Source organism: Oncorhynchus tshawytscha, linkage group LG10, assembly GCF_018296145.1.
Source record: "Oncorhynchus tshawytscha isolate Ot180627B linkage group LG10, Otsh_v2.0, whole genome shotgun sequence".
NCBI lineage: Eukaryota > Metazoa > Chordata > Actinopteri > Salmoniformes > Salmonidae > Oncorhynchus > Oncorhynchus tshawytscha.
The window spans coordinates 49,445,730-49,517,818 of NC_056438.1; the positions used below are offsets into that span (position 1 = coordinate 49,445,730).

General features: G+C 43.1%; 2 protein-coding genes across 3 annotated transcripts; both read left to right on the forward strand.

Moving 5' to 3' along the window:
* Positions 1 to 5,628: 5,628 nt before the first annotated feature.
* On the forward strand, positions 5,629 to 38,546 carry LOC112260384 (xenotropic and polytropic retrovirus receptor 1 homolog). 2 transcript variants are annotated; one of them, XM_024435434.2, is made up of 14 exons: positions 5,629 to 6,121; positions 14,656 to 14,707; positions 26,771 to 26,872; positions 27,261 to 27,481; positions 28,948 to 29,097; positions 29,262 to 29,427; positions 29,560 to 29,747; positions 30,237 to 30,416; positions 30,704 to 30,866; positions 31,504 to 31,698; positions 32,019 to 32,185; positions 34,054 to 34,190; positions 34,323 to 34,544; positions 34,698 to 38,546. In XM_024435434.2, exons 1-14 carry the CDS (start codon positions 6,053 to 6,055, stop codon positions 34,750 to 34,752), a joined length of 2,067 nt encoding a protein of 688 aa, XP_024291202.1. In that variant the 5' UTR covers positions 5,629 to 6,052; the 3' UTR covers positions 34,753 to 38,546. The 2 variants fall into 2 exon arrangements, with proteins under 2 accessions (XP_024291202.1, XP_042184601.1); XM_042328667.1 differs by lacking the exon at positions 14,656 to 14,707 and having other exon boundaries at positions 5,630 to 6,121.
* Positions 38,547 to 43,102: 4,556 nt separating this feature from the next.
* On the forward strand, positions 43,103 to 47,773 carry LOC112260385 (alpha-tocopherol transfer protein). The gene is made up of 5 exons (XM_024435435.2): positions 43,103 to 43,528; positions 44,420 to 44,573; positions 46,180 to 46,373; positions 46,758 to 46,868; positions 47,100 to 47,773. The coding sequence occupies exons 1-5, from the start codon at positions 43,328 to 43,330 to the stop codon at positions 47,340 to 47,342; spliced, it is 903 nt and encodes a 300-aa protein (XP_024291203.1). The 5' UTR covers positions 43,103 to 43,327; the 3' UTR covers positions 47,343 to 47,773.
* The last annotated feature ends 24,316 nt before the right edge of the window (positions 47,774 to 72,089 follow it).

Here is a 72,089-nt window from a genome sequence, read left to right on the forward strand (position 1 = left end):
TTATACAGCGAGACTGAGATGATTTGCCCTACAGTCTTAATATGCTGAGGTCTAAATCTAAAATAGACTTGTGCAACATTCCCTGGAGTGTACTGGTTACCCTAAACTTCCCCTATATCATGCCTGACATGTAGACGGTTCCATCTATTCTTATCTCCGAACCATCTGCCCTAATTAATCAATTAGGTGAGAGCTTAGACAGGGTCATGGAAACATGGCCCAGCACACAGTCATGGATACTAATCCCATGGCCGGTGGGAACTAGGTGAGATGAGACACTACTCAGTAGGTAAAGCTGGGACCTTCAGGCATTGCACATCTCACTATCAGGAATTGGTTGCCTGGTTACATCCCTGGACACCTCAGCACCATGACTGAAGCTTTATAACTTTCCTTCCATTTTATTCCATCACTAACACTGATCTGAAAGCACTGATCACTTGAGAGCAATATGGTGGATACCTATCCAGTTATTGTGTGTATCAGTGGTCATATAGGAGTAGGTAGTTGCCCCCAACCACCAGAGAAGAGTCAGATGTTAGAATTGCAGGTATGCAAATAAATCTGATCCTAGATCTGTGTGTAAGTGCAACTTCTGCCTCAAGCGGTCATCAGGGAAGGACAAGACGGAGGCCCATTAACAGCACTGAGATCTGGATCTGTTTTAATCTCTTGAAAGGGATGAGCATACTGTTCTGCTACTGTTAAGAGAAAAGGATTGAGGTCATAATGCTCATGTATTCGGGAAAGCAGGATTACTGTGATGTTAAGTAGTAAACAAACAAATAATGCCAGAAACTGTGTCTGTACTGTGTAACAGCTGATAACGCTATTCAAGATTTAACTAGAGTAAAAACTAAGGTGTGTGACCGCATGCAACCTGGAATTTCACCTTCATCCAATATCGGCCCTTCCCCAATATCAAGGGTTAAAAGCAAGTGGAGTATGTTTTGTAAGACAAAGCATTCATCCTTTGTTCATTTCCTTTCTCATTGGTGAAATCACAAAGCCACTGTCCAGCTAGATAAAGTGGATGTGGTATAGCCTGCTGCTCCACAAAGAGTCACATGGTTTGATGCCGTGTTAAGGCAGAACAGATGTGGTTCCATCATAGGGAACTAATGACTGAAAGTGCAAACTAGGAAAATAGGAAAAGGTTAAGCAGAATGTCATTCTCTGTCCATAGCATTTCTGTTCAGCTATGTTATATGGCGAGATGTTCTGATGAACAGAGTGCACAATGTACCGAATATGGTGACAGGTTTATAATGGAATAGAATAGAGCCATTGAATCATGTGTTTAGACTGGACACATGCACATCCATGGCTGGCCAGAGGCATCTGTGAAACTGAGCTCATCAGTCCTGACTAATCAATATAAATCTAACATTCTTTATCAGTGTGGCTGAAATCCTTTGAACTGCGCATCAAGGTACTTTGTGTGGCTATACTGCTCTCTAGTGGCAAACTCAGACCGGTATGTCCATCGCTGAATTGTGCAGTTTATTTGGATGGCTCCTATATCTTGTAAATCTTGATATAGTTTGTAAATATTCTGATAGGCCTGTTGCTAAAAGACCCAAAGTGTGCGCTGCATGAGTATCTGACGAGAGTAGGCCAATTAGAATTAGACCTATACATAATTGACTGTTTATTCACGTGTCATCATGCACAGCCAAGCCTAGACACAAATGTTCACACTCGGCATATGAAAATATTGCTGACTTGTGGGAAAAAATATAGATGGACGTTTTTGCAAATAGCTATTTGAGAAAAGGCTGGTAAAATTGCAAGCGCAGCAACAGTCTCAAGGGCATTGGATGAGGATGAGAGGGATTTTGGAGCATCTGTCTGCATGGTGACGTCACTGACCCTGCTCGTAATCCTCTCGCGCTGAAAGGATGCTAAATTGCTATCGTCTGGAACGACATATAATAGTACAATTCTCACCGAAGAAGAATGCCGAACGAGGATGTAGGCTATTAGATTTGATTTGAAACGATTTTTTCCCGGCATCGAATCAAAATCCCTCGAATTCTGGAGACGACCTCAGACGTGATATGAAGTGCTATGCGACTGGGGATCATTCCTGAGGAAAGAATGCGTCATGGACCAGAATAGCCTATATGCAGTTAAAACCTGTGTCGTTTTATTTAAGTGGGTTGTATTTCAATAAGTTATTTCTCTTTAGATAATAGACAACATTTGTGCGCACGGTTGGTATTTGGCAGAATTTGTATATTATTTTATTTACCCTAATCATTGTTGCCCTTCAAACAGACACGGGCTAAAAGTGTCATCCTTTAGGGGATTTCTGTATTTTGTATTTTTCATCTTTGCGTTTTTAAGTGAATTAGGGCGTTGCAGAATTTTCAAATGTTTGCATGCGATGTCGGATTAGTGATGTTGCAGGCTATGGTGTTTGTTTGGCCTAGATTATCTCCCCTCCATCTCTGAATGAATGTCTGAGGAATAACGGCCTTGGTATTTTTATAGGATTATTCTAGTCATACTACTATGGTAAATAACATGTTTGCTTATGCTGTATGATAGGCGCGTAAGGACATCAAATGTGCCACCGCTTTTCATTTTAAGGCGTTTTCATTGTGGTAGCCTACAACCTCCAAATTCAGAGCAATGCATACCCTTTCCTACAAGGACTAAAATGCACTGCCGTCCCTAACCAACTTGATTATTTTATAATGGCTGCCGTGGATTATCTCGTAGGCGTATTGGTGATCTCCTTATGAATAGCCGAGGTTGAGTCAACGAAATTACAGGGCCAAACATTATCCAAATTCGAGACGCAGGTTTTAGGGATAGACAATTGAGTTATTGTTGACCGACTCAATTGGCTGCAACATTTTATATGGAAATTAGGCTACGCTATATGGAATGCACCCCCATCCGAAGGGACAAGGAACGGTTTTCTCTTTTGGTGAGAATATGGATAGCCTTGCCTAAAATGGATACCGGTGACGCCTTTTTCTCTCCATCCATGATTTAGACTCCGGCTCTCCGTGTTCACAGCGGACCTTGATTTAAAGTCATTCAATTAAGGCACGCGGTGAATGCCAAGAGCCGAGCCCTCAGCACAAAATGGACGCTGTTTTTTTACATCCTGATACATCCTGGAATCGAACCTGGGTCTGTAATGAGGCCTCTAGCACTGAGATGCAGTGCCTTAGAACGCTGCGCCACTCGGGGGCTCATGTAAAAGCATTGCATATGTAGCCTAATCAATAACGCTTAAATTAGTGATTCTACCACCAAATATAATTTCCTATACAGATTTCACTTCGTTATCGTTGCAGGGAGACATACATGTTTGCCATTTCAAGCCAGCATTATGTGGTGTGGTGCGGCACAGAGGCGCTGTCCACGATACATGGTGCTGAATTTGACCAGAGTCCGATGGGGCCAGTGTCATCATGCTGTTAGTCTGCCTTTGGCTGTCTAGAGCGGATGTTGACGTCAAAACAAAGCAAACTCAACTCTTATGTAATTGAAAGGCAAGAGTAATCCATCTCAAATGCTGTCCTCCATTGTGCATGGTGTGTTAGGCCCACATTTTTTTGAAAATCACTGTTTTTTTAACTTCATGCCTAATAAAGATTTATTGAGAAAAAAACGTTGTGTTTAGGTATTTATGATCTCTCCCTCTCTCTCACACACACACACACAAACTCACACACACGCGCACACACACTCAAGCACTAAATAGTTATATAACAGAACTAGTGTCATACTACAGAGGTGGAGCTGACTTTGCAGCATATTCACACAATCAAAGATCGGCACACATGCAGCGAAGCTCATTTCCTGAGTTCAATTACAGTAATTCAAGTTTCATTCATTTTCATGGCCAAGAGGATTTAACTTTGTGGGGTCTTGTCACTCTTTAATATAGGGTTAACTTAGCATGTAAACAACCCTCTTTTGGGGTGAGTACTAGCTGTCCTTTTCACAACAGTATTTTGAATCCTTACAAGAAAAACTAAACATTTACACAAAAATGATGATTTGTGAGAATTACAGAGTAAAATCCCTGTCCGCAAAGGATATATATATTTTACATTTATTGAAGATATTCATCTTCTTTTACAAGCAGCCAGAGGAATCCAGGGAGATCCCGATTGTGGCGATGCTTTACATTTCCTGAAAAGCATAGCCACGCACATTTACATTGAAAAAACCCGAAACGTCCCTTGTCTGTCACAAATGTTGAATACAATTATGTTTGAACTTACTCTGCCAATTGCCCAATGGGGTAGGTCTCTCAGCTGGTCAACATTTGATACAACATATCCACAGGAAATACTAAATAAACCCACTTCAAAACGCGGGTCTCTGTGTGTGGCAATCAATATCTGTTTGCTTATGACTTAATGCATGTGCACAAGACGGAAGTACATGCACGAGATGAATGCATACTAACTGAAGTCTTGCAGGCGTTTACATGGTTTTGCGCATGTGCCAATTAATATACATTTCAAAGGCAGTACTGGACCTCTAAAAAGTTGGATAAATAATACTTTCCTCTGGATATATATTTTTTTTAAAGCCAAAAATGTTGATCAGTTGAAGGACCAAACGCACAGACAATTAAACATGTTCAATTAACTAATTAGACTAGACTCAGCTGCTATCGCATTGGTACCTTTGGGAGAGCCACCTCTTAAGTAGACCAGAACTGTGAACACTTGTTCTATGGTAAACGGCCTTATCTTCTTTACCCACCAACTTTGGCGCTCCCTATGGGCACTGCTTGGTGACATTATGCTCTTGGCATATCTGATATTGACACTTGAGGGCGCTGTTGTCAAAAGAAACTCACGTGCCGCGTTTTGAGAGAGCGGGAACAGTGTCGACTGTGAGCATAGCCTGCTCTGTACCACGAAGTCTGGACCTGAAAGGTAGTTGTGCATTTGCCCTGGAATTGCAGGATTGCTGGTTCAAGTTCTACTCTGACTCTTTCCCTCAATCCCTACACTACATTTATCCTTATTATTGCATGGCCATCTAGTGACTACGTAACGATGTGTCTTATTCTGTTGGTTGCATACCAAGGAACAGTCTGAGCTCTGTTCATAACGCCTTGGTGCCAGACCTACTTGGGGCCAATCAATCTCCGACTCATAGTCTGTTGATAAATATAGCACTGCTCTGGGAGACACTGATGTTCACAACGCAAATGTATGATGTCTGACCATCTGGCAAGGGTTTGGACAGTCACAGCAAAATCAGTGGTTTAGACTATAAATTGTGGGAAAGGCAGTGGCAATTTCCAAATGTAGGGAGCGGTGAGAGTTTGGAGAAAACAATCCACCTGTGGTGTATTCATTACGTCTCGCAAATGAAACCGTTGACCGTTATAGAACCAAACGGAAGCAAACAGAGCAGAACAGAAACGGGGACGGTCCTACCTGAATTTAGCCAATATAAACTCTCGTTTTCGTTGCAAAACGTTTTCCGTTTGTAGTAGACGGTTTCTGTTGCAAAAATATACATATGTTTGGAGTAAATGGTTTCTGTTGCAATACGTTCTACAACAGACGAAACGTTTTGCAACAGAATCGGCGTAATGATTACACGCATGATTTTGTGCGTTCTATGAGCGGTGACGACACAAGTACGTCACTTTCTACCCAATGATGGCGACTGAACGATTTTACAGCACAAGAGGCTAGACCCGTGTTACCACAAAAACAATATTGTCAAAGTAACAACTAAAGGCGAAATAACAGTGTATTATAGTGACAACATAGTTAAGATAAAGGAGGAGAGGAGCATCATCTTGCAGTTATGTTTCGGGGTTGTCCCGCCAACGTTCTCCGACCATAATGTGAGACGGAGAAAAAGGGGATCTTGGACCGAGCACCACAGTCATAATCTGGATGACAAACATTGCTCAGTGGTGATTCTGTCACATCATCCACGCTGGCTTTATTTAAAAAAAGCTAGCTGTATGATATCCATTCACCACGAAGAAAGTCATCTGACAGCTAGTATTTCATCGTCGAAACCCCGGGAGGGGAACCGCTGAGGAAGGATGAAATTCACGGAGCACCTTTCGGCGCACATCACTCCTGAATGGAGAAAACAATACATCCAGTATGAGGTAAATAGCTAGCTAGCTAACGTTAGCGGTATTGCTTGTTGGCTTGCGCAGCTAGCTAAATTATGCTAGCTACAGTAGGTGCCCAAAAGGGGATTTTCTTAACGGAGCTTCGTTGTTTTATAGCCAACCCAACTAGTCATATCGGGTTAGCTTGCTAAATTATCTCGCTAACCACCTCGCCAGAATCGAAAATAGTTTCGGCTGAACCCTTGCCGACTAAACCCAACTCCACGATTTACGAAAAACGACTGATTTCAGCACCCAATGAACAGCCTGCAAATTACACAGAACAATGTCGTTTGTAAATTGCAGGCTATTTGGGTGCTGAAATCAGCAGTTTTGGATAAAAACTTCATTTAATGAGACATCGGAGCTCCAGTCCGCCCACACTAAATTAGTCGCCGCTCAACTCCATCGTAAATCGTGGTGTTGAGTTTAATCGACTAGGATTAGAGACTTCAGACGTTCAGGTTTCTGCACAGACGCTATGAATGCGTTAGTCTAGACCAGAGTGACCGGTTAAATTGTGTTTGAGAGCATTTTTAAACCCTCTAAATGGTTAAGAAATAATGTCATTGTTGCAATAGTTGGTGAGTGGGCTACATGTACTAAAATCTTAACTGCAATATGTAACTTTTTGGGCAACCGACGAAATTCACAGAAATGTGAATTATAAATGTCATTCTTATTGAAAGCAAATCTAAGAAGCGGTAGATGTGCGCTATTTCTATGCTTCCCTTCTTTAAATTTCGTTATAGCATCTTTTACTTTCGGTTTTGTACACCAGCTTCAAACAGCGGAAATTACAATTGAAAATATATTTCACAGGGTTTAGATCAGGGATCATCAACTAGAATCTGCCGTGGGACAATTTGTTATTCAGCGGATGGTAGGGGGGCCAGAACATAATCATTATTTTTTTGTTGTTGACTAAAACATAATTGTTTCAAACCTAGATTGCATTTGGTAACATTGTCCTGCATAGGGTGCTGTCTTTCGGATGGGATGTTAAAACGGGTGTCCTGACTCTCTGTGGTCAATCAAAATCCCATGGCGCTTATTGTAAGAGTAGGGGTGTTCACCCCTGTGTCATGGCTAAATTCCCAACCTGGTCACATTCTGTCATGGCCACCTAATCATCCCCCTCATTCCTAATTGGCATATATCACTCCTCACCTCTCCACCTAGTAGCTGATGTGTGGTGGGAGTTCTGGCACAAAAATGGTCGCCGTGCATCACTGAGGTGGGTGCTACATATTGATGGTGGATGAGGTGAGAACGTAAAGCACTTTGAGGACCGTCAGTTAGTAGAAAAGTGCTATATAAATCCAATCTATTATTTGTTTACAATCACCAATGCCTCTATTATGCATGGGAATACTTGGGAACAGTTTTCTAAAATTAAAATAGTTGATTTCCTGGTGTTTTTACAGTTCAGTTACAGTCCAACAATAAAAATGAACAAAAAAACCCTGTATTTGTCACACTGAACACATGTTTAGCAGATGTTATTGCGGGTGTAGCGAACTCGTGGCTTGGGGAACCCTGGTTTAGATTGCTTGTTTTGTCACATAAACTGAAATTAGGCGAACTATTCGAATTTTAACAACCAGGGAATGGCAGATTGATTTCTGCATATTGCACCTTTTTAAATTGACAAGTTGAATTACTTTGCCATATTAAATTATTGTATGTTGCATTAACTTCCCTAATGTGGACAGCTTGTGTTACTACCTTACACAAGCTTGTGTTTTCACCCCATAAAATTGATTTGAATTACACATCCTTTTTTTTTTTTTTTTTACCTCCGATTGGTGTAAAAATTAGTCATCACAATGACATGATTGATTGCTTAAAACAGATCAATATCTTTGGTTTTGCACCATTGATTTTGTCACATGCTGGGATGCACAGAACTTAGATTGAGGAATTAATCTCTGAAACGTTAAAACTATATGTAATTGAAAATATAATCTACGTAATCTCCCAAGTAATTATTTATCATGAGTGCAATAAACAATAACTGTTAATGCTGCATACTGCAAGAAAGGTTAAAATCTAACCTTTCTGGTTAAAATCTAACCTTTCTGGTTAAAACTGATAAATTGCTGAGGTGTAGTCACTTTTGAGGATACAAGCTCAAGTACACTACAAATATTTGATGTATTTCCTATTCAACAAAACTATGAATAAGGCTTAAAATTAATAATATAAAAAAAAAAAAAGTATAATCAATTTATGAAACGACTAACTATAAGATTTCGGAAAGTATTCAGACTAGAGGTCGACCGATTATGATCTTTCAACGCCGATACCGATTATTGGAGGACCAAAAAAGCCGATACCCATTAATCGGCCAATTTAAAATTAAAATAAAACATTTTTAAATTTGTAATAATGACAATTACAACAATACTGAATGAAATGAACACTTATTTTAACTTTATATAATACATCAGTAAAATCAATTTAGCCTCAAATAAATAATGAAACATGTTAATGCAAACCAAAGTGTTGGAGAAGAAAGTAAGTGCAATATGTGCTATGTAAGAAAGCTAACGTTTAAGTTCCTTGCTCAGAACATGAGAACATATGAAAGCTGGTGGTTCCTTTTAACATGAGTCTTCAATATTCCCAGGTAAGAAGTTTTTAGGTTGTACTTATTATAGGACTATTTCGCTCTATACCATTTGTATTTCATTAACCTTTGACTATTGGATGTTCTTATAGGCACTTTAGTATTGCCAGTGTGTAACAGTATAGCTTCCGTCCCTCTCCTCGCTCCTCTCTGGCCACCATCGAAACGCTATTAGTGCGCGCTAACTAGCTAGCCATTTCCCTTCGGTTACACCAGCCTCATCTCAGGAGTTGATAGGCTTGAAGTCATAAACAGCGCAATGCTTGATGCACAACGAAGAGCTGCTGGCAAAACTCACGAAAGTGCTGTTTGAATTCATGTTTACACGCCTGCTTCTGCCTACCACCGCGCAGTCAGATACTTAGATACGTGTATGCTTGTATGCTCAGTCACATTATATGCAACGCAGGACACGCTAGATAATATCATCAACCATGTGTAGTTAACTAGTGATTATGATTGATTGTTTTTTATAAGGTAAGTTTAATGCTAGCTAGCAACTTACCTTGGCTTACTGCATTTGCGTAACAGGCAGTTACCTTGTGAATTGCAACTAGAGAGAGACAGGTTGTTATTGCATTGGACTAGTTAACTGTAAGGTTGCAAGATTGGATCCCCCAAGCTGACAAGGTGCAAATCTGTCGTTCTGCCCCTGAACGAGGCAGTTAACCCACCGTTCCTAGGCCGTCATTGAAAATAAGAATGTGTTCTTAACTGACATGCCTAGTTAAATAAAGGGATAAAAAATATATTAAAAAATCGGCACCCAAAAATTTTGATTAATCGGCCGACCTCTAATTCAGACCCCTTGACTTTTTCCCACATTTTGTTTTTACGTTAGTCTTATTCTGGCTGAACCCTACATCACAGCTACTAACAAACTCAGTGCCTCTGTTCAATGGGGATGATTGAGAAGACCTGCAATCTATGGAACTGGTGTGGACTGCAGCAACATACTGTAGCTCTTCAATGAGCACCTGCATTTGGAGGGGACGACGGCTGCAGTCCTCAGTCAGACTGAGCCACAGCTGCTTCCAGTTCTAATCTACGCATTGCTGCTTCTTGCACTGATTTTTAAAAATAAAACATCTCTGTAAAGGGTCAGCTTGCAATCCCACAGTCTGCTGGACAGTGTGTGAACAAAATGGGTCCAGACCAGTGGTCCCTTAAGCATTTTTTTGTTATGAAATAAGCATACACACCAAATAGATTTATGGCATATTGATCCATGCAGGTGTGCTGGCCAGCATTCTTGTATGAAATATGGTCTAGTTATGTGTCCACCACACCCAGCCCCCACCCCCCACCCCTTTTTTTTCTCCCTCAGAAAATAGCACTTTCCATCTGCAGTACATATCATTTAATCATCTAACATCAGTGCTGCGGAGGTTTCCTTCGTGGGATTAGCCTACCGATTAGAGATTGGCAGGGCTGGAACAGACACTGAATGATGTCTCTGACTATTGCTGGGGTCAGTTCTTTACACAATGATGACACAATTTGTCTTTTCAGACTCCCGGCTGTTGGCTAGAGTTGCACAACACATAGGGACGAATTATCACTTGTGTAGTGGTTTTCAGAAGTGTATTCTGAGAATCTGCCTATTTATGAGAACCTGTTTGTTAGATTCTGCCTAGCTGTGTGTGTGTGTGTGTGTGTGTGTGTGTGGTTTGTTTGAGTGTGCACACACACAGTATGCATGTGTGTGAGTGCATGCATGTGCAGCTCTGAGAATATAGGTGTTGTATTTGTTCACTGATCTCTCTCTCTCTCAGGGCAAGAGGGAAGCTGGCCTCTGCACTCACCATTCTCTATGAGCAGAGCACTGTACTGCCTCTGAATTAGATTCAGCAGGGAAACGGGCTGAGGCTTAAAGCCGATTTATACCTGAAATGTGGTCGGAGGCTCTGTATGAAGAATGTGACGCAATTGCGGAGCCTCCGGTAGGACGCAGAGTCCAAATGGAGCTCTGTACCGCATGGCCGTCTGCCGCCCAGATTTTGTAACAACGTGGAGGGTTACATATAGCTCTGCATTGACATGATTGGTTAGGTAGGTGAGGGCGGGAGGTCCCGTATAAACAAACTCACTTTCTTGACAACTTCCTTCACAACAGCTCTGCGCTGCTCTGCGAAGCGCAAGAAGTATGAACGCTCGGACTTCTGCAGAGGCCGTGTCATCGTAGAATGCTGCACGGCAAATGCAGACGTCAGATTGACCCTGTGTGACTGTGTGCGCATTCATGTGTTTGCCTGCCATATTCATGTCTGTCTGTATTCATGTGTGTGTGTGTGACTGTGGTTACGGTTGTCATTGAGAATAACAACCAGTGCCAGTCTTAGTGCTGTCTGTGTGACCTCTGTTGTTGTCTACACTGCTGTATCTTTCGCTCTTGTGGAACGCTGGTGTCAGCCGATTTTTCTGGCTGCTGGCTGTCACCTGATGCGAGTTACGCCGAACCATTAAAGTCACAGTTTATGATTATCGCTGTTGTCATTGCAGAAAGCAAGGGTGGGTCGTATTCATTAGGGCAAAACGGTTTGCAACGGAAAACAAAAACAAGTTTCTTATTGGACCCGTTCAGGTAGTCCCTTCCTTTTTCAGTCAGTTTTTTTCTGTTCGATGAATATGACCCTGATTATGGTTTACATGCTCCTATTGGAGATGCAGTGGCTAACTCACCAGTAGTTAATAGTTTATAGACAACCTACACCTTCATCTTGGCTTGTGCGTCATAGAGTAGATGTAATCCTATTATAAATGTGACAACTTATATATATTTATTTGGGTTTCTTTTAGCTTAGTAGCCTATTAGGCAGACGAATGCAGTGGGATTGCAGACAGAGTCAGCGGTCAGTTGTAGTCAGAAGTCCCTCAACTTGACTGTTCATTCTAACCAGGCTCTGTCTCCTAGACTCCTCCTGGTGTAGCCAAATACACACACACCTCCACAGTCCACAATGCTTTGATTTTGGCTGGCCTTGTGTTGTTGTTTGGCCTGTATTACGGTCCATGCTGTGTGAGTACAGCCATATGCAAAGATACCACAGACCTGTGAAAGGGCAACAGGAGTACAGCGTCAGAGAATAGGGAGGATGGAGGGAGGTTGGGCTAAAGGGATAATCGCCTGCCTGTAGTGTTCTGCTTTCTTTAAGAAACTTACGCTTTAGCACCCGCTGATACACTTACTGCACAGACACAGGCTCAAGCAGGGGCAGTTGCCCTCTCTGTCACGTACACACCCACACACCGTGGGTAGTGTGGGAAAGTGTGGGCTTTCGCTACACTAGTAGCACGGCGCCCTGTCTTTTTAAGGCTACATGCTGAGCATCGCATGACAGTTGGGGAGCTTTGTAAGCAGACCACGTCATGCCATCGCTGCCTCTGTTGCTGTTATCATCCCTACCATCTGTGCCACAAACAATTAGCTGCTCAAGTCAAAATCTATCTGTTCCTCACAGTCACCATTTTAAAAGCGAACAACCCTAGGGAAACACTGGACTGCTAGTATGAAAGTAGTACAAAACAAGGGTAGAAAACGTCATGTGAAAAAGAGGAAGACACTTTCTCACGGTAAAGCCTAGGAGCTAAATGTCCCCGTGGTTTTACTTACTAGCACTGATTTTACCACAAAGTGGTCATCTTCAGGCCTTCCCGTGTGGTCAAAATGAATGTTTCTAATAAAACTACTGGAGCGTTCAACGGTGGACTGTTCCATTTTATATTAGCCCTCGCTCTCACAGGGACAGTCCTGTGGCCGTCTTCGTGGGGTGCAGAGCAGGGACCAGGCTCACGGCGGGGTCATATCACTGCCCTCAACTGGCTCAGCTACAGGGTAGAGTAAGAAAGGCACCGGGTCGCGTTCCAGCCCGCCGCACTGTGCAAATTGATCAGATCTCACAATGCCTTGAAGCGTTTTACATCTTCGGAACCACATTAATATGATGTAGGCTAGCAGTCTGATGATACGTACGGTCCGACTGTGTGGAGACGGGCTGGAACACAACCAACCCCTCGCAGACGACCACAGCTAAGATGGAGGACTACACAGATGGGCCCCTAGTCTTTTGGTTCTCACGCCGTCTCGCTATTGACTGTTTCTGAGATTCTATCTGATCTAGCCAAGTTCAAAGAGAATAGGTATAAACTAGTGCTTTTATTTATTAAGTCCTTTTATCCTCCATCTAGGTAGGGTAGACTCCTAAGGACACTATTTCTAATCGTGTCTAAAGGCTTGGCTTAAGGCAATGAAAGCTGACCCCAGGCTATTTGCCTAGGAGTAGCATTTATCTGGACACTTTTTAAAAGGCATGTCTTGGACTGAGGAACTGAGGATGATTGTTTTTGTAGCCTGATGGTGAAGCTGTTGTTCCAAGGAGTCACATGATGAGAGAAAAAAAAACAAGCATGTGAGAATGGATCTGCTTACATCATTGTTGTTGGGAACAGTGGGGGTTGGCAGTGTTGGACACACACACACACACACAAGTTGGATACGGTGACGGTATGGAACCCTGATAAAGAACCAGCAAACACTGAATGATTGGGAATGATTGATTTGTGATTCCCACTGTAAGATAATACACACACAGAAACTCCAAACACTCCCACACAACACAAGTATGCCAACGAACCCTAAGCGCAATGACTGATCCCAGGTCATGCACAAACAGCACCACATGCTCATCATCCACCATGGGCAGAAATAAAACAGGCAAGACTTGAAACTCCTGTTTGCACTTGTCCACGTCGGTACAACAACCAATAGGTTGTCTTCCAGTGAACTAGACTTCTTTCTCAATCCTTTGTCCATTTGTTCTCTTCATTCGCTGCTCTTGTTTGTAGATCTACTGAATCCACTCATTCAGCAGAGCATGAGTGACCTTGACCATGCGGCTCTATTGGCACCGAGGACTTGTATTGTCGTCTGTCTCACTGGCTTCTCCACAATAACGAGGGGCTTCTTGTTCTCTGCACTCTGGGACACACACACACACACACAGAGATGTAGAAAGACTGCAGTAGCTATCTGCTGCTGACTCTGTCTATTCTGAACCCATTGTCTGGACTCTGGCTAGGGGGCTAGGGCTTCGAAAAAGCGCCTTCTGTTCTGTGTGATTGGCTCCGTGATGCACCAGAATAACCTTGACTGTTTCCTTTGTCATCCTGATGCCAAGGAAAGCTGGGACAGAACACTTCCCCTTTTTCACCTTTCTTCTCTATTGTCAGATTTGCATGACCCGTTTTTATCACGCAGCTCGGCTGCTTCCGCTGGCTGGCTGGTTGGTTGTACTGTCTCTGGTCTCTCTCTCTGGTCTCCGTCTGTCTACCTCTGTGCCTGCCTGCCTGCCTGCTTACTTGCTCCTGGGCAGAAATTCTCTGGCTGTTTTAGCTAGTCAGCGGTGGAATAATCTGGTTGCCCATGTTAAGGAGCGGCAGCGTCATGAGTCATACTCTACAGCACATCACAGGGCTCTACGCTGAGCTTTTTTACAAGGAGGACGTGTGCGCCTAAGTAACAAACAAAAAAATGTAGGCGGACACAAAGACATTGAGGAGAATGAAAACTATGAGGTAATAATCCTTCATATTTCTAGGCGCACTGACTGGTGCTCCTAAATAAAAAACTCTGGGTCGCACAGCAAAACATTTAGGCGCATATGCGAGTAAAATAGTCACACTGTATCATGTGCTGTTATAACACATTGTGCTGTAGGCTTACATGTGTGCACCTAAAGTGCATCATTTAAAGGGTTTACATGTTGCAACATAAGTAATGTCGCCTCAAACAAAATGTCTGCAGTGCATTAGGCCTTTTTATGTGTCATCCGATTAGTTAGGTTAGTGATTATTATTTTATTTACCCCTTTCTTGATTTTATATTTCTGCTCTGCAGGCTTTCAAGGATATGCTGTATTCTGCCCAGGACCAGGCACCCTCTATCGAAGGTAAAATAAGCTCTGTGTGTGTGTGTGTGTGTGTGTGTGTGTGTGTGTGTGTGTGTGCAGTGTACGTGCATATTGCACACTATTAGGGCCCAACCCTGACCCCCACGTCCCCCCCCCAACACACCACAATTAGGTAGACAATGGCCTTTCAGTATCAAACTGCTGCAGATATCAATGCAAGAACAAAGTCAATCACCTGCATTTGATAGACCAGGAGAGAAAAGCGCTGGACAAAGTGGAAAATGGAGAGAAGGAAAGACAGAGCAGAGGAAGAGTGTTGAGCCAGGGAGAGGAAGAGTGTTGAGCCAGGGAGAGGAAGAGTGTTGAGCCAGGGAGAGGAAGAGTGTTGAGCCAGGGAGAGGAAGAGTGTTGAGCCAGGGAGAGGAAGAGTGTTGAGCCAGGGAGAGGAAGAGTGTTGAGCCAGGGAGAGGAAGAGTGTTGCGCCAGGGAGAGGAAGAGTGTTGCGCCAGGGAGAGGAAGAGTGTTGAGCCAGGGAGAGGAAGAGTGTTGAGCCAGGGAGAGGAAGAGTGTTGCGCCAGGGAGAGGAAGAGTGTTGAGCCAGGGAGAGGAAGAGTGTTGAGCCAGGGAGAGGAAGAGTGTTGCGCCAGGGAGAGGAAGAGTGTTGCGCCAGGGAGAGGAAGAGTGTTGCGCCAGGGAGAGGAAGAGTGTTGCGCCAGGGAGAGGAAGAGTGTTGCGCCAGGGAGAGGAAGAGTGTTGCGCCAGGGAGAGGAAGAGTGTTGAGCCAGGGAGAGGAAGAGTGTTGAGCCAGGGAGAGGAAGAGTGTTGCGCCAGGGAGAGGAAGAGTGTTGAGCCAGGGAGAGGAAGAGTGTTGCGCCAGGGAGAGGAAGAGTGTTGCGCCAGGGAGAGGAAGAGTGTTGAGCCAGGGAGAGGAAGAGTGTTGCGCCAGGGAGAGGAAGAGTGTTGCGCCAGGGAGAGGAAGAGTGTTGCGCCAGGGAGAGGAAGAGTGTTGCGCCAGGGAGAGGAAGAGTGTTGCGCCAGGGAGAGGAAGAGTGTTGCGCCAGGGAGAGGAAGAAAAGTGCACAATAAGCAAACTTCATCCCTCAAATACCCCTCTTTCTTTAAACGAAGCTTCTGTCCATCAGTCTTTGGTCTAACAGCAAGGAGAATGACAGAATGCTTTGCTCCAGACTTTTTCTATTGTCGCTGGCGTCATCATAGCGGTCCTCAGTTTATTGGACGGCTAATCCATTTCTACAGCGTGATTCTCAGTGCAACGCGTCATGGTCCTTTGTTAAGAGTTCCCTGTGGTGCCTGCGTGGCATTGTGAGCTTGAAGTCTTAATCCAGCTTGTTACGTTTGACCAGGCCACAGAGGCTACTTTGTTCCACTCGCCTGTCAACACCTTTTGTAGGAGCCTGAGGTCTGTAACACAGTCAAAGCTGGAGGGAACTGCAGTACACACATGTAGGTGGAGGATTGTATAGTGTCGCTGATTTAGGGTGAAAAGAGTTGGTATCGATCAACCCTGAGATGTGCCTGAAGTTAGAGGCGTTAGGCGAGTCAAAGCTTGAGGGGACCCGAGAAGGCATGTAGGTTGAGTATTGTACAGTGTAGCTTCTTTCAAGGGATAGAAATGGTTTGCTATCAGAACGCGTGCATGTCTGTGTGTTAGACCTGGGTTCAAATACAATTTGAAATCATTTCAAATACTTTAACCACCTACCGTGGGATTAAAATTGATTTAATTGTATTTTTTTAAATCAATGATCTACACAAAATACTCTAAGTGGAATAATAACTAACTCCTATAGGTCTAAGCCCTTGGTTTGCGATATCTACTAAGCGAACATATATTTTAAAATGGTCATACCATGGATCATTTAGCAATTTGATTTTGAATTTTAGGAACCGTGTAGGTATATTTAAGCAATCGGGCCCGAGGAGGTGTGGTACATGGCCAACATACCACTGTTAAGTCCTGTTCTTATGTACGACGCAACGCGGAGTGCCTGGACACAGCCCTTAGCCGTGGTATATTGGCCATATACTGCAACCCCCCCCTAGGAGCCTTATTGCTATTATAAACTGGTTACCAATGTGTTGTCATACCTGTGGTATACAGTCTGATATACCATGGCTTTCAGCCAATCAGATTTCAGGGCTCAAACCACCCAGTTTATAATAAAAAGTATATATTATTATTTATTTTTTATATTGATTTTGGCCTTTACTGCTATAGCCCGTAGAAACACATTCAATAACACATTCATAAAATGGCAAAACAGAGTAAAAAAATTAATCCTAAGGAATAAGGTTGACGTGTCCGTCCTATATCTAGGCGATATAAGTAAATTTAGGAATTATTTGTTAGACCCATATTTAGTCACTTTGGTTATGGCACTGTTGCACCCTATTCACGTTGTGTGATCTTTTTTTTTTTATAAGGCCCGGCACTGGGTTAGCTTCCTGGCAACTCCCCTAAAGCTTGTGTGCGTCAGAGCTAAACGTCCGTGAGAGTCTTACCTGTCCATGTTGCTGACTTATTCCTTTTGTAGCTCAAACGGTTCAGTCTGGACAGTCGGTTTTGTGAGAAGACATCTTGGAAATTAGGACCTGGGCGTCAATGTTCAGATGACTGCCGTAAAGCCTGTGGATGTCGTAGAGCAAAACAAACAACACCTCCGTGAGCGTGTCCTTTCACACGCCCCCAGGTTATGGAATTGGCGCAAGCTTTATAAGAATCAGCAGAAAGAGAGGATTGAGCTGTCGCCACTGATGGTTTCTGACTTCTAAACTTGAAATATTGTTAATAATCAGGTATCCTATGGAAAGGGAGAATTGGCCACAGCCTGGTTGTTACACCAGAAGTTATTGGTTATGTATATGGTGGAGTCAATTAAGGTTGGATATGAGCCAGGGGCTTGGAATGTTACTGTGTGAGGGAAAGGCAATCACATGCTTGCGGTCACTGATAGTGTGGAGAGCTGTGGATTAGTGAGGAATGGGGGCTGAGGTCAGGTCAGGTCATATGACGGGAGAAAGAAGGAACAGTTTATTAGCCGCATCACTTAGCTTCCTGCCTAGCAATAAAGATGTCATGTTTAGAGGGAAGGAGGAGATTTCACCTGAATTGGGGTATATATACTTGTGCTGGTGGGAACATGTCTTTGTCTGTTCAGCTGTCTGAGCCAGTGGGTGAATACACTTGATTTGAGCTTTTATAGTTGTCCGCCAGGTTCTAAATAAGAGGGTAAAAATGAACACCACTTAAAGAAACTCTGTCTCTAGCATAAAACACACAGGGCTATTCAATATTCAAAGTGACGTCAGGTCAAATTACTCTAGGGGTGTTTTAACGGGTAAGTCTCCCCTTTGCGCAAGGGGAGTGTACAATATTTTGCCATTATCCTTTTTAAAGCTCTTCAAGCTATGTCAAATCGGTTGTTGATCATTGCTAGACAGCCATTTTCAAGTCTTGCCATAGATTTTCAAGTTGATTTAAGTCAAAACTGTAACTAGGCCACTCAGGAACATTCAGTCTGCTTTCCAACAGACACTGGGAGACGGCAGGACAATAACCTAAAACACCAGGCCAAATCTACACTGGAGTGGCTTACCAAGACAACATTGAGTCTTGGTAAGCCACTCCAGTGTAGATTTGGCCTGGTGTTATAGGTTATTGTCCTGCCGTCTCCCAGTGTCTGTTGGAAAGCAGACTGAATCAGGTTGTCCTCTAGGATTGGCTCTATTCAGTTTCTTTTATCCTGAAAAGCTCCCCAGGCCTTATCGATGACAAGCATACATATAACATGATTCAGCCATCACCATGCTTGAAAATATGAAGTATTTGGAATGTGATGTGTTGGATTTTCCCCAAACGTAATGCTTTGTATTCAGGACAAAGCTGCCGTTTTACTTTAGTGCCTTATTGCAAACAGGATGCATGTTTTGGAATATTTTAGGTTAGTACTATTATGGAGTAACTACAATGTTGTTGATCCATCCACAGTTTTCTCCCATCACAGCTTTTTTTTTTTTTTTACCTTGTCAGCTCGGGGATTCTATCTTGCAACTTTTTGGTTACTAGTCCAATGCTCTAACCACTAGGCTACCTGCCACCCCAGGTAAACTCTGTAACTGATTTAAAATCACCATGGCCTCATGGTGAAATCCCTGAGTGGTTTCCTTCCTCTCCAGCAACTGAGTTAGGAAGACGTCTGTATCTTTGTAGTGACTGGGTGTATTGATACACCATCCAAAGCATAATTAATAACTTTACCATGCTCAAAGGGATGTATAAAAAGGTAGGTGGGTGCCATTAGGTAGGTGCCCTTTGCACGGAATTGGAAAACCTCAATGGTCTTTGTGGTTGGATATGTGCTTAAAAGTCACTACTCGACTACTCGAGGGACCTTACAATTATCTGTATGTGTGGGGTCTAGAGATGGGTTAGTCATTAAAAGAAATCATGTTAACCACTAATATTGCACACAGTCCATCCAACCTATTATATGACTTGTTAAGCATTTTTACTCCTGAACTTTGTTATGGTCTAAAAGGGTTGAATACTTATTGACTCAAGACATTTCAGCTTTTAATGTTTGATTAAACATTTCTTAAAAACATAATTCCACTTTGACATCATGGGGTATTGTGTCGATCAGTGACACAATCTTATTTCAGGCTGTAACACAACAACATGTGGAAAAGGTCAAGGGGGTTGAATACGTTCTGAGGACACTGTATATCCCTGGGTTTCTTCGGCGCAAAAACAAACACGGATTCCTGTGTTCATCTGAGGTCATAGTTCAACATCACTGATAGGATTGGAGCGAGCCGATCTCTGGGTCTGTAGGTGCGGTTGCTATGGCTGGATAGTGGACACATGGCCTGGAGTGTTGCCCAAGTTGAAACTCGACTCATCAGTGCGTCGGCAAAAAAGTATTGGGACACTGTTATGCTCCCAGTGTGTTTACTGTAATAGCAATGTAGTAACCAACCGGTGTTACATAACCAAGAAGACACTGCAGTTTCGCACACTGTGAAACTACCCAACCAAGAGTTTTTGATTTTTGTTAATACCCTTAGCTCTTTGTTCAGTAGGCCTACCCTTTCCAATCTCTCAACTGCAGACTGCAGTCGTCTTTGTTTTCATCGCTATGATGCACCGTAGATGCGTTCACTACATGAATTAGGCCGAAAGGCATAGTTTTTTTTCTTCTTCTTCCAATCAACAGATGATAATAGAACTATGAGTGAATGTATTGTTGTGATCGCTGCAGCTGTTTGTCAGTGTGTTGTGTGAGTGTGTCAGAGAGAAAGGGAGCGAGGATGCGACCTACCCACGTGTGGTAAATGACAGTTATGAATGGCTGTTGCTTATGAATATGTGTGTGGGTGTGTGTTGATTATCTCGGCTGCTGTTTTTGTGCCATTACGTGTGTGTGCCAGAACTGGGTGTAAATAGCTGTTATTTGCCATGGCAGACTAACGATAATCACAGGCCCATTTTAGGCTAAATTGAATGTAATTGAAAAGTTAATGATGGTCCTTGAAAACAGCTGAGGTTTGCAGACTTGTGAGGTTGGTTTCGCCCGTTAATTTTCACACACAGACATCATGATGTCACTTCACCAGCACGCTCACAAGTCTGACTTCACTGCCACCACCATCTTACCCACCGTGTCGAAATTGTTTTAAGGGTCTTTCTTCAACCAAATAGGCCAACAATGTGTGCCTAGTGCTCAGGCTCTCCTGTGATTTGGCAGTGTGTCACCCAGCTGTGTATAGATTGGTTGGTGTGTATCTCCAATCTTGTCAGCCCTCCTCAGGGCCCAGACGGCCTCAGTGACCCAGTTCTGTAGAGGTATATAGAGTTACCCAAACCAGTTATACAGGGACTGGCTACCAGTACTACAGTGGCTGTTACCATGCCCTGGGGCAGTTGATAACCTTAATCAACCCGGGAGTTCAACTTCTTACACTATACACTGAGTGTTCAAAACATTATGTACCCCATGTTCTTTCCACGACAGACTGACCAGGTGAAAGTTATGATCCCTTATTGATGTCACTTGTTGAATCCACTTCAAACAGTGTAGATGAAGGGGGGGAGACAGGTGAAATAACGGTTTTTTGATTGTTTATGTTTGCCATTCAGAGGGTGAATGTGCAAGACAAAATATTGAAGTGCCTTTGAACGGGGTATGGTAGTAGGTGCCAGGCGCACCAGTTTGTGTCAAGAACTGCAACGCTGCTGGGTTTTTCCCCACACTTAACAATTTCCTCGTGTGTATCAAGAATGATCCACTACCCAAAGGACATCGAGACAACTTGACACAACTGTGGGAAGCATTGGCTGTTCAGAGGGCAAAGGGGGGGGCAACACAATATTAGGAAGGTGTTCTTAATGTTTTGTACACTTTGTACATTGAACTTGATTAACATCACACCAGAGAAGGGTTTTATTGGGTGATATATAGCAGAGGCAGCCCATATCCTATTGAGGGGTTCATAGCAATTCAATAATATTAAGATCCCGTTGGTATTCAAGCAACATCTTCTGCCCCTTTGTGCAATTGCTATATATATATATATATGGCCTAAGACGAAGGAAAAACAAGAAAAGGGACATTGAGGAAAAACTCAATTTAGTCCATGATTCAGCCATAGTCAGGATCCCTGTCTGAGATAAAATAGCATATCTTTTAATAAAATGAGCTCTATTTAATCTGCAGACTCACAACAACCCCTCTTGGATAGTCCCCACTCAGATTTGGTCATCATGTGTCACTGTATATTGAAACTGGAGTCATAACACACACAAGAAAGAAGTTAAGAAATTAAAATCATGTCATTACCCATCTACGTAAAATGTATTTCTCCCTACAAAACTTTGAACTTGTTTTTGTCATCTGCTAGATTTAGCGAACTGAGACATCACTGAAGCTTAGAGGACAGTAGGGGAAAGCACTGTGAAGATCCTTTCTATAAAAAAATCTCTCAAAATGTTTACATTTCTCTACGACCTTTTGACTGAAGACACGTGCAAAACATAGAGACCCTGAAAGGCCAGTAAAAGGGATATTTGGAGACTTTCCCGCCAACGGCACTGCCACAGGCTAACATCCTGTTCAGCATACAGTTCTACGGGGAGTGTTCTGAGTTGTATCTTTCAGCTATTAAATCCATTCACTCATCCATCATTCTCCCCATCCTCTCTTCCTCCAGTGGATTCAGACTCTAACGATGACCTCTTTCTCTCTCTCTCTCATAGCATTTTTGTTGTTGTTGCAGACCAGTGCAGGGATTTTTCTGCGTAGAAAATCCTTGGACGGGCTGCCCAGGGACTGGCCAGAATTCAGCTGCTCTGACTGACTGACCTTTTATCTAAGCCCCATTTTGATCCAGAAAAAAACCTTCCAGTGATTTATCTTTTGCTGCATATGTCTGAATGCATGTGTCCTTGCGTGTGTAATGTATTCATGATAGACTCGTTCTGCAGAAAGCGGAAGGATGAGCGTTTTTGTTATGAATCATCGTTTCTCATCTAAGGCAAAAGGCGATTAGGGCAATGAATCCTTTCCTCTCAGATCCTCCTAGCCTATTACATCTCTAGTTCATTTCAGCATCTTTGGTCCTACAAAATATATGAGATTATGTACCATAGTTTCAAAAACCGATTTCAGGAATCCAAGTCATTGAGAATGTAATACATGGGTCACCATTTTCCTTAACTCCAGTGGGGGGCCACAGTGTGTGCCAGTTTGTAATCTATCCAAGCACAAATGCACCTGATAAAAACGTACATGGAACCCTACATGAGCACGTAAGAGGAAGGTAGACTCCTTGAAATATCCCTGACACCCACCCAGTCTTTTCCAGACCACAGTCTGGTTGTTCTGACTCAGATAGTGCTCAGACACTGAGTCAGACGCACCTGTCTGGACTACCCATAGCTCTACTGTAAGTGAACCTAATACTGTAACACTGGGAATTACTCGGAACTAACCTGCTGCCCTCTCGCCAACGGTTCCTCCTGCTGGCCTTCTGAGGTATTACAGGAGTGTGGCAGCACTGTATCGAGGCACATACTAAACTTTAAATTACTTTAGACCAGGGACCCCCCTCTCAGTCAAACCGGCAGCCCAGGGAGCCCCATCATACATTAGCAAAAAATACAGATTAACATGTCTTATCATCAGGTGAATGAAAAATGGCAAGGAGAAGGAATTTTCATTGTAAAAATGAATAGCTTTGGTAGATCGTTTTTCATTATTTTGACCTCCCCACAATGTTGTTGAAGTAGAAGTGTAAACTCTAACATAGCCTATTAGGTAGAAGGGTAACTCTAAAACACATTTTGGATAAGAGCAGCTGTTTAGCTGGTTAAACAAAGGTTAGTCATGTGATGGCAAATATTAATGTCCATGTCAAGAAAGTTTACCAGCAGCAATATCACAATAGTAGCCTGTTCGCCTTTTCAGATATTCCAGATAGTGAAATTGGATCGTTCCGTGAATTCGATGCCTTTTGAGATGTGTGACAGTGAAAAATTTGATTTCAACAAATGTTTACATTCTGTCATTTAAGAGCACATGTTCAACTTTAATAAAATGCGTGTTCCCATCGAGGTGAAATACTATAAGTACCAAATAAAGTAAGAGGGTTCAAGATTTAACCTTACATCAGCCATAAATCCCCTTGTGACAGGGGAAATGGAAGCTTGTGTGCAACAGGGAGGGGCAGTTGAATGCAAGCTAAACATAAAAAAATGTCTAGTCTGTTTACCTATAGGTCAAATCAAATTTTATTTGTCACATACACATATATGGTTAGCAGATGTTAATGCGAGTGTAGCGAAATGCTTGTGCTTCTAGTTCCGACCATGCAGTAATCTTAACAATTTCACAACAACTACCTTATACACAAGTGTAAAGGAATGAATAAGAATATGTACATAAAAATATATGAATGAGTGTTGGCCGAACAGCATAGGCAAGATGCAGTAGATGGTATAGAGTACAGTATATACATATGAGATGAGTAATGTAGGGTATGTAAACATTATATAAAGTGGCACTGTTTTTTAAAGTGGCTAGTGATACATTTATTACATCAATTTTTCCATTCTTAAAGTGGCTAGAGTTGAGTCAGTATGTTGGCAGCAGCCACTCAATGTTAGTGATGGCTGTTTAACAGTCTGATGGCCTTGCGATAGAAACTGTTTTTCAGTCACTCGGTCGCCGCTTTGATGCACCTGTACTGACCTCGCCTTCTGGATGATAGCGGGGTGAACAGGCAGTGGCTCGGGTGGTTGTTGTCCTTGATGATCTTTTTGGCCTTTCTGTGACATCGGGTGGTGTAGGTGTCCTGGAGGGCAGGTAGTTTGCCCCCGGTGATGCGTTGTGCAGAGCCTTACGGTTATGGGCGGAGCAGTTGCCGTACCAGGCAGTGATACAGCCCGCCAGGATGCTCTCGATTGTGCATCTGTAAAAGTTTGTGTGTTCTTGGTGACAAGACAAATTTTTCCAGCCTCCTGAGGTTGAAGAGGCGCTGCTGCCTTCCTACAAGTCAGAGGTTGCACGGAGGGCATGTCAAAATGCCGAATTTTGGCAATTTAGTCAATCTTTATTCATATAAAACAAAAATCTGATTTATTGAATTCTCATGTGGTCTATATTAAAGGGCACTTCATGGAATATAACCGGCTTTTAAAATTCAATATTGGTGCACAATTTATACTTAAAATATCAAAGGGATGCAAAAGACCCTCATTTCCTGGAACCAGCCAGTCAATATTAGGAGTTGAGAAATAAAGTTGACGTCATTAGATAGAAGATTTTCTACTGTAGGTATGTCATTCAATACCTCCAGACCCCCGGTTGAATACCCCTGCTTTAGACCAGTGTTCCTAAAAAGCTGATATGTGTGCAGGCTTCAGTGTCAAGTGTAACACTATTTTAAACACCTGATTCAACTAATCCATAATATGAAGTCGGACGTTTTCAGTGCTAAGCTGGGACAAAAGCCTGCACACACTGCAGGGCATCCAGGAGGACCAGAAGTAAAGACCACATTGTACATGTCCATCATATATTTTCTTCCCGTAGAAATTGGACACGTTTTGTCTCTAGCAGCAGTCTAGTGTTCTACCACTGCTGTGTTCTCTCTGTATGAAAATATTAGCCTTCTGTGAAACACTAGCTCTCTTCATTCAAAACATTGCAAAACTGCTTTTCACCTCTACCAAAACATTCTCACCCTCTACTGTGTGTGAACTCTCAAACATGGCCAGCTGTTCTACATTCTAAAAGACCTCTGCGGCTCTCAGCATTATGAACGGACTAGAGCTGCTGTCTGTTGTCATAACACTGTCAATGTCATCTCCACCATGTCATGCCACCTGAATGTGCTGAATAAGCTAACTTCGAGAGGTTAAGTAATGACAGCGTAATGTATGTACGGAAACCTTGCTCTCTACGGAGTCTCACAATAACAATCTTAGGACAGCCTCTGCCAATGCAGACTTAGGGTAGGCAAGACACTAATATCATCAAAATCAATATATCATAACATGTTTTTGGGCTAGTTCATTAGTTCTGACCTGATTTAAGTAGAATCCTGAAATATAATGTAAAAGGTACAGTTTATATTACTAAAACATAAGTTGAAAATTATACTGTTGCTGCTTCCTGTTGTCATGGATTTGGAATTATAGCTGTGTCTAAACACTGTTTTTAAATGTCAATTCATAATCAATATGCTGCAATAAGTTGTGATCTGTTGAAGACCGAAGACAAAAATTACACACACGTCACACTTGTGTTCAGATTACTGTATTTTGCAAAATTAGTACCTTTTTAAAAACTGCTCACGCACCAATATTTACCAATCGGTCACTCTAGACTGAAATTGATTAACTTGTTCTACTGTAATCAATAGAACGTGCAAATGAATCACTCGCATCGATATTGTATTAAAATCAATGGAACTGGGACAGATATACAGCAACTTTTTGACTGGATAATTTCAGCGAATTGCCTCTCCACACGTAGTTCTAAATAGTGACGGGTTGCTTTCGTTTCACTGATGACTGTCAAATCCGTGTATTAGTTTGTGGCCAGCGACTTTTATACAGAGAGCGTCCCGAATTGTCTGTGATATTTTTAAGTTTGAAAATGACAATGGCGCTAAGTCCTGCGATGGACAGACTCGTATGACAAAATCAACAGTACCTAACCAAATATATTAATCTGATTCAAGCAATCCATTTAAGTGTTGGTGTGATGACTATACACTTTTTGTAATAACATCTCCAATCTGAGGTAAAACGGATGTTTAATTCCACTACATTTTGCAGTGAAAATGCAAGCTTGTGTAATGTTTTGTCCACCATATGGCAATGAGTGTAATTTAATATAATTCATTATTTCCATATTTTTATTTGACCTTTTTATTTAACCAGGCAAGTCAGTTGAGCAAATTCTTATTTACAATAACGGCCTAGGAACAGTGGGTTAACTGCCTTGTCCAGGGGCAGAATGACAGATTTTTACCTTGTCAGCTTGGGGATTCGATCTAGCAAACTTTTGGTTACTAGTCCAATGCTCTAACCACTAGGCTACCCTGCCGCCCCAATATATGATGATAGTGAATGTAGCATATTCACACACGTTTACAATAATGACATCCATTTCTTTCTACTTTATCCATGGAGAGAGTTTAGAAAAATCTCCTGAGCACAATTTTAACAAGGCGTTCTAGACTAGAGCATCCATAGGGTCTGTGCAGCAGGATGAACGTTTGACGTCCCTACTTAAGACTCCAGTCGTTTCACATGTCTTGATGTATTCCCTTCTAAACAAGCTTTCTAAGTTGACTAGATAGTTAAATATGGGCTGCTAGTGTTTAAATGCATCAAATAATGTGAAATGACTGGGTTGAGGCTATCTTTGGCGAAAGGACCACTGCTCAATATCACAGGTGGCATAAAATAGCAAGGTCTCAGACATTTGCAAATATCAGCTTGTCTGGAAAAGAGAGAAGATGAATAACACCTCATTTTTGCCTTGTGCTTCAAATCTTCTCCTGTCTTTCCAGTCACCGACGAGGACACGGTCAAGAGGTACTACGCCAAGTTTGAGGAGAAGTTCTTTCAGACGTGTGAGAAGGAGCTGGCCAAAATCAACACATTCTACTCTGGTAACTGTGCATGTTGCTCGATTTCATGCACCTGATATAACCAAACCACAGTTTGTTTCTCTACTTAGCTAGCCTATTTCGATGATTGTACAAAAAACCAACAGCACATTCACATTGCATTACTAGCAAACAGTCACATTCTCCTCCACAGGTCTAGGCCACTAATAGCCCATCTGGTCAGAAGACAAACATGAATCCCTTAGGGACTGAATCTTCCTGCCAAAGACCAATAGTTAGGCAACAGAGACTGAATCAGACTGCCTCTCTCTTACACAATCTCCCTGTCTCTCTTACTCAATCTCCCTCTCTCTCCCCTTCTTCCCATGACCCTTCCTCCCTCTCTCGTCTATCTCCCGCTCTTCTTTCCTCCCCCCTCTCCCTCTCTCAGAAAAGCTAGCAGAGGCCCAGCGCCGTTTCGCCACGCTGCAGAATGAGCTGCAGTCTTCACTGGATGCCCAGCGGGAGAGCAGCATGCAGGGCCTCCGTCGCCGCCGCAAGGCCGTCTTCCACCTGTCCCAGCAGGAGCGCTGCAAACACCGCAACATCAAAGACCTGCAACTGGCCTTCTCAGAGTTCTACCTCAGTCTCATCCTGTTGCAGAACTACCAGGTTAGTAGACACTGCCCCTTGGACACTGCCCCTTGGACACTGCCCCTTGGACACTGCCCCTTGGACACTGCCCCTTGGACACTGCCCCTTGGACACTGCCCCTTGGACACTGCCCCTTAGACACTGCCCCTTAGACACTGCCCCTTAGACACTGCCCCTTAGACACTGCCCCTTAGACACTGCCCCTTAGACACTGCCCCTTAGACACTGCCCCTTAGACACTGCCCCTTAGACACTGCCCCTTAGACACTGCCCCTTAGACACTGCCCCTTAGACACTGCCCCTTAGACACTGCCCCATCCTGCTGCATAACTACAAAGTTAGACCCTTGGGCGGTATCCAGATTTTCATATTGTAAAACCGTGCTTCACTCATCCTGGAATTTACGGTATTACCGGCATAGCACACAAGGGGGTGCTAAAAACACAAGAAAAGCCCATTGGGCATCTATTACCAGAATACTAACAAAAGTAGCACAAACTATTAGTGAAATCACATAGACGCTGTTAGCTAAATGCTAACTTGCGAAAACGAACAAACTAATTGCAAAGACGGTCAAATCCAGCCCATAAAGCTATACAAGCATAGCTAGTAGCTACCAAATGTAACTTTCGGTGAGTGTGGACATTTACAAGCGAATGTGAACGAGAGAAATTGTGCAAATGAGCCAAGTTGTGATGCATGCTTTTCTGAAGGAAGAGCAGCATGTGTACATGGAGCAGAGGGGAGAAGAAGGGAGGAGACAAAAAAAACGCTAGTAGGAAGCACAGGGAAAAAATGGCAGATGTACAGAACTCATCCAGAGCTTTTTGGCTTCTGGCAGAAAGCCATTATAAGATTATTATAACATTTAGTAGTGAATTGAATTGTAACTTCATCACCTCATGTGCGCTGCACAACAGAGACTCATCGATAGTTCGACTGCTATGGACTCACCAGCTCTCGCTTTCTCCCATTGTGCTATTTACAAACAAACATGTGACTGGCATAACTGTTCTGGGGAACTACAGTAAGCTTCATAATGTAAGATCATGTGAAACAGGTGATATGAAGCACTCAATCTGCTTTATCTCCTAACGTATTGCACACGTTGACACCAGGTAGCTACAAATAGTCCAACATATTAAAAAAAACGTAAAGGAAATAGTTTTGACGGTATCGAAAAACAATCCTGTGGCTTTTTCCAAATACCCCTGGTATATAGTATAGTATACCAACCAATCCTAGTAGACACTACCCCTAGATACTACCCCCCTATACACTATTTCTGGATACTACCTCAGCCTCATCCTGCTGCAGAACTACCAAGTTAGGTACCAGCTCCTAATCACCAAAGTCTAGACACTACCGCAAACCCTAACCTTGTTGTCCTGTGTCACCTTCTGATCCATTGCAACAAGTTTTTGTCATAAAAATTCTCCGGGAGACTCCTATTAGAATCCTTCAAATGTTTATCCTCTCCCCAGAATCTGAACTTCACAGGTTTCCGTAAGATCTTGAAGAAGCATGATAAGATCCTGGAGACGTCACGGGGAGCCGACTGGCGCGTGGCCCACGTGGAGGTGGCCCCCTTCTACACCTGCAAGAAGATTACCCAGCTCATCTCTGAGACTGAGGTACTGGATTGGACAGCCATTTTGTTCCCCCCTCTTATCAATGAAAAGCATTGGCTAGCAGTAATGTACCATAATAATTTCAGTTTTATTCGCTATCATCTTGTCTTGAACTTTTAGCTGTGACAATCTCTTCCTTTCTCGCTGTGTCTCCACCGCTCTCTCAGGCCCTGGTAACACAAGAGTTGGAGGGAGGAGACAGACAAAGAGCCATGAAGAGACTACGAGTGCCCCCACTGGGTGCTGCACAGCCTGCTCCGGCGTGGACCACCTTTAGGGTCGGCTTGTACTGTGGCGTCTTCCTCGTCCTCATGGTCACCGTCGTCATCACTGGTACGCCCGTCATCCCTCCCTCCCCATTTCTACGGGCCTAAGTGCTCTAGTTCAGGATTTGACAGCTCAGTTGTTGACGGAAAGCTGACGTTAATGTGTTATTAATGGGTTATTAATCGTTCTGCCCTGTAGCTGTGGTTGTGATAGAGAATGCCAACGTGTGGCCACTGGTGAGGATCTACCGCGGCGGCTTCCTGCTGATCGAGTTCCTCTTCCTGCTGGGCATCAACACGTACGGCTGGCGCCAGGCGGGGGTCAACCATGTGCTCATCTTCGAGCTCAACCCCCGCAACAACCTCTCCCACCAGCACCTCTTTGAGGTGAGAGTTTGGTCCTGTGTGGCTCAGTTGGGAGAACATGGCGCTTGCAACATCAGGATTTTGGGTTCGATTCCCGGGGCCACTCTTAAGTAAAATGTATGCGCTCATAACTAAGTCACTTTGGATAAAAGCGTCTTATGAATAGCACATATATTTGTCTGGTCCCAGAAGTTTGTTGTTGGACACTGGTTGAGTTTTAGTCATATCGTTCTGATTATTACTTATCGTTCATATTATCTATGTGGCTTTTTATGGTCACATTTAGTGTAGTGTTACTGAATCTAGCTTTTCGCATTAGTATAAAATCATTTGCTTGAATTCTCTCCCTCTCTGTCTCAAATTGAAACTAGCTTTATTGGCATGAAAGGAGCAAACCGCTGTTGCCAAAGCAATAAGCAGTAGAATGGAATGACACGAATAGATGGCGTTTTCAATCAAATTACAACACCAGTTAACCTGCCTCTCCCCTCCCTCCTCTCCCCCACATAGATTGCTGGTTTCCTGGGGGTGCTATGGTGTGTGAGCATCCTGTCCTGTCTGTTCTCCAAGTCCATCCTGGTGCCCATGCAGGCCAACCCGCTGGTCCTCTACGGCTTCTTCTTCCTCTTCCTCATCAACCCCTTCAAGACCCTCTACTACAAGTCACGCTTCTGGCTCCTCAAACTGCTGGTGAGACGCTCAGAATGCCGAAGCAGTGCACTGTCAAATGTTATATGGCCGCAGAACATGTCTGAACATGTGCCTGTCATCATGACGGGGGGGAAAATATAGACATTTTATGTTGCCAAATGCTCTGTCTTTGTTGTCCTATGCATCCTTAGTAATATAGTAATATATATATATATATAGTAATATATATATATATATATATTACTATCTTTCTCTCACATGATCTCTCTTCCCTCTCTCCATTCCCCACCTCTCTACCTTTCTCCCTATCCCTCCCTCTCCTCCAGTTTCGTGTGGTGACAGCCCCGTTCCACAGGGTAGAGTTTGCAGACTTCTGGCTGGCCGACCAGCTCAACTCTCTAGGGGTGGTTCTGATGGACCTGGAGTACCTCATCTGTTTCTACAGCTTTGAGCTCGACTGGAAGCAACAAGACGGGCTACTGCGCGACAGTAAGCAACGGACACACACACACACACACACACACTCCAAGCTCTATGGACAATAAGCTTGTTAGTTTGACTATCAATCAGTCAGCTCAACAATCAGGGCTTTTCTCATTTCTGGTGGCTACTTTCATTTCTCTCTTCTCCTTTATCCCCGTCTCCTCTCTCTGTATCTCTCTCTTTCTCACTCTCAGTCATCACAACACGCAGCCTTATCCAAGCATACAAATCTCAGTCAAAACAAGCCCACACTAAACATACCCTCAAGACTTGTCCAAACAAAGTGAACTCGAGTCCAAACAAACATAACCAAGTCCACAGACGGCTCACTCCAAACACTATCCAGTCCAAATAAACATACACACCCACCTAGCCTTGTTCAAGCACATTTTATCCCGTTGATGTTATTATTTGCATGGGTGTTACGTGTTGAGTCAACTCCCATGTAAAACTCATGAGTATATTAAATTCCTGTAAATAAATTCTATGTCCGACCCAACAGACAGGAATTTAAATGGAATGTATTTGGCAGATTTGATTGGTTGACTGATAATGTGCTTTGTGATAGGTGCTGGTGTTTGTCACTCCTACTCGTATAACTGAATTTTATTGGTTAATTCCTAATCGATGTGTATTCTGATAGGTGGAGGCGTGTGTCACTCGTACTCGTATGGCGTGCGGGCAGTGATCCAGTGTCTGCCGGCCTGGTTCCGCTTTGTGCAGTGCCTGAGGCGTTACCGCGACTCCAAACGGGCCTTCCCACACTTGGTCAACGCAGGGAAATACTCCACCACCTTCTTCGTGGTCACCTTCGCTGCCCTCTACAGCACCCACAAAGGTATGGAGAGAATGTTTATAGTCATCTTAGACTGGGATCTAAATGACATATCGTAAGTACAGAACTGTTTTGGGCCACTACGCCGGTTGACATGCATATACCAGTGATTCTCATAAGAGGAGAGAGGATCCACAAACAATGGAACAACAAACAAGGAGAGATTAGTACAGTAATGGTATTTGCAATATAACGTTTGTAGTTTCTACGTATGCACTACGTACCAAATGCTTGAATCATTGATTGAGCGGGTGCTTTGTTGATTGATCAGTGATTTGAGTGATTGAATATGACCCTTGACCCCTATGCCTCTCCCCTCCTAGCTGAGCGTCATGATGACACCCAGATCTTCTTCTACCTGCTGATTGGCTGTTCATTAGTCAGTTCCTGTTACACCCTGGTGTGGGACCTGAAGATGGACTGGGGCCTGTTTGACCGCAATGCAGGAGATAACACCATACTCAGAGAGGAGATTGTCTACCCACAGAAAGTTAGTGTGCACCTCTTGGTCATAACGACCAAAATGGCAAATATAAGTTGGGTAGAGGCAATCGTCCAAATACAGAAATACACACACACACACACACACACACACACAGTTCGGGAAAAACATATGCCTCAAAGAGGAACAGAGAGGATGTAGGGCTGGTCGATATGTAACTCATTTGAATGTATGTTTCTGTGCAATATTCCAAATGCCTGTATCGCAAGAATCAAGTTTTTTTTTGTTCTCATGAGAGTTTATGTCCGATTGTTCTCATGTTGTCTTTTTGGTCTCGTCTCCTTCGTTCCTTCTCTGCTCTGAGCACCTTTCCATTTACACCAACGATCGGAGTATAATGACAAGATGCTCATGTCTCTGCCCTAACAATGGGAGTTGTCCCAAAGACGCGAAGGTAGTCAACAAGCTTAGGCCCGAAATAAGCCCATAGAAACTCATTGGGCTAATTTGTGAAACCTCTCGCTTTCGCCTGTTCCTCTGTTTACACTCACACACAAAGCCCCTGACACTCGCACAACAAAGATGAGAGGTCACGTCTTCCTCTCTGACAAGCGGTTTCAACCTGCTATTTGCATGTGAGGTTTGGTCCAACAGAATGGGTCATATGGAAACAAACACATTGAGACATTATTTTACTGTAACAGAGGACAAGTTAACCTTTCTAATCATACCCTCAACTGCTCAAAGTTCACACAGAGCAGACAGTACTAAAACAGGAGTATCAATGAACGTTGATTCTGGACAATTCATTCTGTGTCGCGCACGGCATTGCAGTACCGCTAGCAGCATTTTGGCCACCGACTGTTATACTAGTTGTCTAATTAAGCAATAAGGCATGAGGAGGTGTGGTATATGGCCAATATACCATGGCTAAGGGCTGTTCTTAGGCACGCTGCATCACGGAGTGCCTGGACACAGCCTTTAGCCGTGGTATATTGGCCATATACCACAAACCCCAGAAGTGCTTTTTTGCTATTATAAACTGGTTACCAATGTAATTAGAGCAGTAAAAATAAATTTTGTCATACCCGTGGTATATGGTCTGATATACCACTGCTGTCAGCCAGTCAGCATTTAGGGCTCGAACACCCAGTTTATAATCTGTGTTTTATAAATGTGCAATAAACATAAAACACAATTTATATAAGGAATTGGCGACTCGATCTCATTCTGAGAAAGAAGGTAGGCCACTTGATTTCAACATCTGAACAAAGTGGACAGGCTAGCCTGCTGTTCAAACAGTTGGAGAAGGACAGAACGGTGTGTTCATAACAATTCAACTGTTCTGCCATGTTAACTAGCAAATAGATCCTTGAAACATAAAGATTAGCTGGCTACTCACTAGCTCGTGGGCTTGTGCTAGAGATATTATGAGACCGGTTTTATAATGCCTGCTACAAGAGGTTAGTCATTATTAGTGAATGTGCTTTATACATGGTTCTGGTTAAATTTGTAAGAAAATATTTTTGTAGACAAACCTGAAAGCCAGATCAGTGATTATTGCAAAAAAAAAAAAAAGGTTAAACTATTTTGATCAAATAATTAAATAATTAGTTGGTTTAATGGTTGTGTAATTTCACAAGCCCTGAATTTTTAGATTATTGTTGACTGTTTGAAATGCAGTGTATTTGACCTTTTAATTGTACAACAAAGCTTATTTAGAAATGTATGTCGTAAATAGTCCAGAAGTTAGGAAAACTGGAAATGGAGAATGATTTTTAGGCCATAACACCCAGCCATTAGATGATGTCTGCTAATGCAAGGAATCATCGTTCAAATATTTTCAGGCCTACTATTTTTCTGTAATGTCAGAAGATATGTGATGATAATACATGGGTGTGTGTGTGTTTGTTCAGGCCTACTACTACTGTGCCATACTGGAGGATGTGCTGCTGCGTTTTGCCTGGACAATACCCCTCTCCCTGAGCACCACCAGTGCACCGTCAGCTGCAGACATTGTGGCTACCATCCTAGCCCCTCTGGAGGTCTTCAGGTGAGATTACATTATCTGAAGATTCACGGGTGATCATTTAACCACTAAATACCTCCCTCAATGGTATTTCATACATGAAATGAATGTGAAACACCTCAACATTTCACCTGATTCTCTTCCGCTCCACTGCAGGCGTTTTGTGTGGAACTTCTTCCGCCTGGAGAACGAGCACCTGAATAACTGTGGCGAGTTCCGTGCCGTGAGGGACATCTCAGTGGCTCCGCTGAACGCTGACGACCAAACGCTGCTGGAGCAGATGATGGACCAGGAGGACGGAGTTCGGAACCGCTTGGGCAAGAAGAACTGGAAACGCTCCTACAGCATTTCCCTGAGACGGCCACGCCTCGCTTCCCAGTAAGGTTATACAATTGCTCCACACACATATAATGGCATGCCTGCATACATACACACAAAGCTGCAGCGTGTCCCTGAGACAACCGCGCCTCGCTTCCCAGTATGGTAATAATGTATGGCTGTGTTCCCCTCTACTAAACTTCCTCTCCTCAGGACCAAGACCCGGGACACCAAAGTTCTCATGGAGGACACAGACGATGACACCTGACATCAGGCCAGACCCATTGCATCCATAGCATGGGTTCAGAACCTCTTTAAAGGACCACGTCCCTCCTAGGGGCATACAACCCCTCCTCCCCCATCAATCAGTCGATCAATCATTTGATGACCCGCCCCCTCATCAGTCCATCACAGAGCTGCCTATCTGCGTCAACACACAGAGTACAAAGACTTGAATATAGGCGTATACAGAGGATAACAATTGGAGACAAATACAAATATCACACACACCTTGGAACAGCTACTTTTAAGCCACTTTGTTTTGTTACGTTCATGGACCATTTAGTGCTGAGTTGACGTCACCCGTTGTTTTTTATATTTCATGGGGCATACACAAAACACCAAGACTGTGTAAATGTTGATGTAAATATCAGGAAGAACAAACGGGGAATGGACTGTTGATTTCAAGATGGCTAATCAGAAATGATGTAATCTAAAAAAGACTGAGAGCGTTGGACTCTGAACAGTGATCAGACACTCCTCTGCAATCAGTCTGGTCCAAGACTTTCTTATGACCTTTTTTGATGAACATGATGATGACGATTACTGTATTGATGTGGCTGTCCTTTCCATGTGTGATAAGTTCTTCCACGAATACCTTGGTTTTTATTTTGTTTTGTTTAATTAAATTGTTATTTATGCGAGGGGAAAGATGCCTAAAACATTTGGTAGTGAAATGGGGGAGGTTCTGATTTGAAATGGCTGCTAAAGTGTCTGCCTAATGTTGCCCAAAAATAACTGTTCCAAGAACAGGGGGAGAGGAGTTTGTTCTAATGGTTCAGTATGGGTCGGTCTGAATATAAGGCTGATCGGTGCTTCAGGGCATCTCATCCTTTAAAATGACATTATGTTCAAAAACCCTCAGGAGGCTCTGATTGGACAATTCTCTTAAAACAAGCCCACCCCTTCCCGGTCTTCAGAACCTTTATAGGGAACATCCCCCCCCCATGTCTATTTCTATGGGCAAAAGCACATTCCATGACAAAAACTGTTCACACCCCCTTTTGTTGGCGGAGAGGATTTTGCAGCTTATTTCCTGTAATTCTATACATTCTGCCATTGGGTGAAGATTGGGCCTTTTTTGGGCCTTTTTTAAGCTAATTCCCTGCAGTTCTACATATTTTGCGTGTTCATGTGATATCTGAGTGACTCAAACATTACAACAAAATCAATGGGCTAAAAGACCTAGCTAAAAAACGTTAGCTGACATGGACTAGTTGATCTGGACATTTCTGACAAGTTATAAATAGCTCTCTGAGGTCTGCAATGACGAGGAAAACTGATGATGCACTACCCAATTTCAAAATTGCACCTTGTGCATTCAAGAGTAATTTGAAAGCCAGACAGTTCCCGACCCCACAGTTTGGGAACCACTGGTCTAAGGTACAACATTTTTAGATAGACATTATAGCGTAAATGAACATGTAAGAACTTTCTTAAATGAAATCATGTCATTTGACAACCATGTTTGTAAGCTTTCAAATGATATCACACTCAACCGTTTATTTTTCCCCAGTGATGTGGACGTCTCATGGACGGTTGGGGTATGCAAAATGGGTCAGCTTTGAGCACCTCCATCTCCTGAATGCTTTGACACTCAGGTCCAAAAAGTCACTTTCTGACCACTTCCACCATGGGCAAACATGAATGAAAGGTTTTGTTCAAATCAAAAGGGGTGCAGTCAGAAAGTGATTGAAATCACATGGAACAACCCCTATACCAATATGGTTTAACTGTAGCATTGTTTATTTTCATGCCAAATCTTGGATGTCTTCTTTTTATTTACTAGTGTGAGCTAACACAGTCTCTCTCAGTAAGCCCTGGTAGGTGTGAGAATGACAGAATGTATGACTATTGCTCTTAGAGCTAGTCAAATATCTGAAACATTCCATTGAGAGTTGGGCTGTGCTTCCAAAGTGTAACGCTTCACTCAAAGCCCATTTTATGCTTGATCTGAAAATGTGGTCAGAGGCTCCGTATGGAGGGTGTGATGCAATTGCGGCGTCTCCGGAGACACGCAGAGGCCAAATTGAGCTCCATACCCCCTCACCGTGAGCCTCCCAAATTTTGTAACAATGCGGAGGGCTCCGTATAGCTACATACACACAAACTCACTTCCTTGACAACTTCCTTTACAACAGCTCTGTGCTGCTTCGCGGAGCGCAAGAAGTATGAACGCCCGGACTTCTGCAGAGGCCGTGTCACCGTAGAATGCGGCACGGCCAATGCAGACGTCAGATTGATCCTGCAGCACCTTTTCCTGATAATGCACAGTAGATAGAAATTACATCTATAGAAAATATATTTCACTATTAGGGCCCTTACTTTTTCTTGGCCATGTGACAGTTTTTTTCTAGAGAAAACCACATCCTAAGGTGCCACCAGCCACCTGTGATCCCTACGTCTGTTCTAGACATCCTAGTTCTATATGCGATGTTGTGCTGCTTTGCGTCCACTAAGCACCACAGCCCAAGTCTCTTCTGAAAGCCCAGCTCTCTTCTATCAGTAGGGTCGGTTTCCACTGACTCTGTTATAATTGGGCCCCAGTGTTTTTCCTGCTCAGGTGTCAGTTTGGAAAACTCCTGGTCCGTGCCATCCCATTAGATCGCAGGGCTGAACACCCAATGCCAGTTAGGAGTCACGTGTGTCTGGGGATGTGCAGGGGTTGGCCTCTTCACCTGCCCTTAATATTAGTAGTTGTTGAATTCTGCTGTAAAACAGCATATTCCTCTGTAGCAGAAATCTAAGTCATTCCATCCAGACAGTTTTTTTTTTTTTTTTATGTTTTATTCCTAGCCTTGGATGTGTTCTTAGCTCAGACACTTCTCACTTTGGGGGATTTGTTGAATGTATCATTCTGTTAGTAACTCCAGACAATAAATGCAATGTGTATGCTCTCACATAAAGACTCCAAAGAGAAGGGTCTGCATTGGCTCACCTAAGGAGACTTGAATATTAGAATGCATTTCATGCGTTTCAGCTTTAAGTGTTCTGCTCTGACTGAGTAAGAACCATTTCCCAGAATCCCTCCCTTCCTAAAAGCCACCTGAGGGTTTTAACCCCCACTCTGTATAACCAGGTAGATTTACTAACACTGTAAAGATATAAGCAATCGTATAGGGCGGAATCCTAACTTGATATGCCCAGATAACTCATCTCCCATTGATATCAATGCACGATGTTCAAAGGTTTGAGTTAACCCAAGTATATCTCAGGTTAGGTTTTGGCCCATACTTCTCAAGCTGCATTTCGTAGTTCATAGGTCAACTGTAATGGTGATTATGGAAAGCCTGATGGAGCTTAAATGTGGTCTAGGGGGAACTAGTCTTAAATAATGTGGTGAAGGAGAGAACCTAGAAAAGACAACATGGTGATCTATTAGTGTCTCCGTTCCAAGTAACACCTTATTGCTGATATACTGCACAAGAAGTATCATGCTATATTGGACTATATAGGGAATAGGGTGTCATTTGCGATGTGCCCAGTCTTTTTATGGTTGAGCTTTCCTGTCGGCCTTGCCCAGCTCAGATGGGATTCTCCACAGAGGCCCATAGACTTGAATGGAGCTGGTGAGCAATAACGGCCATGCGTAATCCCTGTCATAAGTCTTAATAAGTGTTAAGCAATGTTTGTACCCGAGGGAGGAGGGGACCCCAGTGTCTCAGGGCAAACTGTTGATTTTCATTGGGCCTCAGTGCTTTGTAGATCAATGAGTCAATATTTAACTAGATTCCACCTCATCCGATTGTCCAATTTCTGACAAAAATAAATGATTTGCCATAAGTGTACCTACTTGTAAACTTTAGCTGCTATATAAGAACCATTATAGGCACCGAATAAGCGAGCGATTCATTTGTTTTTTTCTTGACGAAAACGAGAAAGATGGGGCACAACTAGTAACGAGTCACCCTGTGTGACCTTGGGTCCCCCGCCCGTTGTTAAGATGGTGATGCCATTCTGTTACATTTTCAGATATTGTGGTCTCTACAGGTCTGAAGACTGCACCTCTCTAGGTCAACCAATGGACCAAGTGGGGGAATAAGCAAATATTTACCCTTTTGTTACATTCCTAATGTAACGTCACACCCCTGAGAGAGTGATATGGAGGGCTCACACACAAAGATATTGTAAATATACACACACTCTGAAGTGCTTACACACACCCTGCTTACAAGCATACCCTGTACACACACTTACCTTGCTTGGAGTATGATCCAGCTGATCTATGAATGCTAAGATTGGAGTAGCACTGGACCCATTCCCCTGTCGCTTCTCATTGGATCACTGAATCTCTCAGAGCTATCACTCAAATGGATCCTCCCATGGAAGAAGAGTGGAATCTACTGTAGCAAAAGCCTGGACCAAAACAAAGCTCTTTAGAATGTTTTGTGAAACGTAAACCATGTTTCCCTTATGCCTAGAACGTTATAAAGACTTAATAAAGACCCTGTATGGATTATATGAAACGGACGACCATTACATGTCCCATGTGTCCCGCGAGCGTTGTTTTATGTTTTTGAACATGCTCGTACCCTGTACTTCTGGTCACTGTAACTACAACCTTAAAGGAGTACTCGTTGGCATTCTCTGCTAACTTAGGCGCCTGGATCGTCTCCCTGACCCTGTAATTCTGTTTTTGAGTTTTAAAAAAATATCAAACAAAAAAATGACTGGACTCGTAGCTCTTTATTTCCATCCTTCTGTACTTGTTTATTTCCTATTTTATTCATTCTCTTCCGTAATTTCTTTGTCCAGCAGGTGCTGCTGTTTCTATGACCTTGTGAGGACATTCTATAATGTTTGAATGTAGACTGTTGTGAATATTTTCCTTTTATACATTTTGGTTTCTTTTGCAGAGGGAGGTGTCAATGAAATGTCTTCTTATAGCTACTCAAAGTAGTAGTTTCATGCCCATGCTTGGCAGTCTGAAACCTCCCATGCTTCTCTTATAAATGGAAAATGTATTGTATAGGCCAATGCCAGCCACAGATTTGACACCAAAAAACATGCCCATGCCTATTTGGGATGTCCGCTACAGCAAATGCGGATCAACATGACAAAGCCCTCTTGTGTGGAATGCCAAAGGATACAATTATCTGACAGATTGTAGAGACAAAGTAACATTTTACGGACACTTTTGTAACTGTACACTCTGCCTTTTCATTCTCTGGAAGTATTTTATTCAGTTTGGGGAGTGATCCATGACCAAATAGATCACATACTTTTGTATATATAGTGTGACCCCTTCAAATTTGTGGATTCGGCTATTTCAGCCGCACCCGTTGACGATTGGTGTATAAAAATCGAGCACACAGCCATGCAATCTCCATAGACAACTATTGGCAGTAGAATGACCTTACTGAAGACCTGTGACTTTCAAAGTGGCACCATCATAGGACGCCATCTTTCCAACAAGTCAGTTCGTCAAGAGCTGCAAGTGCTGTTATTGTGAAGTGAAAACGTCTAGGAGCAACAACGGCTCAGCTGCAAAGTGGTTGGCCACACTGGCTCACAGAACAGGACCGCCGAGTGCTGATGCGTGTAGCACGTAAAAGTCATCTGTCCTCAGTTGCAACACTCACTACCGAGATCCAAACTGCCTATGGAAGCAACGTCAGTACAATAACTTTGTCGGGAGCATCATGAAATGGGTTTCCATGGCCAAGCAGCCACACACAAGCCTAAGATCACCATATGCAATGCCAAGCATTGGCTGGAGTGGTGTAAAGCTCGCCGCCATTGGACTCTGGAGCAGTGGAAACACCTTTCTCTGGAGTGATGAATCACACTTCACCATCTGGGTTTGGCAGATGCCAGGAGAACGCTACCTGCCCCAATGCATAGTGCCAACTGTAAAGTTTGGTGGAGGAGGAATAATGTTCTGGGGCTGTTTTTTATGGTTCTGGCTAGGCCCCTTAGTTCCAGTGAAGTGAAATCATAATGCTACAGCACAATGACATTCTAGACGATTCTGTGCTTCCAACTTTGTGGCAACAGTTTGGGGAAGGCCCTTTCCTGTTTCAGCATGACAATGCCCCCCGCGCACAAAGCGGGGTTCATCCAGAAATAGTTTGTTGATATCGGTGTGGAAGAACTTGACTGGCCTGCACAGAGCCCTGACCTCAACCCCATTGAACACCTTTGAGATGAATTGGAACAACGATTGTGAGCCAGGCCTAATCGCCCAACATCAGTGCCCAACGTCTAGTGGAAAGCCTTTCCAGAAGAGTGGAGGCTTATAGCAGCAAAGGGGGGACCAGCTCCATATTAATGCCCAGGATTTTGGAATGAGATGGTTGACGAGCAGTTGTCCACATACTTTTGTATTGTGTATGATAAGCTGGGTGGTTCGAGTCCTGAATTCTGATCAGACCATATACCACCGGAATGACTAAACATTTATTTTATGTTGGTAACCAGTTGGTAACCATAAGACTGGGTTTGTGGTATATGGCCAATAAATCAAATCAAATCAAATCAAATTTTATTTGTCACATACACATGGTTAGCAGATGTTAATGCGAGTGTAGCGAAATGCTTGTGCTTCTAGTTCCGACAATGCAGTAATAACGAGCAAGTAATCTAACTAACAATTCCAAAAAAAAACTACTGTCTTATACACAGTGTAAGGGGATAAAGAATATGTACATAAGGATATATGAATGAGTGATGGTACAGAGCAGCATAGGCAAGATACAGTAGATGATATCGAGTACAGTATATACATATGAGATAAGTATGTAAACCAAGTGGCATAGTTAAAGTGGCTAGTGATACATGTATTACATAAGGATGCAGTCGATGATATAGAGTACAGTATCAACGTATGCATATGAGATGAACAATGTAGGGTAAGTAACATTATATAAGGTAGCATTGTTTAAAGTGGCTAGTGATATATTTACATAATTTCCCATCAATTCCCATGATTAAAGTGGCTGGAGTAGAGTCAGTGTCATTGACAGTGTGTTGGCAGTAGCCACTCAATGTTAGTGGTGGCTGTTTAACAGTCTGATGGCCTTGAGATAGAAGCTGTTTTTCAGTCTCTCGGTCCCAGCTTTGATGCACCTGTACTGACCTCGCCTTCTGGATGACAGCGGGGTGAACAGGCAGTGGCTCGGTGGTTGATGTCCTTGATGATCTTTATGGCCTTCCTGTAGCATCGGGTGGTGTAGGTGTCCTGGAGGGCAGGTAGTTTGCCCCCGGTGATGCGTTGTGCAGACCTCACTACCCTCTGGAGAGCCTTACGGTTGAGGGCGGTGCAGTTGCCATACCAGGCGGTGATACAGCCCGCCAGGATGCTCTCGATTGTGCATCTGTAGAAGTTTGTGAGTGCTTTTGGTGACAAGCCGAATTTCTTCAGCCTCCTGAGGTTGAAGAGGCGCTGCTGCGCCTTCCTCACGATGCTGTCTGTGTGAGTGGACCAATTCAGTTTGTCTGTGATGTGTATGCCGAGGAACTTAAAACTTGCTACCCTCTCCACTACTGTTCCATCGATGTGGATGGGGGTGTTCCCTCTGCTGTTTCCTGAAGTCCACAATCATCTCCTTAGTTTTGTTGACGTTGAGTGTGAGGTTATTTTCCTGACACCACACTCCGAGGGCCCTCACCTCCTCCCTGTAGGCCGTCTCGTCGTTGTTGGTAATCAAGCCTACCACTGTTGTGTCGTCCGCAAACTTGATGATTGAGTTGGAGGCGTGCATGGCCACGCAGTCGTGGGTGAACAGGGAGTACAGGAGGGGCTCAGAACGCACCCTTGTGGGGCCCCAGTGTTGAGGATCAGCGGGGAGGAGATGTTGTTGCCTACCCTCACCACCTGGGGGCGGCCCGTCAGGAAGTCCAGTACCCAGTTGCACAGGGCGGGGTCGAGACCCAGGGTCTCGAGCTTGATGACGAGCTTGGAGGGTACTATGGTGTTGAATGCCGAGCTGTAGTCGATGAACAGCATTCTCACATAGGTATTCCTCTTGTCCAGATGGGTTAGGGCAGTGTGCAGTGTGGTTGAGATTGCGTCGTCTGTGGGATTTCCCGCCCACCACACACACAAAAGTAGGCTACGGCTAAGGGCTGTATCCAGGGCCTCTGTTGCATCGTGACTTAGAACAGCTTTTAACAGTGGTATAAATGGCAATATACCACACCCCCTCCGAGTTATTAAGTGTTTGAATTGTAGCATAACAGAACAATTTATTTAGATGAATAACAGCTCGTTGGCCTATTCCACAAGTCACTGCACACGTTTTCCACTATCTTGCCTTGTTGCAACGTATCATGGCAGTAGACATTAGGTCGAGAAGTACTTGAAAACAAAGGTTCACCCCTCACCACCAATAGGCTGCACAGTTGCCTTGATTTCACCATCTTTGTTGACACGTGCTTCGATTATTTGCTTAGTTGCACAGCGGTGAGTAGGGCCTAGCATAGGTGAGCCGCATGCGGGTTAAAGAGCAGAAATGATTTCAGTTGCATTCTGACTGCATGAACGGAAGTTTCTCCATTCTCCTTGACATAGAGTAGCCTACTTTTGTGTGTGTGGTGGGCGGGAAATCTCATACAGTTCCGACATGTCTGTAAAGGAGAATTATTACGAAGGAGACCTAAATAGTTTACCCGACGACTCCAATGTTGTCCAACGTTATTTATTACAACTGAGACAGAGGGCGCAGAAAGACGTCATCGACCCGCAGGACAGGTTGAATTGGTCGGACAGTTTTCTAATAAAGTTTCTGAGAGCGAGAGACTTTGATGTTGAGCTGTCACTGAAGGTTGGTATCCGCGGTGGGTTAACTATTGTAAAATGAAACTATTTAGGACATGTTTTCAATGTATTTAGCAGTTGTTTAGAACTTGGAATCAAAACTGTCAGTGAAGGAGAGTTGGGTCGATGCCCCCAAGAACAATGTCCAATTGCTTACACAAAAAAACTGGTAAATGTGAGGTATGTGGGCGATGGTCACACTTAGTTTGTTTGCCTATGAAGGGAAATGAGTGACCGCAGTTAACACTTTTTAAGTTAACGTTATTTAATTAAATGTTTTTAGAAAAGAGGCGTTTTCCCCAAGTACTGGGGTAACTGCCAGGACGATCAATGGGAGCAGGATGCACCTGAGCTCAATTTCGAGTCTCATAGCAAAGGGTCTGAATAGTTATTTTTATTATATTTGCAAACATTTCTAAGAAACCTTATGGGGTATTGTGTGTAGATTGCTGAGGATTTTTAATGTTTATTTAATCAATTGTAGAATAAGTCTATAACGTAACAATATGTGGAAAAAGTCAAGGGGTCTGAATACTTAACGAAGGCACTGTGTGTGTCTAATATATATATATTATTATTTATTTTTTTAAATTTTATTTTATTCTAAATGACCAAATATTATATTAACTTACCTCCGAATCGTTGCTAGTGACTTAAAAAAAATGTAGATGAGACGGATATTTTTAATTCTTTATTTTGATTGCAATCTCTCAGAAAAAGTAAAAGGTGTAGATCGTTCTCCATCCTCCCGTTTCAGAATGTAATTTTCATTGTCCTGCTTGGTTCAATAGCTTGACATGATTTGACAGGCTGACCGCTGGCTATTTTTCTGTTGCAATCTAAAATACGTTTTCTTTCCCATCTTTCTCTCGCTTCCTCTCTCCCTCCATCCTTATAGCTACTAATTAATTACCAGCGTTGGAGGAGAGTGCGCCCAGAGATCAATGCCAACCTGCACCCGTCCTCTGTCCTGGGACTCCTCCAGAATAACTACCATGGAGTGCTGAGGGACCGGGACCTCAGTGGCAGCAGAGTGCTCATCTATAGGATAGGTTAGTCCTCATCTATATGGTGTGGTCTCGGTGTCAGGCAAGGCAAATGGCACCACTGCATAAAACCACCTAATAGAGTATTTAGTATTTGTAGTATTTTATTAGGATCTCCATTAGCTACTGCTAAAGCAGCAGCCACTCATCCTGGGTTCCACACAAACCATAGCATAATAAATAACATTAATAGATAATTACAGCTGAAGGACAGAACTAAATACATTTAAAATAAGAATACACACTTTCATACATTTGCCTTAGCATTCCATGCATCATGTACTCATAACAGCAATACTGCAGCCATTCATTTTCTCATGTATTGCAATCCTTTGCTCTACTACTGTTACAGTTGCTTTGTTTAAGCAGGTCCAGATATCCTAATATCACAGCATCCTTGAATCCAGATATCCTAATATCACAGCATCCTTGAATCCTGATATCCTAATATCACAGCATCCTTGAATCCTGATATCCTAATATCACAGCATCCTTGAATCCTGATATCCTAATATCACAGCATCCTTGAATCCTGATATTCTAATCTCACAGCACCAGTTATGTAGAGAATGTCACAACATCAGGAACAATCTGTGTCATTGGTTCATAATCGTGTGACTCATAGATGCTACTGAACACATGAAAATGCAATAATCATGTGGAGTTTCACCAAAGTCGTTAACTCCTCCTCATCCCCCCTGGCGTGAACAGAGCCACATATCATTTCGTATGGAGTTGCACATAAGTTCACCCCTTCTGTGTTCCCCTGATGTGAATGCAGCAACCTTAAATTGTATGGAGTTGCAGTCTGCACTTCACTAAATTCCCCTGATGTGAATAAAGCTACCTTAATTCACTAAATTCCCCTGATGTGAATAAAGCTACCTTAATTCACTAAATTCCCCTGATGTGAATAAAGCTACCTTAATTCACTAAATTCCCGACATGAATAAAGATACCTTGTCGTCTACAGTTACCGCCCACAACGGGGTAACGTAATCTCTTGAATCATATGGAATTGCGCCGAAGTTTCACTCCTGCTATGTTCCCCTAACGTCAACGCAGCAACCTTGAAATGTACTTTGAACGTTATTCATTTTGATACATCGGCCCATGGCACAGGGCTATGTGAGGTGGCATACCTACTGTATTTGGCTTAATATAGTATACTCTATAGTAGGTGTATTCAAATCTTACCTTACGAGATGCAGAGCACTGCTAGTTTTCTGTTCTACCTGATCATTAATTGTACCCATCTGGTGTCTCAGGTCTAAATCAGTCCCTGAATAGAAGGGAATAATTTATAAAAAGCAGTTGAACTGGCTTCGATGTCAAGATTAGAATTGATGTACTCTACAGCAATGGCTCTCCAACCCTGTTCCTGGAGAGCTACCCTCCTGTAGGTTTTTGCTCCAACTCCAGTTGTAACTAACCTTATTCAGTTTATCAACCAGCTAATTGTTAGAATCAAGTGTGCTAGATTAGGGTTGGAGTGAACACTTACAAGACGGTAGCTCTCCAGGGACAGGGTTGGAGGACCCTGCTCTACTGGGCCATTTGAGAAGTTGTCATTTTGAGATGTCATTTGCAATGTGTTGGCTTGTCTCCTCAGGTCAGTGGAACCCTAAAGATTTCACAGCTTACGAGGTGTTCCGTGTCAGTCTGATCACATCTGAGCTGATCGTCCAGGAGATCGAGACCCAGAGGAATGGACTGAAGGCCATCTTCGACATGCAGGGATGGTGCTTCGCTCATGCCCTACAGATCAACTCCTCCCTGGCAAAGATGATGTCCTCTGTGCTCACGGTAGGCTATTAGTTGAACTTGGTTGTGTTCATTAGGAAACCAATGAAAAATGTTTTTAAAAGTTTTGCTACTGAAAACAAAAATGGTTTCCTATTGAACCATTGCAGGTAGTCCCTCCCTGTTTCAGTCTGTTTTCTTTAGTTTGGTGCCTAATGAACAGAACCCAGTACTGTTGTTTTTAAAGGGCCCCTCTGCTTTCAGAAATAATCTTAGAATGTTCAATACTTTTGAAGGTTAGGTTTAGGTCTGGATCCAGAGTTATCTGTATTGCAGACATCTCATGTTAATCTTACAGAATATAGCTACATACTCAATAGCTATACTGTGAATAAGCCTGTAATAATAATACTGTAATAAGCCTCTGTGTAAATGTGATCTTGTCAGGACTCGTTTCCTCTGAAGGTGCGAGGGATCCATCTGATCAATGAGCCCATATTCTTCAGACCCGTCTTCACCATGATCCGTCCATTCCTGACTGATAAGATCAAACAGCGGGTCAGTCACCGTTCTTATGTTCTTTGCACTATGACTTTTGCTTCACCTGGATACATCTTTCACACATTGACAACAGGAGTGATGGAGATGATGATAGTGACCTCAGATGTTGTTTAGAGCAGGTACTTATAACCCATTATGATAATGATGATAATGCAGCCTCTGATGACAATGTTGATCATGACAACAGTGATACTAATTCATGTCAATTCCCTTCTGTCTTACTCCTAGATCCACATGCATGGCAGTAATTTCAAAGAGACGCTGAGTGGCTTCTTCTCCAAAGACATCCTCCCTCAGGAGTACGGGGGCAGCGGCCCCTCCATGGAGGAGGTGTGTCAGGAGTGGACCTCCCACATTCTGCAGTCTGAGGAACGCCTCACCCAGCTCTCCATCTGCCCTGCAGGAGATGAGGTCACCCCAGACCCAGAGACAGAACCTGACCCTGACAGCCAGTCTGCCTACAGCTCCTGACTCCAAATGGACTACACATCCCAGAGTGCATCTCAATGACAAACCACACAACTCATAGCATCCTTCTGAAGTGGATGGGGTGCACATCTTCAGCTCTCGAGGTCCAAGATTATATGCAAGTTTACTACCAGTTTCCTGGTTATTAAGTTTGTCAGTTGATGATGGTAGGACCAAATGCTCAAAAGAATTGAGTACATTGTGTTTGGAATTAGACCTAGACTACTTTTCTCTATCTCCTGTTTTATGGGTTTTAAAGTATATTAGCAGTATACAGCCAACTGTCTGTTACCATGTGTTATAACTAAGACCAAGGTCAAAGATGTATGTTTTAGCTATTTGTTCAATTTTGTGAATGTCTACTATATTAGAGACTTGTATTTTTATACTATAATTGGTGTTTTAATTATGAAGATTAAAGGTCAATTCCACCACTTTTCAACCTCATTTTATATTATCTTCAGCACAATGCCAATGTGCCATGTGAAAATGGCACATTTCTACATTTTGTAGAAAGAAAATCTAAAGTTCTAGCCGATTACATCTGAGATCCGCAGTGACGTGGGGAGCATGAAAATACCCTCCCTCTGGCTAGAAATACTTTACAAGTTTTGAAAAACACTTTTTACTCTACCCTGTGATGTCACAAGCTAGGTTTCTATCCAATTTGCAAGAGATGTTCATGCAAATGTTATCAAATCTGCATTAAACAAATATGCACATTTTCCCACCTAAGGTTTGTTTCTATCAAAACAGACTTGTTGCAGAGAGAAGGCTGTCCGTGATGACGTAGTGCACATAAACACTTTTGCGCTAAAGATCATGTATCAGATTTTTTTTTAACAAATTCAATGTATTTGCATTGCATTTTCCACTCTATGCATGGTTTTGTTTTGTCACACAAACTTGTGATGAATGCCAAACTTGTCCAATCTATTAAAAAAAACCACCTCCCAACCCATGCGACCCCAAACTGTTCACACCATTCTTGTTGGCGGAGAGAAATGTTTTAAAGCTAATTTCTTGCACTTGTACACATTTCTTCCATGTCTTGTGTGTGTGTGTGTGTATATGATACCACTACAAGGGGTCGGACCTCGACAGAGGAAACAAAATATACTGTATATATACACAGTACCAGTCAACACACCTACTCATTACATGGAGGAGGAGGTGTGGGGGTGCTTTGCTGGTGACACGGTTAGTGATTTATTTAGAATTCAAGGCACACTTAACCAGCATGGCTACCACAGTATTCTGCAGCAATATGCCATGGGCCAAAATACCAGCAACAGTGTGTGAAAACCTTGTGAAGACTTACAGAAAACGTTTGACCTCTGTCATTGCCAACAAAGGGTATATAACAAAGTATAGAGATAAACTTTTGTTATTGACCAAATACTTATTTTCCACCATAATTTGCAAATAAATTCATTAAAAATCCTACAATGTGATTTTCTGGATTTTTTTTCTCATTTTGTCTGTCATAGTTGAAGTGTACCTATGATGAAAATTACAGGCGTCTCTCATCTTTTTAAGTGCGAGAACTTGCACAATTGGTGGCTGACTAAATACATTTTTGCCCCACTGTATATATATATTTATTGGCATATGGTCAGTATTAACTCCGTTCTGGGTCCGGATCACAGTCCGCCAGTTGAGTATGGGGTTAGGTTATATGATGAAATGGATAAGAAAGAGCAAGATCATTCTTATTTGCTAATTTGCAGCTAAGGACCGATCATCATGTCACTATTATACAAATTAAGACCCTCAATATTTATTGGAAAGGAGCATCAAGCTCATCACCGTGCACTTACCATCCTGTGAAAGTCATCATTTATTTAATCTGTAGCTTAATAAAATGTGCATGCTTTTTTAAAGTCGTAGTGGGAGGACTATACAACATAGCATCGTGTGACTGCACATTTACCTCTACATGATGGTTATTCTATCAACAATTGCGCAATAAATCGTTTCCATCACAATTTATTTTACTGACACATAAAGTGTCAAACAAAAACACTTTACTCGAACAAAAATTGGATGGAAACATGGTTACACCCTTACAAAGAAGTCCTACAGGAATCCTGCACCAAATATATATTCTGCAGGATTCATGCAGAATTTTTTGTAAGGGAAGTCCTGCAGGATATCCCACAGGATTTCTGGGGCAACTTTCCTGTAAGACAATTCCTGTATGTAGGAATTATGCAGGTATCCCTTCACAAAAACAATCCAGCAGGAATCCTGCAGAATATACAGTGGATTCGGAAAGTATTCAGACTAGAGGTCGACAGATTAATTAGGGACGATTTCAAGTTTTCATAACAATCGGAAATCGGTATTTTTGGGTGCCGATTTTCTTTTACACCTTTATTTAACTAGGCAAGTCTGTTAAGAACACGTTCTTATTTTCAATGACGGCCTAGGAACGGTGGGTTAACTGCCTCGTTCAGGGGCAGAACGACAGATTTTTACCTTGTCATCTCAGGGGCTCCAATCTTGCAACCTTACAGTTAACCAGTCCAACGCTCTAACCGCCTGATTACATTGCACTCCATGAGGAGCCTGCCTGTTACGCAAATGCAGTAAGCCAAGGTAAGTTGCTAGCTAGCATTAAACTTATCTTATAAAAAAACAATCAATCAACGACTGTCGTTGCTCCAATGTGTACTTAACCATAAACATCAATGCCTTTCTTAAAATCAATACACAAGTATATAATAATGACAATTGGTTGGATTTTGTCTGAGGTATCCTTAATCATCTCATCATCTACCCTCCTTAGATTGGAAGAGGAAAACGACTTACAAGCCGTGGCTACAAGTAAGTATTCCACTCAGGGAAACAGCACAGCAGTACTATACACTCACTCCTTTCTGAAACGTTACTGACAGTTGCCACAGTCACCTGACATGCATGGCTCTTCCACACAGGACAGCTCGTCCAAGAGCGACCAAAGACCGCCAGCGTCCATCCACTATGGTAAAACAACATAGCAGTACTATACACTCACTCCTTTCTGAAACGTTACTGACAGTTGCCACAGTCACCTGACATGCATGGCTCTTCCACACAGGACAGCTCGTCCAAGAGCGACCAAAGACCGCCAGCGTCCATCCACTATGGTAAAACAACATAGCAGTACTATACACTCACTCCTTTCTGAAACGTTACTGACAGTTGCCACAGTCACCTGACATGCATGGCTCTTCCACACAGGACAGCTCGTCCAAGAGCGACCAAAGACCGCCAGCGTCCATCCACTATGGTAAAACAACATAGCCATTGAAATCGCATGAACTTAGAAGGTAGACTGACACCATCCAACAGTAGAGAATTGGACACAGAAGAGACTTGAAACACAACCTTAGTGGCAAAAATAACTGCAATGAACACTTAGACATCCTAGAAGTTGGCAGATTTGGGATTGTAGATCCTCAACTGGTCAGATATTTGGGGATGGTGTTTAAAATATCCACCGTACAATATCTTTAATGCGGAGTGCCTAACAGAGACTCATATGGTCACATGTTCTAAAAACTTGGTATGGCTTGGCCAGGATCGAACAACCAACCTTCTGACTTCAAATAATAAACTTTAACCACAAGACTACATGGTAGGCCCAATATATGGGAATAATACCAACGTTTAGGTTGATGACTGACAGGTGCAAGCATCAGTTTTTTTTGTTGGCTGTTTCATTATTCACCTCCTGCATCTGTCTACTTTCTGTTCCACTGTCTGTTTCTTAGTGATCTGCCTTCCTTCATGTTAACACTATGGCTATAAGCCTCCTTCTGACCTGGGTATCTGTTGTGCTTACAGGGAAACAATGCAGGTGGAGACAACACATTTGGACAAGGCAGGGACATCATAAATCAAGTCAGAGGACAAGGAGGGGGGGAGAAAAGGCTAAATCTATCCAAAAGAAAAATGACTGAAGATGAGTCTCTGTTCTCAATACTCTGTTATGCTTTAAGACACACAACCACCAAGATAGCTCTCAGTAATTTATTGGACATTATACATCTCCGTTGTCCAAAGGGGGAAAACGGCATTCCCAACAGCCAGGTGTATGAAGTATTTTGACTGTAATGACACTTTTGAAATACAGTATATTTGTCCAACATGCCAGTATTTCTTTGGCAGTGAAGTGCCAGATCATTGCACATCATGTGCTTGCCTCCCTGGGGATATGCCATCTCTTGTCAAGAGTGGATCAGTGTTTATGAAATTGTCAGTCAAAAAACAACTAGAGGAAAAGTTATCAGATCCCAAATTCTGTAACGCATTAGAATATAAGTATTCTTGGTCCAAGAGCAGCCCAGATAGTACAGATTACATGTATGATGGTGCACTATACAAGTCAATATATGCCCTTAATGGCACTGATTTATTGAACCTTTCACTCTCATGGAATGAGGAAGGCGTTCCAATATTCAAGTCCTCTCCCTTTCACATCTGGCCCCTAAAAGTCATAGTTAATTAAGTTCCCCAAACCTAAGAGCAAAGCACATCATTCTTGTGGGGCTGTGGTTTGGGCTACTGGTGCTATCACAAAGGAGAAGTGGTAAATGAGGGTAATGGGTTCACTAGAGTGTATCTTAACCTTTAAGTCTTTACTGAAGACTCATCTCTTCAGTGGGTCATATGATTGAGTGTAGTCTGGCCCAGGAGTGGGAAGGTGAACGGAAAGGCTCTGGAGCAACGAACCGCCCTTGCTGTCTCTGCCTGGCCGGTTCCCCTCTTTCCACTGTGATTCTCTGCCTCTAACCCTATTACAGGGGCTGGGTCACTGGCTTACTGGGGCTCTCTCATGCCGTCCCTGGAGGGGGTGCGTCACCTGAGTGGGTTGATTCACTGTTGTGGTCATCCTGTCTGGGTTGGCCCCCCTTGGATTGTGCCGTGGCGAAGATCTTTGTGGGCTATACTCAGCCTTGTCTCAGGATGGTAAGTTGGTGGTTGAAGATATCCCTCTAGTGGTGTGGGGGCTGTGCTTTGGCAAAGTGGGTGGGGTTATATCCTTCCTGTTTGGCCCTGTCCGGGGTGTCCTCGGATGGGGCCACAGTGTCTCCTGACCCCTCCTGTCTCAGCCTCCAGTATTTGTGCTGCAGTAGTTTATGTGTCGGGGGCTGGGGTCAGTTTGTTATATCTGGAGTACTTCTCCTGTCCTATTCGGTGTCCTGTGTGAATCTAAGTGTGCGTTCTCTAATTCTCTCCTTCTCTCTTTCTTTCTCTCTCTCTGAGGACCTGAGCCCTAGGACCATGCCCCAGGACTACCTGACATGATGACTCCTTGCTGTCCCCAGTCCACCTGGCCATGCTGCTGTTCCAGTTTCAACTGACCTGAGCCCTAGGACCATGCCCCAGGACTACCTGACATGATGACTCCTTGCTGTCCCCAGTCCACCTGGCCATGCTGCTGCTCCAGTTTCAACTTCCACCTGACTGTGCTGCTGCTCCAGTTTCAACTGTTCTGCCTTATTATTATTCGACCATGCTGGTCATTTATGAACATTTGAACATCTTGGCCATGTTCTGTTATAATCTCCACCAGGCACAGCCAGAAGAGGACTGGTCACCCCACATAGCCTGGTTCCTCTCTAGGTTTCTTCCTAGGTTTTGGCCTTTCTAGGGAGTTTTTCCTAGCCACCGTGCTTCTACACCTGCATTGCTTGCTGTTTGGGGTTTTAGGCTGGGTTTCTGTACAGCACTTTGAGATATCAGCTGATGTACGAAGGGCTATATAAATAAATTTGATTTGATTTGATTTTGATTTGATCTGCCAGTGGTGGAAAAAGTACTCAATTGTCATACTTGAGTAAAAGTAGAGATACCTTAATAGAAAATGACTCAAGTAAAAGTCATCCAGTAAAATACTGCTTGTATGTAAATGAAGTCATCGACTCGGCCTGTCCTTAAACATTCGTATGCCCATATGCTAATACTTCACACCAAAGATTTTAAGGCACAGATCAATAGCCAAGATACTCAGCTTTCCGCAGACACCATGCTTTTGCAGATAGATGCTTCTGTTCTCATACCAGACTACATTAAATGTTTTAAAAAATCAAGTAGGGTCCCCAAATATTGGGACTTTACAATCAAAAGGTACTTTACACCACTGGTATCCGCTTGAGAGTGAGCCAATACCACGCACAGACACTAAACACCTCAAAGAGGTTGCCTTGGTGATAGTCAGGGAACATCATACATGGTGTTAAGGGCCCATCTCCTTTAATGTTTCTTACTGTTTCCAACATGATTGCAGGGTTTGCTTTTGATTACAAGCATGGCATCTTATATGGCATATGTTGGCAAAGGACTACACTGTGGTTTGAGTCCAAATATCACCCTGAGTCCTGGTACATTGGTAGAGAAATAGAGTGCATAAACAAAAGATTGCTTGCCACAAAACCACCTGTAAATGTGACAAGACCACCACGCTCAATTAATTTACTCAAATATTGGAAAGCCACAGAGTTCTGACACTTCCTGCTACAGCTATTTTTAGGTCTCTCCAGAGATGTTCGAACTGGTTCAAGTCCGGTCTCTGGCTGGGCCACTCAAGTATATTCAGAGAATTGTCCGGAAGCCACTCCTGCATTGTCTTGGCTGTGTGCTTAGGGTTGTTCTCCTGTTGGAATGTGAACCTTTGCCCCAGTCAGAGGTCCTGAGCACTCTGGAGTAGGTTTTCATCAAGAATCTCTGTAGTTTGCTCCTTTTATCTTTGCCTCGGTCCTGACGAGTCTCCCAGTCCCTGCCGCTGAAAAACATCCCCACAGCATGATGCTGCCACCACCGTGCTTGACTGTAGGGATGGTGTCAGGTTTCCTCAAGATGTGATGCTTGGCATTCAGGCCAAAGAGTTCAATCTTGGTTTCATCAGACCAGAGAATCTTGTTTCTCATGGTCCGAGAGTCGTTAGGTGCCTTTTGGCAAACTCCAAGCGGGCTGTCATGTGCCTTCTACTGAGGAGTGGCTTCCATCTGACCACTCTACCATAAAGGCCTGATTGGTGGAGTGCTGCAGAGATGGTTGTCCTTCTGGAAGGTTCTCCAATCTCCACAGAGGAACTCTGGAGCTCGGTCAGAGTGACCATCGGGTTCTTGGTCACCTCCCTGACCAAGGCCCTTCTCCCCCAATTGCTCATGTAACGGATGTGAAACGGCTAGCTAGTTAGCGGTGGTGCGCGCTAAATAGCATTTCAATCGGTGACGTCACTTGCTCTGAGACCTTGAAGTAGTGGTTTCCCTTGCTCTGCAAGGGCCGCGGCATTTGTGGAGCGATGGGTAACGATGCTTCGAGGGTGACTGTTGTTGATGTGTGCAGAGAGTACCTGGTTCGCGCCTGGGTATGGGCGAGGGGACGGTCTAAAGTTATACTGTTACATTGATGCTGTTGAACCCGGATCACTGGTTGCTGCAGAAAAGGAGGAGGTCAAAAGTGGGGTGAGTGTAACGGATGTGAAACGGCTAGCTAGTTAGCGGTGGTGCGCGCTAAATAGCATTTCAATCGGTGACGTCACTTGCTCTGAGACCTTGAAGTAGTGGTTCCCCTTGCTCTGCAAGGGCCGCGGATTTTGTGGAGCGATGGGTAACGATGCTTCGTGGGTGACTGTTGTTGATGTGTGCAGAGGGTCCCTGGTTCGCGAGGGGACGTTCTAAAGTTATACTGTTACACTCAGTTTGGCCGGGCAGCCAGCTCTAGAAAGAGTCTTGGTGGTTCCAAACTTCTTCCATTTAAGAATGATGGAGGCCACTGTGTTCTTGGGCACCTTCAATGCTGCAGAATTGTTTTGGTAACCTTCCCCAGATCTGTGTCTCGACACAATCCTGTCTCAGAGCTCTACAGACAATTCCCTCGACCTCATGGCTTGGTTTTTGCTCTGACATGCACTGTCAACTGTGGGACCTTATATAGACAGGTGTGTGCAAAAACCATAGACAGGTGTGTGTAGAAACATTTCAAGGATGATTAATGGAAACAGGATGCACCGAGTTCGATTTCGAGTCTCATAGCAAAGGGTTTGAATACTTATGTAAATAAGGTATTTCTGTTTTAATTTTTTATACATTTGCAAAAATAGCTAATAACCCGTTTTCGCTTTGTCATTATGGGGTATTGTAGATTGATGAGGAACGTTTTTTACTGAATCGATTTTAGAATAAGGCTGTAACGTAACAAAATGTGGAAAAAGTTAAGGGGTCTGAATACTTTCCAGATGCTCTGTATAAACATTATTACATTGACTGAACTGTGGGCCTACTGAAACCATTATCACATGTGTTGATATCAAATAAAAATAGCATTTATTGTATTTATTGTATGTGGACATTGTCATTTGTTACATTTCTCATCTGCTGAGTTGAAATGTCTGACATTGCACTATATTTCAAAAGTATATTTTCTCTGTTGTCACAACACACTGTATCTCAAATCCTGTAGTTAACTTGACATTTCCACATCCTGCAGGAATATCAAAATCCTGCAGGTTTAGGTCCTGCAGGATTCCTGCAGCAATGTACTTGGTCCTGCAGGTATTGCCATATCCTGTACAAATATCAAAATCCTAAAGGTTTCAGTCCTGCATTAATTCTGCAGGAATCTACTTGGTCCTGCAGGAATTGCCATATCCTGCTGGAATATCAAAATCCTGCAGGATTCCTGCAGCAATTGACTTGGTCCTGCAGGTATTGCCATATCCTGTATGAATATCAAAATCCTTGTTTCAGTCCTGCATGATTCCTGCAGGAATTGCCATATCCTGCAGGGTGTGGTCCCGTAGTATTCCTGCAGGAATTGTCATGTTTGGGCAGGATTTTCAACATTTCTGCTGGACAAGACATACTCCTACAGGAGTCCTGCTGGAGCATTAGGAACATGTCCTGCAGGACACCTGCACAATTCCTTCAAAAAGGTTGAATTCCTGCAGGGAAGCATTTCTTAGGACCTTTTTTCTTATATTTTTAACCACAGATCATGAAACATACTGTTTTCACATATAGTGCCTTCAGAAAGTATTCACACCCCTTTACTTATTCCACCATTTGTTGTGTTACAGCCGGAATTCAAAATGGATTAACTATATGTTCTTTCTCACTCATCTACACACAATAGCCCATAATGACAAAGTGAAAACATATTTTCAGAAATTTAAGCAAATTTATTGAAAATGAAATACAGAAATATATCATATACATAAGACTTCAACCCCTGAGTCAATCGCTACTTTGTAGAATAAACTTTGACAGTGTGTCACGCCCTGACCTTAGAGAGCTGTTTTATTTCTCTATTTTTATTTATTTATTTTTTATTTTACCTTTATTTAACCAGGTAGGCAAGTTGAGAACAAGTTCTCATTTACAATTGCGACCTGGCCAAGATAAAGCAAAGCAGTTCGACAGATACAACGACACAGAGTTACACATGGAGTAAAACAAACATACAGTCAATAATACAGTATAAACAAGTCTATATACAATGTGAGCAAATGAGGTGAGAAGGGAGGTAAAGGCTAAAAAGGCCATGGTGGCAAAGTAAATACAATATAGCAAGTAAAACACTGGAATGGTAGTTTTGCAATGGAAGAATGTGCACAGTAGAAATAAAAATAATGGGGTGCAAAGGAGCAAAATAAATAAATAAATTAAAATTAAATACAGTTGGGAAAGAGGTAGTTGTTTGGGCTAAATTATAGGTGGGCTATGTACAGGTGCAGTAATCTGTGAGCTGCTCTGACAGTTGGTGCTTAAAGCTAGTGAGGGAGATAAGTGTTTCCAGTTTCAGAGATTTTTGTAGTTCGTTCCAGTCATTGGCAGCAGAGAACTGGAAGGAGAGGCGGCCAAAGAAAGAATTGGTTTTGGGGGTGACTAGCTGAGATATACCTGCTGGAGCGTGTGCTACAGGTGGGAGATGCTATGGTGACCAGCGAGCTGAGATAAGGGGGACTTTACCTAGCAGGGTCTTGTAGATGACATGGAGCCAGTGGGTTTGGCGACGAGTATGAAGCGAGGGCCAGCCAACGAGAGCGTACAGGTCGCAATGGTGGGTAGTATATGGGGCTTTGGTGACAAAACGGATTGCACTGTGATAGACTGCATCCAATTTATTGAGTAGGGTATTGGAGGCTATTTTGTAAATTACATCGCCAAAGTCGAGGATTGGTAGGATGGTCAGTTTTACAAGGGTATGTTTGGCAGCATGAGTGAAGGATGCTTTGTTGCGAAATAGGAAGCCAATTCTAGATTTAACTTTGGATTGGAGATGTTTGATATGGGTCTGGTAGGAGAGTTTACAGTCTAACCAGACACCTAAGTATTTGTAGTTGTCCACGTATTCTAAGTCAGAGCCGTCCAGAGTAGTGATGTTGGACAGGCGGGCAGGTGCAGGTAGCAATCGGTTGAAGAGCATGCATTTAGTTTTACTTGTATTTAAGAGCAATTGGAGGCCACGGAAGGAGAGTTGTATGGCATTGAAGCTTGCCTGGAGGGTTGTTAACACAGTGTCCAAAGAAGGGCCGGAAGTATACAGAATGGTGTCGTCTGCGTAGAGGTGGATCAGAGACTCACCAGCAGCAAGAGCGACCTCATTGATGTATACAGAGAAGAGAGTCGGTCCAAGAATTGAACCCTGTGGCACCCCCATAGAGACTGCCAGAGGTCCGGACAGCAGACCCTCCAATTTGACACACTGAACTCTATCAGAGAAGTAGTTGGTGAACCAGGCGAGGCAATCATTTGAGAAACCAAGGCTGTCGAGTCTGCCGATGAGGATGTGGTGATTGACAGAGTCGAAAGCCTTGGCCAGATCAATGAATACGGCTGCACAGTAATGTTTCTTATCGATGGCGGTTAAGATATTGTTTAGGACCTTGAGCGTGGCTGAGGTGCACCCATGACCAGCTCTGAAACCAGATTGCATAGCAGAGAAGGTATGGTGAGATTCGAAATGGTCGGTAATCTGTTTGTTGACTTGGCTTTCGAAGACCTTAGAAAGGCACGGTAGGATAGATATAGGTCTGTAGCAGTTTGGGTCAAGAGTGTCCCCCTTTGAAGAGGGGGATGACCGCAGCTGCTTTCCAATCTTTGGGAATCTCAGACGACACGAAAGAGAGGTTGAACAGGCTAGTAATAGGGGTGGCAACAATTTCGGCAGATAATTTTAGAAAGAAAGGGTCCAGATTGTCTAGCCCGGCTGATTTGTAGGGGTCCAGATTTTGCAGTTCTTTCAGAACATCAGCTGAATGGATTTGGGAGAAGGAGAAATGGGGAAGGCTTGGGCGAGTTGCTGTTGGGGGTGCAGTGCTGTTGACCGGGGTAGGAGTAGCCAGGTGGAAAGCATGGCCAGCCGTAGAAAAATGCTTATTGAAATTCTCAATTATGGTGGATTTATCAGTGGTGACAGTGTTTCCTATCTTCAGTGCAGTGGGCAGCTGGGAGGAGGTGTTCTTATTCTCCATGGACTTTACAGTGTCCCAGAACTTTTTTGAGTTAGGGTTGCGGGAAGCAAATTTCTGCTTGAAAAAGCTAGCCTTGGCTTTTCTAACTGCCTGTGTATAATGGTTTCTAGCTTCCCTGAACAGCTGCATATCACGGGGGCTGTTCGATGCTAATGCAGAACGCCATAGGATGTTTTTGTGTTGGTTAAGGGCAGTCAGGTCTGGGGAGAACCACGGGCTATATCTGTTCCTGGTTCTAAATTTCTTGAATGGGGCATGTTTATTTAAGATGGTTAGGAAGGCATTTTTTTTAAATATCCAGGCATCCTCTACTGACGGGATGAGATCAATATCCTTCCAGGATACCCCAGCCAGGTCGATTAGAAAGGCCTGCTCGCAGAAGTGTTTCAGGGAGCGTTTTACAGTGATGAGTGGAGGTCGTTTGACCGCTGACCCATTACAGATGCAGGCAATGAGGCAGTGATCGCTGAGATCTTGGTTGAAGACAGCAGAGGTGTATTTAGAGGGGAAGTTGGTTAGGATGATATCTATGAGGGTGCCCGTGTTTAAGGCTTTGGGGAGGTACCTGGTAGGTTCATTGATAATTTGTGTGAGATTGAGGGCATCAAGTTTAGATTGTAGGATGGCTGGGGTGTTAAGCATGTTCCAGTTTAGGTCGCCTAGCAGCACGAACTCTGAAGATAGATGGGGGGCAATCAGTTCACATATGGTGTCCAGAGCACAGCTGGGGGCAGAGGGTGGTCTATAGCAGGTGGCAACGGTGAGAGACTTGTTTTTAGAGAGGTGGATTTTTAAAAGTAGAAGTTCAAATTGCTTGGGTACAGACCTGGATAGTAGGACAGAACTCTGCAGGCTATCTTTGCAGTAGATTGCAACACCGCCCCCTTTGGCAGTTCTATCTTGTCTGAAAATGTTGTAGTTTGGAATTAAAATTTCTGAATTTTTGGTGGTCTTCCTAAGCCAGGATTCAGACACAGCTAGAACATCCGGGTTGGCAGAGTGTGCTAAAGCAGTGAATAGAACAAACTTAGGGAGGAGGCTTCTAATGTTAACATGCATGAAACCAAGGCTATTACGGTTACAGAAGTCGTCAAAAGAGAGCACCTGGGGAATAGGAGTGGAGCTAGGCACTGCAGGGCCTGGATTCACCTCTACATCGCCAGAGGAACATAGGAGGAGTAGAATAAGGGTACGGCTAAAAGCTATGAGAATTGGTCGTCTAGAATAAAAAACATAGAGTAAAAGGAGGTTTCTGGGGGCGGTAAAATAGCATCAAGGTATAATGTACAGACAAAGGTATGGTAGTATGTGAATACAGTGGAGGTAAACCTAGGTATTGAGTGATGAAGTGAGAGATATTGTCTCTAGAAACATTGAAACCAGGAGATGTCATTGCATGTGTGGGTGGTGGAACTAATAGGTTGGATAAGGTATAGTGAGCAGGACTAGAGGCTCTACAGTGAAATAAGCCAATAAACACTAACCAGAACAGCAATGGACAAGACATATTGACATTAAGGAGAGGCATGCTTAGTCGAGTGATCAAAAGGGTCCAGTGAGTGGAGAGGTTGGTTGGGGGTCACTGCGATTTAGACAGCTAGCCAGGCCATCGGTAGCAAGCTAGCATAGGATGGAGGTCTGTTGTTAGCCACCTCTTGCGTTCCGTCAGTAGATTAGTGGGGTTCCGTGTGGTAGAGGGGATTAATCCAAATCACACAACAACAACAAAAATAAAAACAATAGATATAGTTATAGAGGCCCAAGAAGAAAACATAATAATAATAAAAATAAATAAATTGATAAATTGATAAATAAATATTTGGTTAGGTCAGGGTGGGATTTGGGGTGGGCATTCTTTGGGCATTCTTTGTTGGGTATTTCTATGTTAGTCTGATATGGTGCCCAATCAGAGACAGCTGTTTATCGTTGTCTCTGATTGGGGATCATATTTAGGCAGCCCTTTTTCCCACTTTCTGGTGTGGGATCTTGTCTACAATTAGTTGCCTGAGTACACAACAGTAGCTTCACGGTTGGTTGGTTGGTTGGTTGGTTGGTTGTTTGTTGTTTTTGTTCAGTGAGTTTCGGTTTATTAAAGTTATGTGGAACTCTACTCACGCTGCGCCTTGGTCTCACCATTACAACGAGCGTGACAGAAGATCCCACCAAAACTGGACCAAGTAGCGTGCCCAGGAGGAGGAAGTATTCTGGACTTGGGAAGAGATCCTTGATGGGAAGGGATCCTGGACTTGGGAGGAAATCCTGGCAGGACAGGATTGCCTTCCTTGGCGGGGGTCGCCTAGGAGCATGAGAGGACAGCAACGATGTCGGGGAGGAAGGCCACAGAAATCCCAATTTTAAAAAACTGGGGGCACATGGAGCAGTCGGCGGAGCCGAGGAGTGAACCAGAGCCAGTAAGGGAGTCGAGTGAGGAGCTCGACGCAAGATTCCGGAGAGAGGTGCTGGAGTTGAGAGCGCTGCAGAGCAGGCGTGCTGAGGTGCGTGTCATTAGGTGGCACCGGTCCCACGCATCAGGTCTCCAGTGCGCCTTCACAGCCCAGTGCGTCCTGTGTTAGCTTTTTACACTTGCCGGGCTGGAGTGAGCATCCAGTCAGGAAGGGTTGTGCCAGCTCTGCGCTCTAGACCTCCAGTGCGCCTCCACAGTCCAGTATGTCCTGTGCCTCCTCCCCGCACTCGCCCTGAGGTGCGTGTCATCATTTCGGTGCCACCTGTACCAGTCCCACACAATCAGGCCTCCAGTGCGCCTCCACAGTCCAGTATGTCCTGTGCCTCCTCCCCGCATTAGCCGTGAGGTGCATGTCATCATTTCGGTGCCACCTGTACCGGTCCCACACATCAGGCCTCCAGTGCGCTCCACAGTTTAGGCAGCCCTTTTTCCCAATTTCTTGTGTGGGATCTTGTCTACATTTAGTTGTCTGAGTGCACAACAGTATCATCACGTTTCGTTTGGTTGTTTGTTGTTCAGTGAGTTTCGGTTTATTAAAATGATGTGGAACTCTACTCACGCTGCGCCTTGGTCTCATCATTACGACGAGCGTGACAGTGATTACAGCTGTGAGTCTTTCCGGGTAAGTCTCTGAGCTTTCCACACTTGGATTGTACAACACTTGCCCATTATTATTATTTTTTATTCTTCAAGTTCTATCAAATTGGTTGTTGAGAATGGTTAGGTCTTGCCATAGATTTTCAAGTAAATTTAAGTAACTCGGCCACTCAGGAACATTCACTGTCTTCTTGGTAAGCAAATCCAGTGTTTAGTTGGCCTTGTGTTTTAGGTTATTGTCCTGCTGAAAGGTGAATTCATCTCCCAGTGTCTGGTGGAAGCAGAATGAACCAGGTTTTCCTCTAGCATTTTGCCTGTGCTTAGCTCCATTACGTTTATTTTTTATCCTGAAAAACTCCCCAGGATACCCATAACATGATGCAGCCACCACAGTGCTTGAAAATATGGAGAGTGGTACTCAGTAATGTGTTGTATTGGATTTTCCCCAAACATAACACTTTGTATTCAGGACAAAAAGTTAATTGCTTTGCCACATTTTTTTCTATTATTATTATTATTATTACTTGTTGCAGACAGGATGCATGTTTTGGAATATTTTATATTCTGTACAGGCTTCCTCCTTTTCACTCTGTCAATTAGGTTAGTATTGTGGATTAACTACAATGTTGTTGATCCCCCTCAGTTTTCTTCTAGCACAGCCATTAAACTTTGTAACTGTTTTAAAGTCACCATTGGCCTCATGGTGAAATCCCTGAGTGGTTTCCTTCCTCTCTGGCAACCGAGTTAGGAAGGACGCCTTTATCTTTGTAGTGACTGGGTGTATTGATACACCATCCAAAGTGTAATGAATTACTTCACCATGCTCAAAGGGATATTCAATGTCTACCAATAGGTGGCCTTCTTTGCAAGGCATTGGAAAACCTCCCAGGTCTTTGTGGTTGAATCTATGTTTGAAATCCACTGCTTGACTGGGGGACCGTACAGATAATTGTATGTGAAGGGTACAGAGATGCAACTTATCATGTGACTTGTTAAGCACATTTTTACTACTGAAATCAATTAGGCTTGCCATAACAAAGGGGTTGAATACTTGCCGACTCAAGACATTTCAGCTTTTCATTTTTGTAAACATTTCCATAAACCTAATTCTACTTTTACGTTATGGGGTATTGTGTGTAGGCCAGTGACAAAAAAAACCAAATCTATTTTTAATCCATTTAAAGTGTTGCCTGTAACACAACAATGTGGGAAAAGTCAAAGGGTTTCTGGAGGCACTGTACAGTATGCAGACACTGGGTTGGTGCTGGAGATAATAAGAGGATGAAAAGTAGTAGAATTGCCTGCTTATCCTTTGTCCAGTGTTAAAAACTCAGAGGACATTGATTAAGTTCTTTGCTGTTTCGTCTCTCTCATACAGGGTTATGAAAGAGTCGAAACTTGTCCCCAGAAACTTTCACATTGTAGCATCTCTATCTCAAATGAGAAAATAAGTGCAAAATAGAACTCTGTATGTTGTTACAGAAGCTCTAGTGCATTCCCTGTCTTTATATGAAATGGTCCAAAGGTCGACAATCTGTCCAGGTGGACAGTGTGCAGGGTGTTGAGCTTGGTTGGGTTCTCTCACAACAGTGTTTTGAGCCCGGCTGGACTCTTTCCCAGTCTGTTGTGTTGTGTTTGTCTGGGGACTCTCCTCTTCTTAACCTTCGGCCCTTTTCTAACTGGTCAGTAAACACTGGACGGTCGACATGTACATTTTGGCCTCACCTGTAGTGCATAAGTCCTACGTCAATGTTTGAGGAGATTCTATCACTTTTGGACCATGGATTAATTTAATCATTTGTTTTATTTGAGTCCGTTTGTTTGGAGTTTAGGAGCAAGATAAGAGCAAAATGATTTTTGATGAAGTGCCTCTTGTGGTGTTCTATTGACGTTTTAGTTGAGGCTTGTTTGGAACACACTGCTTGCTACACCTCTGAATATATATATATATATATATATATATATATATATATATATATATATATATATACACCACAGTGGGGCAAAAAAGTATTTAATCGGCCACCAATTGTGCAAGTTCTCCCACTTAAAAAGATGAGAGGCCTGTAATTTTCATCATAGGTACACTTCAACTATGACTGAGAAAAGTGAAAATCACATTTGTATGAATTTATTTGCAATTTATGGTGGAAAATAAGTATTTGGTCAATAACAAAAGTTCATCTCAATACTTTGTCATTGCCAACAAAGGGTATATAACAGAGGTCAAACGTTTTCTGTAAGTCTTCACAAGGTTTTCACACACTGTTGCTGGTATTTTTGCCCATTCCTCCATGCAGATCTCCTCTAGAGCAGTGATGTTTTGGGGCTGTTGCTGGGCAACATGGACTTTCAACTCCCTCCAAAGATTTTCTATAGGGTTGAGATCTGGAGACTGGCTAGGCCACTCCAGAACCTTGAAATGCTTCTTACGAAGCCACTCCTTCGTAGCCCGGGCGGTGTGTTTGGGATCATTGTCATGCTGAAAGACCCAGCCACGTTTCATCTTCAATGCCCTTGCTGATGGAAGGAGGTTTTCACTCAATCTCACAATACATGGCCCCATTCATTCTTTCCTGTACACGGATCAGTCGTCCTGGTCCCTTTGCAGAAAAACAGCCCCAAAGCATGATGTTTCCACCCCCATGCTTCACAGTAGGTATGGTGTTCTTTGGATGCAACTCAGCATTCTTTGTCCTCCAAACACGATGAGTTGAGTTTTTCCAAAAAGTTATATTTTGATTTCATCTGACCATATGACATTCTCCCAATCATCTTATGGATCATCCAAATGCTCTCTAGCAAACTGCACTGCAGGATTTGAGTCCCTGGCGGCGTAGTGTGTTACTGATGGTAGGCTTTGTTATTTTGGTCCCAGCTCTCTGCAGGTCATTCACTAGGTCCCCCCGTGTGGTTCTGGGATTTTTGCTCACCGTTCTTGTGATCATTTTGACCCCACGGGGTGAGATCTTGCGTGGAGCCCCAAATCGAGGGAGATTATCAGTGTTCTTGTATGTCTTCCATTTCCTAATAATTGCTCCCACAGTTGATTTCTTCAAACCAAGCTGCTTACCTATTGCAGATTCAGTCTTCCCAGCCTGGTGCAGGTCTACAATTTTGTTTCTGGTGTCCTTTGACAGCTCTTTGGTCTTGGCCATAGTGGAGTTTGGAGTGTAACTGTTTGAGGTTGTGGACAGGTGTATTTTATACTGATAACAAGTTCAAACAGGTGCCATTAATACAGGTAACGAGTGGAGGACAGAGGAGCCTCCTGAAGAAGTTACAGGTCTGTGAGAGCCAGAAATCTTGTTTGTAGGTGACCAAATACTTATTTTCCACCATAATTTGCAAATAAATTCATTAAAAATCATACAATGGGATTTTCTGGATTTTTTTTTTTCTCATTTTGTCTGTCATAGTTGAAGTGTACCTATGATAACTACAGGCCTCTCATCTTTTTAAGTGGGAGAACTTGCACAATTGGTGGCTGACTAAATACTTTTTTGCCTCACTGTGTGTGTGTGTGTATATATCAGTAATTCAAAGGAACTTTGTCATTCTGTGGTTCCTGATACAGTCATCTGGGAAGACGACGTGGGTGTCGATGAAAGCAGCCCTCCGCACGTCTTTCATTCAGAGCGGTTGGGTTAAATGCGGAAGACACATTCAGTAGAATGCATTCAGTTGTACAACTAACTAGATATCCCCATTTTCCTTCCTTCCTCATATGGCAAAGTTTTATTGTACCTACTATTATTAGTACTGTAATTAGACAAATTATACACTAATTTGAAAGTTTACTAAACCCCTGTAATTTGACTGTATCAAGTGAATATTTTATTTTAAGAAACTACAAAATAATATTATTACCCTCATTTGTAATTTTTCTTGTTCTTACCAATGATATTTTAACTTCCAGGTTTTCTGAATTTCAGTCTATGCCCTATGCTCCAATAAATATAAATCCATAGAAGTAGGGGAAAAAGCAACAGGAGTCTATCAACCATATATTCAACAAGTTATGGAGTGTAACCCTTTTTTTTTCTCCAGTGGAATTACTCTTCCTTCCAATGTGAAAGAATGTGGATATGGAATAACTTTTACAGTGGAATAGACTCTAGTGTCCACAGACATGTGGTTGTGTGACTGTTCAATTATGTTTTCCATGAAATGTCATAAAATGACTCTGCGCACAAAAGTTACAGAATTGTTTTTACTGAATACTTAACCGGTCAAGTGTTTCCATCTAGTGGCGAAAATAGGAGTCCAAACGTGCATGAGTTAGTATTTTTATAAATCCCAATGTCCCTCATCCTTATCCTGCATTCATTCTTTACTGTGCTGTAGAATACTTATGACTATCAATTATCATTGTCAAATGACTCGTAGGTCTACTATTAGACATGACCCCATGAGTTGTACAGACCTCCATAAACGTACTATCAAGATATCATCTTCATTGAATGTAATATTTTACAGACAGAAATTATTATTTCAATGACTATTTCAGTCCTCTGAGGGATAAAGATGAATGTCTTGTTGTTATTTTACATTTTTGTATTTATTATTTATTTTTATATATATATTTAAAAAAAAAAATAATAATAAACTTGCTATATTGTATTTACTTCGTCACCATGGCCTTTTTTTCCTTTACCTCCCTTATCTCACCTCACTTGCATATAGTCAAAATGTTATACTGTATTATTGACTGTATGTTTGTTTAGCACCATGTGTAACTCTGTGTTGTTGGGCATGTCGAACTGCTTTGCTTTATCTTGGCCAGGTCACAATTGTAAATGAGAACTTGTTCTCAACAACTTGCCTACCTGGTTCAATAAAGGTGAAATAAAATAAATAAATAAAAATTGACATGGAGGCCCAGACAGACAGCCATTCGGAAAGGAAGAGACAGATAGGTTCACATATGTTTACAAACGTATAAGGACACGTTACCTAGTAGTCAGTAGGGTCCTGTCAATGGAAATAGCATGTTTCACCTGATGTACACCTTCATATATGCATAATGTACATATGTACACCTCTATGTCAATACCAGCATATAGGCTAATGCATATGGGAACACTCCATGTGCTCTATGTATCAGTGAGTGACTCAGTGTGAGTTGAACTGCCGTCATGAAGTCATACAATATTGTCAGCACAGATGACATGATGTGATTTTAGACATTTACTTAGGTATCACAAAGTTGATAATCCCATTTCACAATACCTGGAGTTACCTCTTTGATGGTTCTGGGATATCTTTATTAATAAACCGGTTTAAAGATGTTTCTTTGTTCAGATAAAAAATAAAGCATTAAGATTAGCCCTTTGGTTCTGTAAATTCAAATTAAATAAACCATTGACACAATGATGAGCATTGTGTGCCAGTAAAACTAGTAAAGACAGTGTTGGGCACTGATTCCAGTCCATACAGTCAATTGGACATTGAACTTGAATGCTTCAATTACTTAGAATGTAAATCTATCATGTGCATTTCCAGTCTGATCAGCAACTGTAAACCATTGATAGATCTCATCCACATGTTGATACTATATACTAATTTACAGCTCAAACCCCTTAGGACACATACAATTTGATTTTTTACATTTATTTAACCAAATTCTTATTTACAATGACGGCCTACCACAGCCAAACCCTAACCTGGACGATGCTGGGCCAATTGTGTGCCCCCCTTTGGGACTCCCAATCATGGCCGGTTGTAATACAGCCTGGAATCAAACCAGGGTCTGTAGTGACACCTCTAGCACTGAGATGCAGTGCCTTAGACCGCTGCGCCACTCGGGAGGAATAGACATAGACTTGGCCTATTTGTACAGTATTTAGCCAGGGGTGTTGGAAATGGGACTACAAAACTCAGGCAGGGAGGGCCAAAGAGGTCCCCACAATAGTCCACTATCCCCCCCTCCAACATTCCATCCAGGTGATTGGATCATCCCTCTAGCACTTTCATCAACACCCTGTCCACACCCCAACAAAATACAAAAGTGGGTGAGGTGATCAGGTCATACCAAAGCCTTTTGTCCTTCCTGTTGTCTCTGTCATTCATACAGTATGTGAGAAACCCACACCCACTACCATATCAGACCCCCATCCAGACCCCTCCCCCACATCGTACCTGACCCCCCCCTGTCCTCCGCACCCCGACCCCACTCCTCACAGGCCACTGCCTGGGGCAGCATTATCTGTGAATCTGAGGACTGTTTGGATAGGCAGGCAAGCAAACGGAATCTCACTACTGGGTCTACTGTTGGGATAGTTTGGTATGGGTCTTTATGAAAACTGACATGGAGGTGCCAAAATACATTACATTCAACTAGCTTCATTCACACCAGGGCTTGGTTTACGTTGACAACAGAACCTAAATCCTGACACACACAACTGACTGAATATGTACTCACTGGTTACACTTGGGAGTCCCATCTTCTGTAATAGTTGAGAAATAAATTATAATTTGAAGATTGAAAATATGAGTGATAAGACCACAACTCTTTCTTTCCCCTCCTTGCCTCTTTTGACCTCACCCTTCCCCAGACCCCTCCCACTCACAAGGCAGGCAATATGCTTGACCTCATCTTTCCTAGAGGCTGTTCTCCTACTAATCTCACTGCAACCCTCTCCAGGTCTCTGATCACTACTTTGCCCCCCCCCCATCTCTTCCCCTGTATCCACTTCTAAAGCCACTTTCTATCACTCTACATTTCAAGCTTTTCCACCAACGGTCCACCTTCTCCTCCCTCGTTAATCCTCCACCCCCCCTCTCCTTGGACGACTGTCAGCCACCTTGAAAAGAAGGTTGGAAGGTTGATGACATCTGCTCCTCATTCACTCTGCCTATTGAGTCCATCCCACTCACACTGAACTACCCTGCGCTTTGACCTCTCTCTCCCCTCTCTCTCCAGATGAAATCCTGCAACTAGTGAGGTCTGGCTGCCCGACAACCAGCCCCCTCGACCCCACCCCCCCTCCCTTCTCCAGACCATCCCTGGAGACCTTCTCCCATTCTTCACTACCCTCATCAACTCATCCCTGACCACTGACTGCATCCCCTTCTGACTTCAAAATGGCCCGAGCCGCTCCCCTCCTCAAGAAACCAACATTTGACTCCTCTGTCGTCAAAAACTACAGACCAGTACCCCTGCTTTCTTGTGCTGTCTCTGACCAACTCTCTCGCTATCTCTCTCAGAACATTCTCCTTGACCCTAACCAGTCAGGCTTCAAGACGGGTCACTCAACCGCGACCACTCTTCTCTATGTGATGGAGGCTCTCTGCATTGCCCGCTCCAAGACCTCTCCGTCACGGTTGCCAACTCCACAGTGACCCCTCCCTAAGTGCAAAGGACCTTGGCGTGAACCTGGACAACATCCTGTCGTTCTCTGCAAACATCAAAGCAGTAACTCGCTCCTGCAGGTTCATGCTCTACAACATCCGTAGAGTATGACACCACCTCCCTGCTTGTGCCATCAAACCCCCTGCAACTTATCCAGAGCGCTGCAGCCCGCCTGGTGTTCAACCTTGCCAAGTTCTTCCATGTCACCATGCTCCTCAGGACACTCCACTGGCTTACAGTCAAAGCTCACATCCACTACAAGAACATGGTACTTGCTCCCGAGTGGCGCAGTGGTCTAAGGCACTGCATCTCAGTACTAGAGGCGTCACTACAGACCCTGGTTCAATTCCAGGCTGTATCACAACCGGCCGTGATTGGTAGTCCCATAGGGTGGCACACAATTAGCCCAGTCATCCGGGTTAGGGTTTGGTTGAGGTAGGCCTTCATTGTAAATATGAATATGTTCTTAACTGACTTGCCTAGTTAAATAAAGGTTCAATAAAATAAAAAATAAAATACGGAGCAGCAAGAGGAACTGCCCCTCCTTACCTTCAGGCTATGCTCAAACCCTACACCTCAACACCCTACACCCCCTTAGTAGCGCTGATAGAGGCTAAATGTACTTACTATGACTGTAATATGTGGTTGTCCCACCTAGCTATCTGAAGATGAATGCACTCTCTGGATAAGAGCGTCTGCTAAATGACTAAAAGTAAAAGAAAACATTCACTGAAAAGCATTCTAACATCAGTAATGCACCAAATGCATGAACCTTCCCCTTGCACAACGCAACTCCGGGGGCAAACTACAGTTGAAGTCAGAAGTTTACATACACTTAGGTTGGAGTCATTAAAACTCGTTTTAATGTACTCCTCTTATAATTCACTGTATTACAATTCCAGTGGGTCAGAAGTTTACATACACTAAGTTGACCTTGGCTTGGAAAATTCCAGAAAATGATGTCATGGCTTTAGAAGCTTCTGATAGGCTAATTGACATAATTTGAGGCAATTGGAGGTGTATCTGTGGATGTATTTCAAGGCCTACCTTCAAACAGTGCCTCTTTGCTTGACATCATGGGAAAATCAAAAGAAATCAGCCAAGACCTGAGAAAAAAATGGTAGACCTCCACAAGTCTGGTTCATCCTTGGGAGCAATTTCCAAACGCCTGAAGGTATCCCGTTCATCTGTACAAACAATAGTATGCTAGTATAAACACCCTAGGACCTCGCAGCCATCATACTGCTCAGGAAGGAGACACATTCTGTCTCCTAGAGATGAACGTACTTTGTTGCGAAAAGTGCAAATCAATCCCAGAACAACAGCAAATGGCCTTGTGAAGATGCTGGAGGAAACAGGTACAAAAGTACAGTGAGGGAAAAAAGTATTTGATCCCCTGCTGATTTTGTACATTTGCCCACTGACAAAGAAATGATCAGTCTATAATTTTAATGGTAGATTTATTTGAACAGTGAGAGACAGAATAACAACAAAAAAATCCAGAAAAAAACGCATGTAAAAAATGTTATAAATTGATTTGTGTTTTAATGAGGGAAATAAGTATTTGACCCCCTCTAAATCAGAAAGATTTCTGGCACCCAGGTGTCTTTTATACAGGTAACGAGCTGAGATCATGAGCACACTCTTAAGGGGAGTGCTCCTAATCTCAGTTTGTTACCTGTATAAAAGACACCTGCCCACAGAAGCAATCAATCAATCAATCAGATTCCAAACTCTCCACCATGGCCAAGACCAAAGAGCTCTCCAATGATGTCAGGGACAAGATTGTAGAACTACACAAGGCTGAAATGGGCTACAAGACCATCGCCAAGCAGCTTGGTGAGAAGGTGACAACAGTTGGTGCGATTATTTGCAAATGGAATACTTATTTTCCACCATAATTTTCAAAAAAATTCATAAAAAATCCTACAATGTGATTTTCTGGATTTTCCCCCCCTCATTTTGCCTGTCATAGTTGAAGTGTACCTATGATGAAAATTACAGGCCTCTCTCATCTTTTTAAGTGGGAGAACTTGCACAATTGGTGGCTGACTAAATACTTTTTTGCCCCACTGTACATGCCTGTCTGAAGTTTGCCAATGAACATCTGAATGATTCAGAGGACAACTGGGTGAAAGTGTTGTGGTCAGATGAGACCATAATGGAGCTCTTTGGCAACAACTCAACTCGCCGAGTTTGGAAGAGGAGGAATGCTGCCTATGACCCCAAGAATACCATCCCCACCGTCAAACATGGAGGTGGAAACATTATGCTTTTGGTGTGTTTTTCTGATAAGGGGACAGGACAACTTCACCGCATCAAAGGGTTGATGGACGGGCCCATGTACCGTCAAATCTTGGGTGAGAACCTCCTTCCCTCAGCCAGGGCATTGAAAATGGGTCATGGATGGGTATTCCAGCATGACAATGACCCAAAACACACGGCCAAGGCAACAAAGGAGTGGCTCAAGAAGAAGCACATTAAGGTCCTGGAGTGGCCTAGCCAGTCTCCAGACCTTAATCCCATAGAAAATCTGTGGAGGGAGCTGAAGGTTTGAGTTGCCAAACGTCAGCCTCGAAACCTTAATGACTTGGAGAAGATCTGCAAAGAGGAGTGGGACAAAATCCCTCCTGAGATGTGTGCAAACCTGGTGGCCAACTACAAGAAACGTCTGACCTCTGTGATTGCCAACAAGGGTTTTGCCACCAAGTACTAAGTCATGTTTTGCAGAGGGGTCAAATACTTATTTCCCTCATTAAAATGCAAATCAATTCATAACATTTTTCACATGCGTTTTTCTGGATTTTGTTGTTGTTATTCTGTCTCTCACTGTTCAAATAAACCTACCATTAAAATCATAGACTGATA

Bases quoted from the DNA above. Each gene is read 5' to 3' on its own strand.
- LOC112260384 (XM_024435434.2), top strand. From the start codon at position 6,053: ATGAAATTCACGGAGCACCTTTCGGCGCACATCACTCCTGAATGGAGA. The intron at 29,428-29,559 runs GTACGCCCGTCA...TCTGCCCTGTAG, and splicing joins GGTCACCGTCGTCATCACTG to CTGTGGTTGTGATAGAGAAT. The intron at 29,748-30,236 runs GTGAGAGTTTGG...TCCCCCACATAG, and splicing joins CCCACCAGCACCTCTTTGAG to ATTGCTGGTTTCCTGGGGGT.
- LOC112260385 (XM_024435435.2), top strand. From the start codon at position 43,328: ATGTCTGTAAAGGAGAATTATTACGAAGGAGACCTAAATAGTTTACCC. The intron at 43,529-44,419 runs GTTGGTATCCGC...CCATCCTTATAG, and splicing joins ATGTTGAGCTGTCACTGAAG to CTACTAATTAATTACCAGCG. The intron at 46,869-47,099 runs GTCAGTCACCGT...TCTTACTCCTAG, and splicing joins CTGATAAGATCAAACAGCGG to ATCCACATGCATGGCAGTAA.